The sequence below is a fragment of the Pelophylax lessonae genome (genome assembly GCF_965119305.1).
Source record: "Pelophylax lessonae genome assembly, chromosome: 8".
Classification (NCBI taxonomy): Eukaryota; Metazoa; Chordata; class Amphibia; order Anura; family Ranidae; genus Pelophylax; species Pelophylax lessonae.
In genome coordinates, this window is record NC_138775.1 from 7,697,828 (window position 1) to 7,769,916 (window position 72,089).

General features: G+C 45.5%; 1 protein-coding gene across 1 annotated transcript; it reads right to left on the minus strand.

Annotated features, from left to right (window-relative positions):
• Nucleotides 1–25,641: 25,641 nt before the first annotated feature.
• LOC309561619 (uncharacterized protein) lies at nucleotides 25,642–37,977 on the minus strand (the record flags this gene model as incomplete). Its single annotated transcript, XM_082265622.1, has 2 exons — nucleotides 25,642–25,932; nucleotides 37,561–37,977. 2 exons carry the CDS (start codon nucleotides 37,975–37,977, stop codon nucleotides 25,642–25,644), a joined length of 708 nt encoding a protein of 235 aa, XP_082121748.1.
• Nucleotides 37,978–72,089: the final 34,112 nt, after the last annotated feature.

Below are 72,089 nucleotides of genomic sequence, written 5' to 3' on the forward strand. Positions count from 1 at the left end.
GATTTGAACACTTTGCACAATTTTTTATATATGATTCAATTTTCTATACATGATTCAATTTATATATTATTTTCCCTAATAAATAATTCATTTTTTTTTTTTTTGTGAGCGCTGCACTTTCTATTATTTCTGTTTTAAGGTTTTATCTGTTGACCTGTGTGAGCTGCTACTATTTTCATAATTTTCATTCCGTTTTTCATCTATTGAGTGCAGGCTTTTTTTACCTTTTCTCTTAACCACTTTACCACCGGATGATTTTGCTGTCTTACGTCCAGGCCACTTTTTGCGATTCGGCACTGTGCGACTTTAACTGACAATTGCGCGGTCGTGCAACGCTGTACCCAAACGAAATTTACGTCATTTTTTTCCCACAAACATAGCTTTCTTTTGGTTGTATTTGATCACCTGTGCGATTTTTACTTTTTGCGCTATAAACAAAAAAGAGCGACAATTTTGAAAATATAACAATATTTTTCACATTTTTTTTATATGAAATTCCCCCCAAAAAAATGTAAAAATCAAAATTTTTTATCATTTTAGGCCAATTTGTTTTCTGCTACATATTTTTGGTAAAAAAAAAATCGCAAAAAGCGTATTTTGATTGGTTTGCGCAAAAGTTATTGCGTTTACTAACTAAGGGAAAGATTTGTAATTTTTGGTGTTTTTTTTTAACGAGTAATGGCGGCGATCTGCGATTTTTTTGCAGGACTGCGACATTGCGGCAGACAGATCGGACCCTTGACTGACATTTTTGACACTTTTGGGGGTACCAGTGACATTACTACAGTAATCAGTGCTATACATATGCACTGTTACTGTAAAAATGACATTGGCAGGGAAGGGGTCAATTCTATTGGAGAGGGAGGGGTTAATGTATGCCTGGTGCTTACTGACGTGTGTGGGGGGAGGTGACTATGTGACACAAGGACAGATCCAGGGTTCAGCTAAGCTGAACCCTGCAATCTGTCACTGTCTGTCACTTAGGAGATCCGCCCGCTCTGTTTAGAGAGGGCAATGTCTGGTGACGTAGGTCTACGTCGCCAGACGATAACGAGCCACTGTGCCGCAGTACAGTCAATGTGACTGGTCGGCAAGTGGTTAATATAGGTAATAAGTCATTTTGTAATTTGATGATATTAACCACTTTAGCTCCGGACGTTTAACTCCCCCTTAAAGAGGTTGTAAACTCTTTTTTTATTTTATTTTTTCTTACTTACCCTGCAAGAGAAACACATAATGAGCTAGTATGCGATGCATACTAGCTCATTATGAAATACTTACCTTAGAACGAGCCCCCGCCGTGCCGTCCGCTTAGCTGGATGACGGGCGACATGTCTAGTCGCCCGTCTTCCGGGATCGCGGCATCCGGCCATCTGATTGGCCGGAGGCGCGGTGACGTCACTCCCGCGCACGCGCGCGGGAGCCGACAGTCACGGCACGGAGTTCTGAATGAACGGCACGAGCGGCCGTTCCTTCAGTGCGCCTGCGCCAGTGACGTCACTGGATGCTTCTAAGGTAAATATCTCCTAAACGGTACATGTTTAGGAGATATTTACAGTACCTATAGGTAAGCCTTATTATAGGCTTACCTATAGGTACAAGTTGTAGAGGAGGGTTTACTTCCTCTTTAAGGACCAGGCCATTTTTTGCGATACGGCACAGCGTTACTTTAAACTGACAATTGCGCGGTAGTGCGGTGCTGTACCCCAATTAAAATCAATGTCCTTTTTTTCCCACAAATAGAGCTTTCTTTTAGTGGTATTTGATCACCTGTGTGATTTAAATTTTTTTTTACGCTTAGCAAAAAAAAAAGACCAACAATTTTGAAAAAAAAAAATGTTTTTTTTTTACTTTCTGCTATAAAACATATACAATAAAAATTAAAAAAAAAAAAAAATCAAATTTCTTCATTGATTTAGGCCAATATGTATTCTGCTGCAAAAATCCCAATAAGTGTATATTGGGAATTTTCATAGAATTTTTCTTTTTTAAGGAATTTTTTTTTTTTTTTACTAGTAATGGCAGCGATCAGCAACTTATAGCGGGACTGCGATATTGCAGTGGACAAATCAGACACCAGTGACACTTTTGACACTTTTTTGGGGTCCTTGTCTTCATCCCGCATTCAGTAGGCCAGCAGTGGGGACTTCCTACTTCTCTTCACCAGGAATCATTTAGGCATGTGTGTGGCAGAAGCGGTGCAGCTGTTTTAGGGGGCATCAGAGAGGCCCAGTCCTCCCCTTCTTACACACTGCTTGCTTTCATACCATCCACTCTCCTCTCCTGTATATACTTCCCACCGTCATATCCTCCACACTCCTCTCCTGTACATAATGTTCACTGTCATATCCTCCACACTCCTCTCCTGTACATAATGCCCACTGTCATACCCTCCACACTCCTCTCCTGTATATACTTCCCACCGTCATACACTCCACACTCCTCTCCTGTACATAATGTTCACTGTCATATCCTCCACACTCCTCTCCTGTACATACCGCCCACTGTCATACCCTCCACACTCCTCTCCTGTACATACCGCCCACTGTCATACCCTCCACACTCCTCTCCTGTACATACCGCCCACTGTCATACCCTCCACACTCCTCTCCTGTACATACCGCCCACTGTCATATCCTCCACACTCCACTCCTGTACATACCGCCCACTGTCATACCCTCCACACTCCTCTCCTGTACATACCGCCCACTGTCATATCCTCCACACTCCTCTCCTGTACATACCGCCCACTGTCATACCCTCCACACTCCTCTCCTGTACATACCGCCCACTGTCATATCCTCCACACTCCTCTCCTGTACATACCGCCCACTGTCATACCCTCCACACTCCTCTCCTGTACATACCGCCCACTGTCATATCCTCCACACTCCTCTCCTGTACATAATGTTCACTGTCATATCCTCCACACTCCTCTCCTGTACATAATGCCCACTGTCATATCCTCCACACTCCTCTCCTGTACATAATGCCCACTGTCATATCCTCCACACTCCACTCCTGTAAATACTGCCCACTGCCCTGGGGAATGTTGGTGGTCAGACCGGGGGAGGCCTAAAGCTGTGTAAGGGGCCCCAACATTTTTGATGGCTGCCCTGCTTCAACACTTCCTGCCCTGATCTTGGCTTGTCCCTGGAATTGCTCTGTCTCCTGTTCATCTTCCTGATTCTATGTTGCCGACCCCCTGCTTGTATCCTGACCATTCTCTGCCTGCCGTCTATGCCTGTATCCAGGGCTGGGACAAAGAGTGGGCAGGAAGGGCGGCTGCCCTGGGCACTGTGGTATCATGTGAAGTGGGGGCAACACAAAAAGGTTGGGGAGGGGGAATTTGGGGGGCAGCAGGGGATAAGAATTGTTCTTGGAGAGGAAATTTGGGGAGGTGTGGTGATTTGAGGGGATTAGTGTTGAGAGAGGGATTAGGAAAGAATATTTGTACTAGGTGGGGCAATTATGGGGGGTTTGTGCTAGAAAAGGTAATATGATAGGAGGGAGGGGATTTGTGCTAGAAGTGGAAATTTGTTTTGGGGGGAGGGGATTGTGCTGAGGGGATTTTTTTGGGGGGAGGGGGTGATTTGTGCTAGCAGGGATAATTGCGGGTATTTGTGCTAGAAGGGGACATTTGGGGGAGATTTGTGCTAGGATGGAGGAAGGGGAGAATTTTTGCTGGAAGGGGGATTTGGAGCGGGGGTAGATGATTTGTGCTCAGATGGGAAATTTGGGGGGGGCGTTTGTGCTAGAATGGGGTGAAGGGGAGAGATTGTGCTTGGAAGGGGGATTTGGAGTAGGGGGATAGGATTTGTTCTAGAAGGGGGATTTTTTTTGGGGGGGGGGTTGTGCTAGGAGGGGGATTTTTTTGGGGGGAGGGGGGATTTGTGCTAGCAGGCATGATTGCGAGTATTTGTGCTAGAATTGGAGATTTTGGGGGGGGGGGGGGGATTTGTGCTAGGATGGGTGAAGGGGAGAATTTGTGTTGGGAGGGGGGATTTAGAGTGGGGGAGAGGATTTGTGCTCAGGTGGGAAATTTGGGGGGGGGATGTGTGTTAGGATGGAGGAAGGGGAGATATTGTGCTGGGAGGGGAATTTGGAGTGGAGGATTTATGCTTGGAGGCAAAATGTGGAGGGGGGTGGATTTGTGCTAAAATGAGGGAAGGGGTGAATTTGTGATGGGAGGAGGGATTTGGAGGGAGAGGGAGAATTTGTGCTTAGAGGGGACATTTGAGGGGTAAAGCATTTGTACTAGGAAGGGGGAATTTTTTTTCAGGGGGATAGATTTGTGCTGGGAGCATATGGGGAATGAAAAGATTTGAGCTAGGGAGGTTTGGGGGCATATATTTGTACTGCAAAGGGGATTTCAGCAGGGGGTGTATTTGTATTTGAAGGAGGGGGAATTTATGCTTAGGAGGTAAGCATGCAAATTAGTGCTCAGTTTTTTTTGGGGGGGGGGGATTTTTGCTGACACATAATGCTCATGCATTTTGGGGGGGGGGGGCACAATTTGGCATGTGCCCCCTTGGCTTGACTGTAAATGACCTTGTCCCAGCATTGCCTGTATCTGACCATGTGTTGCTGACCTGTATCATCCAATGATTCTCCAGTTCTACTCTGCAGACTGCCTGGTCCCTGCTGGCTCTTCACCTGCTGAGCATTACCTAACCTGCTGCACCAGCGACCTGCCAGCTGCCCATCAAGCATCTGCTGCCTGCTGTCTCTGCTGCCATCTGCTGTTCCAGTTAGACATGTGCGGTTCTTTTCTTTTGGAATCGAAAATTCTAACAATTTTTTCATTATTGGGAAATTCAAATTAGTAAAGAAATTTTGGATGAACTTTGAATTCTAATCATTTTCGAATTGAATTTGAATCATTTTTAAATCAAATTTAAATTATTTTCTAATGAAATTCGAATTTGCAAAGGTAATAGGAAAAAAAAGGAATAGAATAGAATAGAAAATAAAAGAATAAAGTTAAGTGGGGTACACACTATAAGAAAATCGGGCGAACGATCATCCGATTTTCCTCGTTGTTTCACAGCAAATCGGAACCGATAAAACAAAATTTGTACGAAAATTCTCGTGTGACAAAGGCTTTTTTTTTTTTTTTTTTGTTTATTGTTTCTGCTCGTGCGCAGTCTTTCTTTTCTGATTTTTCTTGTAAGAAAACAGAACACATTAAACAAAACATGTTCGTTCTGTTCCCATACGAGAAACATTTTGGAGTTTGCTACTTTTGGGAATTTTCGGACGAAAAATAGGAATCGGCTGTCGAAAGTTGTGTACACACTATACGAAAATCATACGAAAGTTCCTCGGGTGAAAATGTTCACCCGATTTTCTTATAGTGTGTATGAGCCTTAAAACCGAACAGAATAGAAAATAAATGAATAGAAAATAAATGAATAGAAAATAAATGAATAGAAAATAAAGGGATAGAATAGAAAATAAATGAATAGAAAATAAAGGAATAGAAAATAAAGGAAACAAATAGAAAACAAATAAATAGAAAATAAAGGAATAAAATAGAAAATAAATGAAAATCAAATAAAGGAATAGAATAGAAAATAAATGAATAAAAAATAAAGGATTAGGATAGAAAATAAATGAACAGAAAATAAAGGAATAGAATAGAAAATAAATGAAAAGAAAATAAAGGAATAGAATAGAAAATAGATGAATATAAAATAAAGGAATAGAATAGAAAATAAATGAATAGAAAATAAAGGAATATAATAGAAAATAGATGAATAGAAAATAAAGGAATATAATAGAAAATAGATGAATAGAAAATAAAGAAATAGAATAGAAACATAGAAAATAAATGAATAGAAAATAAAGGAATAGAATATAAAATAGATGATTAGAAAATAGATTAGAAAATAAAGGAATATAATACAAAATAAATGAATAGAAAATAAAGGAATCGAATATAAAATAGATAAATAGAAAATAAAGGGATAGAAAAGAAAATAATAGAATAAAAAAGAAAAAAAATTATATAAATATTATTCAATTTAGAATAGAATTGAATAGAAGGAATATAACCATCTTCCAAAATTCGAATTTTAGAATAAATTTGATACAAATTTGAATGGAATTCAAATTTGAATCTGATCAAATTTTCCAAATTCGATTGAATTGAGTTCAAATTGACTGAATTCAGGAACATTTAAATCAATTTGAATTCAAATAAACAAAACGAATTCCGAAAACGAATTGAATGAATTTAACTAAACTAATTTATGTAAATAATGAATCGAAAAAATTTGGAGTTTGCCCCTTCGGGAGAATTTTCATACGGAAAGTCGGAATCGGCTGTCAAAAATTGTGTACACAGTATACGAAAATCGTACAAAAGTTCCTCAGGTGACAACCTGTTCACCTGATTTTCTTAGAGTGTATACGAGCCATAAAAAAGAACAGAATAGATAAGAAATGAATAGAAAATAAATGAATAGAAAATAAAGGGATAGAACAGAAAATAAAGTATAGAAAATAAAGGGATAGAATAGAAAATAATAGAATAAAATAGAAAAAAATATATAATATAATTATTATTCTATTCAGAATTTCGAATAGAATAAATTTGATTCAAATTCGAACGGAATTCAATTTCAAATCTGATCGAATTTTCCAAATTTAGAAAAATTGACTTCAAATCGACTGAATTCAGGAAAATTTTAATCAATTTGAATTTGAATAAACAAAATGAATTTTGAAAACTAAATTAATTTAACTATACGAATTTATGTAAATAATGAATCAAAAATGTTGGAGTTTGCCCCTTTGGGGCATTTTTGTATGGAAATTCGAAATCGGCTGTCGACTATCGTGTACACAGTATACAAAAATCATACAAAGTTCCTCGGGTGAAAACTTTCACCTGATTTTCTTATAGTGTGTATGAGCCTGAAAACACAACAGAATAGAAAATAAATTATCTCAGAGGGGCACTTTAAATTTTTTATTTTTTTTTTAACCTTTTATTTATTATTTTTACACTGTCCCTTTAAAAAAAATGTTTTTGATCACTTCTATTCCTATTACAAGGAAATGAGGTCTCCCTCATTTTTTCTCCCTCTGGTTCTCTCCATTCGCACTGCTCAAACGGAACTCAGAGTTAAAAACAGAAAAACAAATTAGGAGGGATAATAAATGAAAAAAAAAAAAATATTAACCACTTGCCAACCGCCCGCCACAGATATACTGTGGCAGCCTGGCTTAAGTGCGGGGATCGCCGTAGCTGTACGGCGATGCGCAGGAGCGATCCTGGGGGCGTGCACGTGCCTCCATTAGCCAGCGGGGAAGCTGACTCACGGGGCCGGCGGCGGTGATTGTCGCCGGGCACCCGCAATTACTCCACGTGGAGAGAGGTCTGCTGTTGTAAACACAGCAGACCGTTGTTCTCTCAGGAAAAATTCAGAGCGTCTGTGTTCCTCCTACTTAGGAACACAGGTCTCTGCGTTCATTTCGCAAGCCCATCCCCCTCAACATTAGAAAACACCCCCTAGGCTCACACTTATTCCTTTGATCGCCCCTGGGTTAACCCAGTGACATTACTACTACTGCCAGTGTCATTATTACAGTGACAGTGCATATTTTTAGCACTGATTACTGTAGTAATGTCACTGGTCCCCCAAAAGTATCAAAAATGTCAGTTAGGGGTCCGATCTGTCTGCCGCAATGTCGCAGACACGATAAAAATTGCTAATCACCGCCATTACTAGGAAAAAATAAATAAAATAAAAAAATACATAAATATATCCCATAGTTTGAAGACGCGATAACTTTTGTGCAAACCAATCAATATACACTTATTGGGATTTTTTTTACCAGAAATATGTAGCAGAAAACAAATTGGCCTAAAATTATGAAAAAATTTAGATTTTTACTTTATATATATATATATATATATATATATATATATATGTGTGTGTGTGTATATGTATATATGTATTTGTATATATATATATATACATATATATATATATACATATACATGTATACATATACATACAGTATATATATATACACATATATATATATATATATATATATATATATATATATATGTATAGAAGAAAGTGAAAAATATTGTTTTTTTTTTTTAATTAATGCTATTTTTTTGTTTATAGCGCAAAAAATAAAAATCGCAGAGGTGATCAAATACCACCAAATTAAAAGCTCTATTTGTGGGGGAAAAAAGAGCATCAATTTCATTTGGGTACAGCGTGGCACGACCACGCAATTTTTCGTTAAAATAACGCAGTGCCGAATCACAAAAAATGGCCTGGTCATTAAGAGGGTAAATTCTTCCGGTCCAGAAGGGGTTAAAAAAGTATCAATAAATAATTAAATAAATAATAAAAATAACAACAGTAAGGTGTGCTAGCACCATTACACCACTAGATGTCACTCATGTACACATTCTCAGCTGTAGTTGAATAAAAAATGATACAAGATAAAAAAAAAAAGTATACACAAAGTAGCAACAGTGTTACAACAATGTAGCTGATGAACACCAAGTCAATTAGTGATTTAAAAAACCTCAAGCATATGATCCAGTTGATAGTCACAGACATAAAATAAACATAAATCGCACTAAGTGCCGGTTCACACTAATGCGGCACGACTTCGGGGGCGACCTGTGAAGTCGCGTGCACCGCGACTTGGGCGCGACTTGCACGGACTTCATATAATGAATGTCTATGCAAGTCACTCCGAAGTAATACAGGACCCTTTTTCTAAGTCGGAGCGACTTGAGTCGCTCCTATTAGAATGGTTCCCGTAGCACTGCATGGACCGCGACTTGTCCGGCGACCAAGTCGCCGGACAAGTCGCGGTAGTGTGAATGGGGTCTAAGTGTTAATTACAAAATCATTAATATATATATATATATTAGTGTTCGACCGATATAGTTTTTTTTTTTTATTGCCGATACTGATACCGATATTTTGGTCATCGCATATCGGTATCGCCCGATATTGGCCGAAATTATTGTACATTAAAAACTTTTTTTTTTTTTTTTTCGACAGTTACTTACTCTCCTCTGCACTTAAAAGCATTCAAAACGCCAAGTTTGGCTGGTTTGAATGCTGTCATTTTTTCTAATTTGGCTCCAGTACCTGGAAGTGATGTCATGACATTACTATCAGGTTTTTACATGGAGACCCAATCAGAGCTGAATGTGGGTCTTCTCTTCGGCGGCCATGCAGGCTGGTTGCCTGGGTCTCCCGGTGGGATGGGAGACCCGGGTGAGCCGCGGAAGGCGGCGGGAGGGAGGGACGTCCCCTCCCGCTCCTTGTAATGACAGCCGATCGGCTTCTCAGCCGCATCGGTTGTCATTACAAGACAGCCGACAGTTGGCTATGGATGCCGGTACCGGAGTGATGCCTCTAGCTGCAGGTATCACTCCAGTACAAGCACTTTCCTGAAATATCAGCAATATCGGTAACCTCTGGGGCCGATTCCGATATATCGGGGGAAAGTGCATATCGGCCCCCGATATATCGACTTTGCCGAAATAATGTCCATAGAAGCAGATGAAAAGAAAGAGTCCCCCTCTGTTTTTCCGGGTAACAGACACAGCAAGCGAAGGAAAGATAATGGTAATGGAAGCAGATAGGAAATCAGAGAAGATCCTGATCCACACCCAATGTGAGTTATACAGACTGCTTATCAGATGTAAATGACCACAGATCTACAGGTGGTCATACAGGGTCTCCCTCAAAGCATAAATGGTTCTCTCCACTCACACTGCTCCTACAGAACTCAGAGGTATAAACAATTTGATGCAGTGTGCGACGTATGGTCTGAGCACTGACAGGCTGACCCCCCACCCCCCCCCCACCCCTTCAACCTCTACAGCAATGCTGGCAGCACTCATACGTCTATTTCCCAAAGACAACCTCTGGATATGACGCTGAGCATAGGTGTGCGCACAGGGTGTGCCAGGTGTGCCCAGGCACACCCTAATCACCCTGTGCAGCACAGATTCCCTCTACTGCCCTGGCTCCCCTCCCCCTTACCCCCACAGCTCTTCCGGCTTCCCTTCTCTCCTCTCCAGCCGGCTGTTGCTGTGGGGATGTTTCAGGATGAGTGGGGAAAGAGGCCGGTAACTATATAATTTTCCAGCCCCCTCCCTTTCTGAATGGACATCGTGAGTGATCGGTAGTGTGTGTTTGAGCTTTGGTGTGCACACCCTAATGCAGTAGGCTGCGCACACCTATGACGCTGAGCATGTGCACTCAACTTCTTTGGTCGACCATGGCGAGGCATCGCACGACCGCGCAATTGTCCGTTAAAGTCACGCAGTGCCGAATCACAAAATAGGGCCTGGTCTTTGAGCAGCCAAATCTTCCGGGGCTGAAGTGGTTAAAAAAAAATAAAAAAATCTACAATAAGTAAAATATGTAAATATATTAACAACTTTACCACCGGAGGATTTTGCTGTCTGACGTCCAGGCCACTTTTTGCGATTCGGCGCTGTGCGACTTTAACTGACAATTGCGCGGTCGTGCGATGCCGTGCCCAAACGAAATTTACGTCCTTTTTTTCCCATAAATAGAGCTTTCTTTTGGCGGTATTTGATCACCTGTGCGATTTTTACTTTTTACGCTATAAACAAAAAAATAGCGTTTATTTTGAAAAAATAACAATATTTTTAACATAAAAAAATGTAAAAATCAAAGTTGTTTTTAATTTTTGGCCAATTTGTTTTCTGCTACCTATGTTTAGTAAAAAAAATCGCAATAAGCGTATTTTGATTGGTTTGCGCAAAAGTTATTGCGTTTACTAACTAAGGGAAAGATTTCTGTCATTTTTGGTGTTTTTTTTTTTTTAACGAGTAATGGCGGCGATCTGCGATTTTTTTTTGCGGGACTGTGACATTGCGGCGGACAGATCGGACCCTTGAATGACATTTTTGACACTTTTGGGGGTACCAGTGACATTACTACAGTAATCAGTGCTATAAATATGCACTGTTACTGTAAAAATGACACTGGCAGGGAAGGGGTTAATTTTTTTGGAGAGGGAGGGGTTAATGTATGCCTGGTGCTCACTGACATGTGTGGGGGGAGGTGACTGAGTGACACAGGGACAGATCGCAGGTTCAGCTATGCTGAACCCTGCAATCTGTCACTGTCTGTCACTTAGGAGATCCGCCTCCCCTGGCCCGACTCCCGCTGTGAATGAATACAGCGGGAGCGAGCCTCCGGCGGCGCGCGCACGCCGCTGAGTGAGGGGAATGTCTGGCGACGTAGGTCTACGTCGCCAAACGTTATCGAGCCACTTTGCCGCAGTAGAGCTCTAGTGAGCAGCGGTAAAGTGGTTAAAGTCCCGCAGTGCCGAATCACAAAATAGGGCCTGGTCTTTGAGCAGCCAAATCTTCCGGGGCTGAAGTGGTTAAAAAAAAAAAATCTACAATAAGTTAAATATGTAAATATATTAATAACAAATTTGTAGGAATAATAAATGAAAAAAATGAATTAAATAGGATCAATAAATAATTAAATAATCAATAAAATTAGCAACAGTTAGGTGTGCTAGCACCACAGCACCACTAGATGTCCCCCATGTGCACATTCTCAGCTACTATCAATGAAAAATGATGGAAGATAAAGAATTAAAAAATTGCACACTATTAAGTGCCGGTTCACACTGTTCCGACTTGTCAGGCGACTTGGTCCAACGTCATTTCCGGTATAGTGGTGAACCGCACGCTGAGACGGCGCTCTCCCAATATCCCAATAAGCGCATTATTATCATCAGATGTAAGTGTATTACTTTTGTTTTTTATCCTTAATAAACGGTTTTACGCTATGGAGGCTCTTCTTTGATTATATTTGGGTACCGGAGAATCCAGGAATTACAGGAGAGAAAAGCCATTCCTCACTGTCTGAGTCCACTGGGAGAACCTGGGAGAAATTCTTGTTCCAGCATCCACCAAGTGGCAAAGCAAAGTCTCTGAATATACGTTGGATCTCCCCGTTGTTTGGTAAGTGGGGACACAAGAGGGGAGCACGGAGTGGTCTGCACTATGAAGTATTCAACAACAAGCACTTTTATAAGGATCATCTATTTTCAGCTGTTTAGGAGCACAAGCACTTTATGCATAAGGACTTTATCTGATCAAATCCAAAGGATTGTTTTCAGTTGCTTTATGTATTTGCACTTCAGTTCAGTGATATAGCACCAACACTTTACTTTATTATGTATTACTATATAGTAATGTATTGATAATGCATATTGAAGACTTGTCTTTTATATATATATTTATTTATTTATTTGGTCACTAGAGCAGCACTGATAAATTCACCATTTTTATTTCAGCCACTGCCCATTACAGGCTGGGAGCTTCTGTCGCTTTTTGTGGATAAAATGGCACAATGTAGAGTTTATGGCATCTACTTCTGCCTTCCTGTAGATACTCTGTCCAGTTTTACTGCTGCAGAAGATACCAGCCCACCTGGCTGCTTGCTTTGCCAATCCTCCTGACTGGCACACTTCCCTAGTCGAAGAAATCCAAGTTGAGACCGCACTCAAGGTTATATGATGAAATCAATAAGTTTCTTTATTCCTCATAGATAAAGCAGACAGACAGTGTACAAACAGACGTGTCGGGTTGTCGCGTTTCATGATGCTGTAGATCGCTTACTCATAACCTCAGTGTGGTTATGAGTAAGCGATCTACAGCATCGTGAAACGCGTCAACCCGACACGTCTGTTTGTACACTGTCTGTCTGCTTTATCTATGAGGAATAAAGAAACTTATTGATTCTATCATATAACCTTGAGTGTGGTCTCAACTTGGATTTCTTCTACTCTTGGATGACGGATCTGACCTGCACCAGGTTCTGAACATACACCTGAGCGGCTTTCTTTCTGTTTGTTTCATTACACTTCCCTAGTCCTTCCTGACTGGCACACTTCCCTAGTCCTTCCTGACTGGCACACTACCCCAGTCCTTCCTGACTGGCACACTCCCCCAGTCCTTCCTGACTGGCACACTTCCCCAGTCCTACCTGACTGGCACACTACCCCAGTCCTTCCTGACTGGCACACTTCCCTAGTCCTTCCTGACTAGCACACTTCCCCAGTTCTTCCTGACTGGCACACTTCCCCAGTCCTTGATGACTGGCACACTACCCCAGTCCTTCCTGACTAGCACAATTTCCCAGTTCCTTCCTGACTGGCACACTACCCCAGTCCTTCCTAACTGGCACACTACCCCAGTCCTTCCTGACTGGCACACTTCCCAAGTCCTTGCTGACTGGCACACTGTCCCAGTCCTTTCTGACTGGCACACTGTCCCAGTCCTTCCTGACTGGCACACTTTCCCAGTCCTTCCTGACTGGCACACTACCCCAGTCCTTCCTGACTGGCACACTTTCCCAGTCCTTCCTGACTGGCACACTTCCCCAGTCCTTCCTGACTGGCACACTTTCCCAGTCCTTCCTGACTAGCACACTACCCCAGTCCTTCGTAACTGGCACACTACCCTAGTCCTTTCTAACTGGCACACTTTCCCAGTCTTTCCTGACTGGCACACTTCCCCAGTCCTTCCTGACTGGCACACTTTCCCACTCCTTCCTGACAGGCACACTACCCCAGTTCTTCCTGACTGGCACACTACCCCAGTCCTTCCTGACTGGCACACTACCCCAGTCCTTCCTGACTGGCACACTACTCCAGTCCTTCCTGACTAGCACAATTTCCCAGTTCCTTCCTGACTGGCACACTACCCCAGTCCTTCCTGACTGGCACACTTTCCCAGTCCTTCCTGACTGGCACACTTCCCCAGTTCTTCCTGACTGGCACACTACCCCAGTCCTTCCTGACTGGCACACTTCCCAAGTCCTTCCTGACTGGCACATTTTCCCAGTCCTTCCTGACTGGCACACTACCCCAGTCCTTCCTGACTGGCACACTACCCCAGTCCTTCCTGACAGGCACACTTTCCCAGTCCTTCTTGACAGGCACACTACCCCAGTCCTTCCTGACTGGCACACTTCCCCAGTCTTTCCTGACTGGCACACTTCCCCAGTCTTTCCTGACTGGCACACTTCCCCAGTCCTTCCTGACTGGCACACTACCCCAGTCCTTCCTGACTGGCACACTTCCCCAGTCCTTCCTGACTAGCACACTTCCCCAGTTCTTCCTGACTGGCACACTTCCCCAGTCCTTGATGACTGGCACACTACCCCAGTCCTTCCTGACTAGCACAATTTCCCAGTTCCTTCCTGACTGGCACACTACCCCAGTCCTTCCTAACTGGCACACTACCCCAGTCCTTCCTGACTGGCACACTTCCCAAGTCCTTGCTGACTGGCACACTGTCCCAGTCCTTTCTGACTGGCACACTGTCCCAGTCCTTCCTGACTGGCACACTTTCCCAGTCCTTCCTGACTGGCACACTACACCAGTCCTTCCTGACTGGCACACTTTCCCAGTCCTTCCTGACTGGCACACTTCCCCAGTCCTTCCTGACTGGCACACTTTCCCAGTCCTTCCTGACTAGCACACTACCCCAGTCCTTCGTAACTGGCACACTACCCTAGTCCTTTCTAACTGGCACACTTTCCCAGTCTTTCCTGACTGGCACACTTCCCCAGTCCTTCCTGACTGGCACACTTTCCCACTCCTTCCTGACAGGCACACTACCCCAGTTCTTCCTGACTGGCACACTACCCCAGTCCTTCCTGACTGGCACACTACCCCAGTCCTTCCTGACTGGCACACTACTCCAGTCCTTCCTGACTAGCACAATTTCCCAGTTCCTTCCTGACTGGCACACTACCCCAGTCCTTCCTGACTGGCACACTTTCCCAGTCCTTCCTGACTGGCACACTTCCCCAGTTCTTCCTGACTGGCACACTACCCCAGTCCTTCCTGACTGGCACACTTCCCAAGTCCTTCCTGACTGGCACATTTTCCCAGTCCTTCCTGACTGGCACACTACCCCAGTCCTTCCTGACTGGCACACTACCCCAGTCCTTCCTGACAGGCACACTTTCCCAGTCCTTCTTGACAGGCACACTACCCCAGTCCTTCCTGACTGGCACACTTCCCCAGTCTTTCCTGACTGGCACACTTCCCCAGTCCTTCCTGACTGGCACACTACCCCAGTCCTTCCTGACTGGCACACTTCCCCAGTCCTTCCTGACTGGCACACTTTCCCACTCCTTCCTGACTGGCACACTACACCAGTCCTTCCTGGCTGGCACACTTCCCCAGTCCTTCCTGACTGGCACACTTTCCCACTCCTTCCTGACTGGCACACTTCCCCAGTCCTTCCTGACTGGCACACTACCCCAGTCCTTTCTGACTGGCACACTACCGCAGTCCTTCTTGACTGGCACACTACCCCAGTCCTTTCTAACTGGCACACTTTCCCAGTCCTTCCTGACTGGCACACTTCCCCAGTCCTTCCTGACAGGCACACTACCCCAGTCCTTCCTGACTGGCACACTTTCCCACTCCTTCCTGACTGGCACACTTTCCCAGTCCTTCCTGACTGGAATACTTTCCCAGTCCTTCCTGACTGGCACACTACCCCAGTCCTTCCTGACTGGCACACTTTCCCAGTCCTTCTTGACAGGCACACTACCCCAGTCCTTCCTGACTGACACACTTCCCCAGTCTTTCCTGACTGGCACACTTCCCCAGTCCTTCCTGACTGGCACACTACCCCAGTCCTTCCTGACTGGCACACTTCCCCAGTCCTTCCTGACTGGCACACTACCCCAGTCCTTCCTGACTGTCACACTTCCCCAGTCCTTCCTGACTGGCACACTTTCCCACTCCTTCCTGACTGGCACACTACCCCAGTCCTTCCTGGCACACTTCCCCAGTCCTTCCTGACTGGCATACTTTCCCACTTCTTCCTGACAGGCACACTAGCCCAGTCCTTCCAAACTGGCACACTTTCCCACTCCTTCCTGACTGGCACACTTCCCCAGTCCTTCCTGACTGGCACACTACCCCAGTCCTTTCTGACTGGCACACTACCCCAGTCCTTCCTGACTGGCACACTACCCCAGTCCTTCCTGACAGGCACACTTTCCCAGTCCTTCTTGACAGGCACACTACCCCAGTCCTTCCTGACTGGCACACTTCCCCAGTCTTTCCTGACTGGCACACTTCCCCAGTCCTTCCTGACTGGCACACTACCCCAGTCCTTCCTGACTGGCACACTTCCCCAGTCCTTCCTGACTGGCACACTTTCCCACTCCTTCCTGACTGGCACACTACACCAGTCCTTCCTGGCTGGCACACTTCCCCAGTCCTTCCTGACTGGCACACTTTCCCACTCCTTCCTGACTGGCACACTTCCCCAGTCCTTCCTGACTGGCACACTACCCCAGTCCTTTCTGACTGGCACACTACCGCAGTCCTTCTTGACTGGCACACTACCCCAGTCCTTTCTAACTGGCACACTTTCCCAGTCCTTCCTGACTGGCACACTTCCCCAGTCCTTCCTGACAGGCACACTACCCCAGTCCTTCCTGACTGGCACACTTTCCCACTCCTTCCTGACTGGCACACTTTCCCAGTCCTTCCTGACTGGAATACTTTCCCAGTCCTTCCTGACTGGCACACTACCCCAGTCCTTCCTGACTGGCACACTTTCCCAGTCCTTCTTGACAGGCACACTACCCCAGTCCTTCCTGACTGGCACACTTCCCCAGTCTTTCCTGACTGGCACACTTCCCCAGTCCTTCCTGACTGGCACACTACCCCAGTCCTTCCTGACTGGCACACTTCCCCAGTCCTTCCTGACTGGCACACTTTCCCACTCCTTCCTGACTGGCACACTACACCAGTCCTTCCTGGCTGGCACACTTCCCCAGTCCTTCCTGACTGGCACACTTTCCCACTCCTTCCTGACTGGCACACTTCCCCAGTCCTTCCTGACTGGCACACTACCCCAGTCCTTTCTGACTGGCACACTACCGCAGTCCTTCTTGACTGGCACACTACCCCAGTCCTTTCTAACTGGCACACTTTCCCAGTCCTTCCTGACTGGCACACTTCCCCAGTCCTTCCTGACAGGCACACTACCCCAGTCCTTCCTGACTGGCACACTTTCCCACTCCTTCCTGACTGGCACACTTTCCCAGTCCTTCCTGACTGGAATACTTTCCCAGTCCTTCCTGACTGGCACACTACCCCAGTCCTTCCTGACTGGCACACTTTCCCAGTCCTTCTTGACAGGCACACTACCCCAGTCCTTCCTGACTGGCACACTTCCCCAGTCTTTCCTGACTGGCACACTTCCCCAGTCCTTCCTGACTGGCACACTACCCCAGTCCTTCCTGACTGTCACACTTCCCCAGTCCTTCCTGACTGGCACACTTTCCCACTCCTTCCTGACTGGCACACTACCCCAGTCCTTCCTGGCACACTTCCCCAGTCCTTCCTGACTGGCATACTTTCCCACTTCTTCCTGACAGGCACACTAGCCCAGTCCTTCCAAACTGGCACACTTTCCCACTCCTTCCTGACTGGCACACTTCCCCAGTCCTTCCTGACTGGCACACTACCCCAGTCCTTTCTGACTGGCACACTACCGCAGTCCTTCCTGACTGGCACACTACCCCAGTCCTTTCTAACTGGCACACTTACCCAGTCCTTCCTGACTGGCACACTTTCCCAGTCCTTCCTGACTGGCACACTTTCCCAGTCCTTCCTGACTGGAATACTTTCCCAGTCCTTCCTGACAGGCACACTACCCCAGTCCTTCCTGACTGGCACACTTCCCCAGTCCTTCCTGACAGGCACACTACCCCAGTCCTTCCTGACTGGCACACTTTCCCAGCCCTTCCAGACTGGCACACTTTCCCAGTCCTTCCTGACTGGAATACTTTCCCAGTCCTTCCTGACTGGCACACTACCCCAGTCCTTCCTGACTGGCACACTTCCCCAGTCCTTCCTGACTGGCACACTTTCCCACTTCTTCCTGACAGGCACACTACCCCAGTCCTTCCAAACTGGCACACTTTCCCACTCCTTCCTGACTGGCACACTTCCCCAGTCCTTCCTGACTGGCACACTACCCCAGTCCTTCCTGACTGTCACACTTCCCCAGTCCTTCCTGACTGGCACACTTTCCCACTCCTTCCTGACTGGCACACTACCCCAGTCCTTCCTGGCACACTTCCCCAGTCCTTCCTGACTGGCATACTTTCCCACTTCTTCCTGACAGGCACACTAGCCCAGTCCTTCCAAACTGGCACACTTTCCCACTCCTTCCTGACTGGCACACTTCCCCAGTCCTTCCTGACTGGCACACTACCCCAGTCCTTTCTGACCAGCACACTTTCCCAGTCCTTCCTGACTGGCACACTTTCCCAGTCCTTCCTGACTGGCACACTTTCCCAGTCCTTCCTGACTGGAATACTTTCCCAGTCCTTCCTGACAGGCACACTACCCCAGTCCTTCCTGACTGGCACACTTCCCCAGTCCTTCCTGACAGGCACACTACCCCAGTCCTTCCTGACTGGCACACTTTCCCAGCCCTTCCAGACTGGCACACTTTCCCAGTCCTTCCTGACTGGAATACTTTCCCAGTCCTTCCTGACTGGCACACTACCCCAGTCCTTCCTGACTGGCACACTTCCCCAGTCCTTCCTGACTGGCACACTTTCCCACTTCTTCCTGACAGGCACACTACCCCAGTCCTTCCAAACTGGCACACTTTCCCTCTCCTTCCTGACTGGCACACTTCCCCAGTCCTTCCTGACTGGCACACTACCCCAGTCCTTTCTGACTGGCACACTACCGCAGTCCTTCCTGACTGGCACACTACCCCAGTCCTTCCTGACTGGCATACTTTCCCAGTCCTTCGTGACTGGCACACTTTCCCAGTCCTTCCTGACTGGAATACTTTCCCAGTCCTTCCTGACAGGCACACTACCCCAGTCCTTCCTGACTGGCACACTTCCCCAGTCCTTCCTGACTGGCACACTTTCCCAGTCCTTCCTGACTGGAATACTTTCCCAGTCCTTCCTGACTGGCACACTTTCCCAGTCCTTCCTGACTGGCACACTTTCCCAGTCCTTCCTGACTGGAATACTTTCCCAGTCCTTCCTGACTGGCACACTTTCCCAGTCCTTCCTGACTGGCACACTTTCCCAGTCCTTCCTGACTGGCACACTACCCCAGTTAGGGTTGTCACCTCATCCCTTTAAAACAGAACACATACTAATCACACAGGTTCTGAGGCTGATATAATGCACATAAGGCACTAAGTGAGTTTAATTACCACCCTAATCAGCCACAGAGCTTGTGTAATTAATATGTGTTCTGTTTTAAAGGGATGAGGTGGCAACCCTAACCCCAGTCCTTCCTGACTGGCACACTTTTCCAGTCCTTCCTGACTGGCACACTCCCCCAGTCCTTTCTAACTGGCACACTACCCCAGCCCTTCCTAACTGGCACACTTCCCCATTCCTTGTAGACTTGCACACTACCATGGAGATTCCCCAGGGCAAGGATAAAGACTTGAGAACAACACTGTCTTCAGAGAGCACTGCTGCAGCTGACAGTCTCTCCCCTTGTAATGTCCCTGTACTGATATTGGGCACTGTTTTTGCTTGCTCTTTCCCGCTGCCTCTTCCGGCATGAATCCCTCCAGTTGCCTCTGATGGTGGGATCCTTACAGGCCAGCTATCCCAAGCTCCAGCCTGAGAAAAATAACCCTCCTGGCTGGGGTGCTTCAAGGGCCACCGACACCCTCTATTCAGCACTCCATCTTCCACCCGACCTGGCTGCTGGCAAGCAGACGTCCCAACCTGCAAAAACTTAATTCAGGGAGGTGGCAAACTAATTTCAGGGAGGTGGCACTCCGCCCCCCCCCCCCCCGACCCCCACCACCGATTTAACACAACTAGAGGATGATCAAATTAAATTGAATCAGTATACAGAGGTTTACTTCTTCTGAGATTAAAGGAACACTCTAACCACCATGACCACTTCAGTGATTTGAAGTGGTCATGGTTGTAGGAGTCACAAACATTGCACATGCTGGGATACATATAATTATGCTTTACTGCAGGCTGGTCCTGCTGGTGGATACAGCTGGCTAGTACTGCTGGTGGTTACTGCTGGTGGGTACTGCTGGCATGTACTGATGGTGGGTACTGCTGGCTGGTACTGCTGGTGGGTATTGTTGGCAGGTACTGCCGGCTGTTACTGCTGGCGGATACTGTTGGCGGATACTGCTGGTGGGTACAGCTGGTTGGTACTGCTGTTGGTTACTGCTGGCTGGTACTGCTGGCAGATACTGCTGGCGGAGAGTGTAAGGAGCGGCGCTGGAGAAAGCATGCAGAGCCGATGCTTTCTTGTATCTCTCTCACAGATGGAGTGAATTTGATATCACTCCGCCTGTGACAGGACGGAGCTGGAACTATACAGGAAGCATCGGCTCCATTCTCACAGGTGACAGCCGGGATATCGCGTGGCACTTGCGGGTGTCAGGGAGCTGCAGCTCAAACGCAGGAGACTTGGGATGTCTGGGCATGGCCCATGTCTATTTATGGGATTTTCTCAGTCCCCCCAGTCTCAGGCTTTAAGCATGTGTCAGAGTAATTTTTCCCACACTGCCACTATCAGTATTCACCACACTAGAGGGGCTACACTGCTTTGGATGTTCTTGATTAGGAAGGAGCTTGGGTTACCATGTTTGGCTGAACTCTGAAGGAAGCTGTCAGTGCCGAGCCCAAAAAGTGGCTCAAAGTCGAGCTGGTTTGTATCGCAATCTGTCCCCATTGTTGTGCCACCAGGACAGGAAGTGAGATCAAATCTACCCATTGGGGTCCCAAAAAGGAATAAAAAACCTGACCGGGGTTCTCAACCTTCTTTACCCTATCCTGACTGAGTCCACTGCCCTATTGACACCATCCACTGTTCTACTGTCTGACACCATTCATTGCCCTACTAGCATCAATCTGATTAGTTATGCTTGGACCTTGAAGGGGGAACACCCCAAAAGCTTGTCCTGAAAAACTGAATGTTAGTGCAAATAAAAAAAAGTTTCACGGACCGTACTTAATTGTTTTTAAAATGTAAAATATTTGATACAGCAGATATTACCCATTTCGATTCAAGCCAGTAATAAAGACCGGTCAATGCTGCTCTCTCTGCTTGTGCAGGATGACTGGGCTGGTCTCCGTCCAGTCCTGTAGTTTACTGCAGGCAGCCTGTATTGGGGGGGGGGGGGGGCTGCAGAGCACCTCCCACAGCTCTGTCCTGTCTCATTGTGCAGAATGATTGGTCTTGGCATTTGATGCAAAGGACATGGATTTATATCACTTGAAGCTATTAAGGGATATATTAAACTTCTTCATGCCCACGCTACAGCCAAAAGACGGCTACAGCGCAGACCTAAAATGCCAGGAGGGCGTCCATTTATGCCCTCCCGTGCATGAGCTGCCTGCGCGCTGCCAGCGGGGGACGCCCGGCTCGCTCTGTGATTAGCAAGTCCATGAGACTCAGCTGATCACAAATCGGAGTAAGGGGCCGGTCCTGGCCCCTTACCACGTGATCAGCTGTCAGCCATTGACAGCTGATCACGTGATGTAAACAGCAGCCGGAGATCAGCTTTTTTTCTCCTCAAGCTGTCAGAGGGACATCAGTCCAGAAGAAGAAGATCAACCATGCCCATCAGTGCCACCTACCAGTGCCCACCAGCCCCACCTACCAGTGCAGGTCAGTGCCACCTACCAGTGACCACCAGTGCCACCTATCAGTGACCACCAGTGCCACCTATCAATGCCCGACAGTGCCATCTATCAGTGCCAATCAGTGCCCCATCATCAGTGCTGCCTATCAGTGTCACCTACCAATGCCTTTCATTGCCCATCAGTGCCACCTATCAGTGCCCATCAGTGCCACCTATTAGTACCCATGAGTGCCACCTATCAGTGTCAACTATTTGTGCTCTTCAGTGCCACTTACCAGTGCCCTTCAGTGCTGCCCATCAGTGCCCATCAGTGCCACCCATCAGCTCCACCTATCAGTGCCCATCAGTGCTCATCAGTGCTGCCTTATCAGTGACCATCAGTGCAGCCTATCAGTGCCCATCAGTGCAGCCTATCAGGGCCCATCAGTGCCACCTCATCAACGCACATCAATGAAGGAGAAAAATTTCCTGTTTGCAAAATTTTATAACAAACTATAAAAACTGTTTTGTTTTTTTCAAAATTTTCGGTTTTTTATTTGTTCAGCAAAAAATAAAAACCCCAGTAGTGATTAAATACCACCAAAAGAAAGCTCAGTTTTTTTGAAAAAAAATTATAAAAATGTTATATGGGTATAGTGTTGCATGACCGCGCAATTGTCATTCAAATTGTGACAGCGCTGAAAGCTGAAAATTGGCCTGGGTAGGAAGGGGGTTTAGGTGCCTGGTAGGCAAGTGGTTAAATATGGTGGAAATGTTTTTTTTTTCTCTGGAGTAAGAAAGAGGAAATATTTTTTCAGGTTTTTATCTCTATTAATAAGGGTGTGGTAGTCACCGAGACAGAAAGGCTATGAACAGATAGCAATAAATACATTGTCAGAGGTCCCAACCCTTCTTCACTCTACTAAAAATGTCATCATCATGCCTGTACAGGCCATTGAAGTTTTATTCAAGTTTTACTTTTCAATAAATGGATCACAAAATGTTCTTTCAAGAAAAAAAAAACTGAAAATGTTTTATATTTACTTATACATAATTTAATATAATAAATTACAATACATTATACTGTATGATGTGATATGATATTATATAAATATGATATATTCAATTTTCACAATTCCTCATTATTATTATTATTATATTTTTAAGTTCTAATTTTTCATTTCTAACCTGAAAACGTTTCGGGACCTTCCTGTTAAAGGGTTGACGTCCACCCAAAATTGGTACTGGTACTGCACCAGGAGAAGACTTCACATCATATGAGTCTAGGAGCACATCCCCCGTAGGCAGGCCTTTTTTTCAGCGGGAACGCGGGGGAACGCAGTTCCGGTACCTCCATTTTGAATATATGCAATGGCAAAGGGGTGCTGGGGTCAGTGGGGTGAGCTGAATGGCCTATTGATGCTGGCTGCTGAGGGATCTATTGTTGCTGGGGTAAATCTCTTGTTGCTGGAGGGCATTTCGTTGTGGACGGGGTTATTGTTGCTGGGGGATCTATTGTTGGGGGGGGTCTATTGTTGCTGATTCCAGGGGATCTATTTTACTGCTTTTCTTGTTACCATTAACAAATTCCATACAAAATACTTAGCACTACAAAATGATACTTGGTTCTGTATTCTCTAAATTAGCTGGTGCTGGGAGGTACAGTAGGTAGGGGGTGGAACCAAGGCATGGTGCTCAGAGGGGGGTAGAGGGTGGAACCAAGGGATGGTGCTGGGAGGTGGGTAGGGTGTGTAGCCAAGGGATGGTGCTGGGAGGTGGGTAGGGAGTGTAGCCAAGGGATGGTGCTTGGAGGTGGGTAGGGGGTGGAACAAAGGGATGGTGCTCGGAAGTGGGTAGGGGGTGGAACCAAGGGATGGTGCTTGTAGGTGGGTAGGGGGTGGAACCAAGGGATGGTGCTTGGAGGTGGGTAGGGGGTGGAACCAAGGGATGGTGCTCGGAAGTGGGTAGGGGGCGGAACCAAGGGATGGTGCTTGTGGGTGGGTAGGGGGTGGAACCAAGGGATGGTGCTTGGAGGTGGGTAGTGGGTGGAACCAAGGGATTATGCTTGGATGTGGGTAGGGGGTGGAACCAAGGGACGGTGCTCGGAGGTGGGTAGTGGGTGGAACCAAGGGATGGGGCTTGGAGTTGGGTAGGAGGTGGAACTAAGGGATGGTGCTCGGAAGTGGGTAGGGGGCGGAACCAAAGGATGGTGCTTGGAGGTGGGTAGGGGGAGGAACCAAGGGACAGTGCTCGGAGGTGGGTAACATAAAGGAGAACAATGTAGATGAATGACTTGTAGGAGAACATGGTGGATGATGGATGACTTGACAGAGAACCTAGTGGATGAATACCAAAAAGGGGAACAAGGTGGATAAATGACTTCAAGGAGAATGTGGTGGATGGATAAATTGAAGGAGAACATGGTTGGCGAATGACTTGAAGGAGAAGTGGATGGATAACATAAAAAGAATGTGGAAAATGGATGACTTGAAGTAGAACATGGTGGATGAATGACATCCCGGAAAAGGCAGGCAGCCATGATTTAAAGCAAAACATTATCCTGGCAAATTATAAGGCCAAAGAGCAGTGGTGAAAGCAAAGTCCCGGGTTGGTAATATCTTTTTGTTTTTAATATTGCTTTTAGGCCTTGTGCACAAAGGGTTCAGCTTGTATAAGAGCAGAGAGTGCATCAAGTTTTTACAAGGCATTTGGAAAGCTTTCTGAAAAGTTCAAGCAGATCTCTTGAAACCTTTAAAGTACCCCCAAAAATACCCAGATTACCCGAAATTATCAATAGGTGAAGCTTTAAAAGTCTTTGCAGCTCATTAACTTAGGGTTTACCATCAATTAGGGACTTAGAACAAATGTTCCCACTTAAGCATGCACAGTGATACCCAGTATGTATTGCACATACATGTTGGTTACATACTGTATGTTCTATGTGTACATGTGCATTTGTATGCGTGTGTGCAGGGCAATGGAGGTGCTTTTAATTTTTTCTTATTTTTTTATATTTTAAAATCTTTTTAACTGCATTACTAATATACAGTAAGGCTAAAAATGTTATGCAATTGGGCAAGGTGACAGGTACTCCTCATGGATACATCAGAAGTCTATTAAGCCCCTAATGCAGGGGTCTTCAAACTATGGCCCTCGAGTTGTTCAGGAACTACAATTCCCATGATGCATAGTCATGTCTGGGCATGTCAGAGTTTTACAATGCCTCATGGGATGTGTAGTTCCGCAACAGCTGGAGGGCCGTAGTTTGAGGATCCCTGCCCTAATGTCTCTACTGCTCTCTGCTCCAGCTGATTGGGCACAGACTGTATGCAGTCTGTTGTTTACCTCCCTGCAATTGAAATTTAGACAGCTCTGAACCCAGAAGTGCTCAGAGCTGAGCACTGCTGGGTTCACACTCTGTGCAGATGTTCTTAGATGTCCTCCTATTCAGGATCCTAACAACATTTATTGAGGTCTCAGGAAGAGTGGGAGAGGCTGAAAATCACAAAGGGGGAGTGGAATCTGTAGAAAGAGCTTGTTTTGACCCTTTTAAAAACAAGACATATGCAATTTGTCCAAGGTCCTTAACTGTTAAAGTGGGCCCTTCGGTAATTTTACCAGTCTGCATGAATAATTCCTGACATTTTACAAAGCATTGATACAGAATACATTTTTCAGAAAGCTCCATCTTTTATCTTTAAAAAGCCATCAGTGAGCTCCAGTCCAGGTAATTCACCTGGGCTGGATGAAGACCCTGGATGGTGGCTGAACAAAGATGATGCCTAACATGAAAACACATATCTGAGGACAGGTCCACTTTAGCATGAACAATATATCTGATAATAGGTCCACTTTCATGGGATCTTGTACAAGCTAAAACTAATGTTTAAGGCTATGCTTTCTACTTTTTTGTGTGTTTTTTGGTCACCCTATGGCTCTTCATTATCATTCTCATTGTTGCCATTCTAACTGTTGGCAGCAGGTGGTGGGTTAAGCTTAGAGATAATCACACATTTATTGTCCAGCATGTGTTGCGGCAGTCTCCGGTCCATGTACTCTCCGTTATGCTCCAGAGCGCACAGAAACTTTTGCTTCTCTTCGGCTTTCTCTTTCATTGCTTCCTCCGTTATTAGAATATTCTCCACATCTGACAGCATTTCGTACACACGCCGACTGTCTTCCAAACACACACAGGTACACTTTGCTGCGTAAAAAAGGAGGATGACCAAAAGGGTAATAGCCAACATTCCAGTGGTCTGCAGATGAGATAAAAAAAAAAGACCAGAAAGGGTTAAAGGTCTGCTCTGTATATGGACCAAAAATTCTGTACAGTACTGGGTTATATGGCTGTGTGTCATTACTTCACCTCCTGTCTTCTCTCGGGAAAAATAGTAAACATCAGGGCACTGACGGTTCCCACGGTTAGCTGTCTGCCTCCCATGATCCCACCACAACTCCTCCACCGTTGGCTTACAGAGCTGATATTTTCAATGATTCCAACTTAAAGTCATTGGCTGAAATAACAAAGGATTTGAGGACTTGTCTAAAGTCCTTTTTCCTGAAACAGTAGATTCCAGTACCAGAATAAGGAAAAGTATAAAGCTTGGAGCACTGCTGAAGCTGGAGAGGAAATTCCCCTTGATCCCAGGAGACAGGATGCTGGCGTTTCACTGCATACATCCGAAAGACAGGTAGAAAAGAGTTGGATGGACACTGAAATCCCAGCCAACCAATGGGAGATAAAAGTAAGGAATCGCCTCAGCCTATGCTTCTCCACAAACTGTGCCCCCGACACATTTCCCACCGCCCACTGGGGGCTTAGACTAAGCCCCCCAGTGGTTGGGACTAAACGCATCGGGGGCATGGTTTGAGGAGAAGGGTAGGCTGAGGCTGTTCCTTAACTTCTTACATAGGCTGGCTGGGAAAGCAATGCCCATCCCATTCCAGAATGAGGAAAGTCCTTCATTGGCAAGGGTCAACAGCCAAAAGAGAACTTAGCCATGAGCAATTGCTGCCTTTTCCCACTGACCTCCAATGTAAGGGACATTCTTCCCACTGACCACCAATGTAAGGGACATTCTTCCCACTGACCACCAATGTAAGGAGCATTCTTCCTACTGACCACCAATGTAAGGGACATTCTTCCCACTGACCACCAATGTAAGGAACATTCTTCCCACTGACCACCAATGTAACGGACATTCTTCCCACTGACCACCAATATATGGGACATTCTTCCCACTGACCATCAATGTAAGGAGCATTCTTCTAACTAACCACCAATGTATGGGAACATTTTTTTCACTAACCACCAATGTAAGAAGCATTTTTCCCACTGATCACCACCGTAAGGGACATTCTTCCCACTGACCACCAATGTAATAAACATTCTTCCCACTCACCACCAATGTAAGGAACATTCTTTCCACTGACCTCCAATATAAGGGACATTCTTCCTACTGACCACCAATGTAAAGAGTATTTTTCCCACTGAACTCCAATGTAAGGAGCATTCTTCCCAGTGACCACCAATGTAAGGAAGATTTTTCCCACTGACCTCCAATGTAAGGAGTATTCTTTCCACTGACCAACAATCTAAGGAGTATTTTTCCCACTGACCACCAATGTAAGGGACATTCTTCCCGCTGACCTCCAATGTAAGAGGCATTCTTCCACTGACCACCAATGTAAGGGACATTCTTACCACTGACCTCCAGTGTAAGGAGCATTCTTCCCACTGATCACCAATGTAAGGGACATTCTTCCCACTGATCACCAATGTAAGGAACATTCTTACCACTGACCTCCAATGTAATGAGTATTTTTCCCACTGATCTCCAATGTAAAGGGCATTCTTCCCAATGACCATCACACTAATGTATCACGAGTTGTAGATATAGTATTTTAAGCAGGGGTTCCCTAAGACCAGAACAATATTTCAAGGGTTCCTCTGTGTTGGAAAGGTTGGGAAAGTCTGCTCTAGATTATGTGACTGCCTGCCAATTAGCACAGTTGGGGGTGAGAAATATCACCTAGCCCAAGACAAAATTTCAATCTTCAAACAAATTGGAAAAAAGGTAAAAACGCATAATTTCCATCCCGTGCAGCTCACTATTAACCTTCAGTAAAAGTTTGGTGGCATAAAGATGGTTGCACTGGATGAATTTGTGTCATTTTTCAACCACATTAACTATGTAACTATAAAGACAAGCTATTCGACATCATGTGTTAATGTTGTGATACATTTTGGGATAAATATTAGGAGTTGGATCCATTCATGGTACTATTGGTTCTTGTAGGCATATAGTATTGGAGTTTGGACGCATTGCAGAACAAAAACCAAGACCAGCACTTTACTTTCAGGCCCATAACTCATAAGTGAGCGTAGTTATGAAGTTTTGATTATTGTCTTACTACGCTAATTAGGTAATATGCATATTAAAATTAAATTATGGAGTAATATGACAGAAGAACATACACAATATTATTATGACTAATTGTATTATTACATGATTATTAATGTGTATAGTCAGACAAGATCTGCGAATTGCGCAACCAGCTCGCAATCAAAACATTGCAATTAGCAAGATATAAAGTTTGTTCGATTTAATGGTTTATACACTTTTGCCAAAATATCTTGAGGTATATGGTAAATGTATGTGAACGTTATAAAATATATATAACTGTAGTACTATGAGGGGACATAACATTCAACACCACTTATGTTTTATGGTAATTTTTGTACAATTTTATGATTTTATACGTAATTAGAAAACACGTTTTAACATTATATTTTTTGTTAATGGTGTGACACCTTTAAAGTCCTGTTTGGTGTCACTGAGACAATAGCTGGAGAGGAAACACAAGCGCCATCTAAGTGTAGCACATCAAGTATTTATTGTCAAGAGGTACACAAGTACTCACAATTCAGTATATGATAAAGCATGTAGCGCTGTAAAGCAAATCCCCCTGTGGGAAGGGATTTCTCAAGATGGCCTTGGCGGCTGCAGCTGATGAGGGTGCGGCCGATGGATGTCAGCCCTTCCGATGTACAGCAAGGAGTCCGTGCGGCTTCTCGTGACGTCCACTTACAGGTGCAAGGGGGTTGCCAAGGCAGCACGTGTATGGAGCATGTGCTTCTTCTTCAGGCATGCTCCATAAACGCGTCGCCTTGGCAACCCCCCTGCACCCGGAAGTAGACGTCACAAGCAGCCGAAGAAGCACATGCTCCATAAACGCATCACCTTGGCAACCCCCCTGCACCCTGAAGTGGACATCACGAGAAGCCATGCGGACTCCTTGCTGTACATTGGAAGGGCTGACATCCATCGGCTGCATCCTCATCAGCTGCAGCCGCCGAGGCCATCTTGAGAAATCCCTTCCCACAGGGGGACTTGCTTTACAGCGCTACATGCTTTATCATATCCTGAATTGTGAGTACTTGTATACAGTGGTGTATTTTAGTTTTGTGCTGCCCTCGGCAAAACTAAAATTGGGCACCCCCCTCCTATGTAAATGTGCCCCACTCCTTCCTTTTTAGTGGATGTGACTCCCTCCAAAATTAAAGGACTACAAGTCCCAGCATGAACCCCTAAGATCTCACGAGAGGGAGGTGGGGTGAGTGGGGGTGGCTGAGGGAGAGAGAGGGCGGATGAGAGAGAGAGAGAGAGAGGTCAGAGAGAGAGAGAGGGGGTGAGAGAGAGAGAGAGGGGGTGAGAGAGAGGGGGGAGAGAGGGGATTCGAGACCGAGAGAGGAGGGGATGAGAGAGAGAGGGGGTGAGAGAGAGAGAGAGGTGAGAGAGAGAGGGGGGGTGAGAGAGAGAGAGAGAGAGAGGGGGTGAGAGAGAGAGAGAGGGGGTGAGAGAGAGAGAGAGGTGAGAGAGAGAGAGGGGGTGAGAGAGAGAGAGAGGGGGTGAGAGAGAGGGGGGAGAGAGGGGATTAGAGACCAAGAGAGGAGGGGATGAGAGAGAGAGGGGGTGAGAGAGAGAGGGGGGGTGAGAGAGGGGATTAGAGAAAGAGAGAGAGGGGGGATGAGAGAGAGAGGGGGTTAGAGAGAGGGGGGATGAGAATGAAAGGGGGGATGAGAGAGAGAGAGAGAGGGGGGGTGAGAGAGAGAGAGAGAGAGAGGGGGGGTGAGAGCGAGAGAGGGGATATGAGAGAGTGAGAGAGAGGGGGGATGAGAGAGAGGGGATATGAGAGAGTGAGTGGGAGAGTCAGCTCTAGCAACTAGTGGCCAATAGAGTCTAAGGTGAAGGGGGGCTTTTTTGACGCCCCCCCTGCAAAATGACGCCCTAGGCCTGGGCCTTGTCGGCCTAGGCCAAAATACAGCACTGCTTGTGTACCTCTTGCCAATAAATACTTGATGTTCTACACTCAGATGGCGCCTGTGTTTCCTCCCCAGCTATCCACAAGCCCCTTCTGGCTTGCACACTGAGCAGCCGTTCTAAAGAGCCAGCACATGAACATCATCAAGAATTAACTTTGAAAGATTAATTTTGAAAAATGAATTCTGAACGTTTATTGAACTTTGTTTTGAACTTTCCATTTGCCCTCATGATATCCCGCTACCTATGAGATGTTGCCCCCTTTCATCTTCATTGCGCCAGTATGATTATCCAATGTCATTGAGACAATAGCCTTTACTACTGGAATGTGGTGTCCAAATAAGAATAGATACTGTAAAGGAACACTATTTTGGAAATTTTAACCTTAGTAAATAAAACAGATTGGTTAGTTTAGTTTTGTTTTTTGTTTTTTTGGTTGCTGGCTAGCTTGAAGATGTGTTCTAAAGGATATTAATGTCCTATATGTTTGTATTTACTTTTGTGGTGTGTCTTGATTTTGGTTTTATTGATTGTACAATTGCTCTGGCCATTTAAAAAAAAAGCCATGGGATATCTGATGACTTTATGTTAACAAAGTATCAGATTTTAAAATATGCGTTTGTAATTTTTTTTCTTCTCGAGATCACCTCCTTAAAAGTCCCATCATTTTCAGTTTCCCCTCTTTGGCGTGCAGCAGTAGCCATTAGATGTTAGGCTATTGGGGACACATTGCCAGTCCATTCATATTCATTCATTATACCCCTGACATTGTAGTGTTAGCTTAAAGGTGTACTGTGAATTCTAGTTGTACCGTTTTGTATATTTCCCTGCCCATGTGCACCTCACCTGGTTTGCAAGTTTGAAACAGATTCAAGCGGATGCCATCTTTACTTTTTCTTCCTCATCTAGAATGGTGAGTTTTTCCTACAGAAGATATGTTTCTTCTACAATAGTGATATTTCCCCGCAGTAGATATATTCCCTCTCCTATAATGGTAAGATTTCCTCACAGTAGGCGTGCCTCTACTACAATGCTGAGATTTCCTCATAGCAGATAATTTTCTTCTCATACAATAATTTGATTTCACCATCAGTAGATGTGTCTCCTCTCCCAAAATAGTAATATATATGGATATACAGGGCTTTTTTCTCAGAAAATAGGTGCAGGAACTCCCCCTTTCCAAGTCAGCCCTTTTCTCCACCCCCCCACCCACCTCCGAGCACCATTCCTTGGTTACACCCCCTACCCACCTCCGAGCACCATTCCTTGGTTACACCCCCTACCCACCTCTGAGCACCATTCCTCAGTTACACCCCCTACCCACCTCTGAGCACCATTCCTTGGTTACACCCCCTACCCACCTCTGAGCACCATTCCTCGGTTACACCCCCTACCCACCTCTGAGCACCATTCCTCGGTTACACCCCCTACCCACCTCTGAGCACCATTCCTCGGTTACACCCCCTACCCACCTCTGAGCACCATTCCTTGGTTACACCCCCTACCCACCTCTGAGCACCATTCCTCGGTTACACCCCCTACCCACCTCTGAGCACCATTCCTTGGTTACACCCCCTACCCACCTCTGAGCACCATTCCTTGGTTACACCCCCTACCCGCCTCTGAGCACCATTCCTCGGTTACACCCCCTACCCACCTCTGAGCACCATTCCTTGGTTACACCCCCTACCCGCCTCTGAGCACCATTCCTCGGTTACACCCCCTACCCACCTCTGAGCACCATTCCTTGGTTACACCCCCTACCCACCTCCCAGAATACAGAACCAAGTACTGTATAATTTTCAATCAATGATAACAAGAAAAGCAGGGAGATCGATCTCCTGCAGCCAGTAACATTACCCCCCCCCCCCCCCGCCAGCAATAATAGATTCCCTTAGCAACAATGGACCACCTGCAACAAAATTCCCTCCCCCCCAGCAACAATAGACTCCTAGCAGCAACAACAGATCTCCCCACAGCCAGCATCAATAGACTCTCCGTCAGCCAGCAACAATATTCCCCCCCCCCCAGTAGATCTCTCCCAGCAACAACTGACCCCCCCATCAATATAAGACCCACCCGCAGCAACAGTAGGTCCCCCACCAGCCACAATAGACCTCCCTAGCAACAAAAGACCCCCATGCAAAAATATATTCCCTCCAGCTAGAATAGATTCCCCATCAGCCAGCATCAATAGACCCTGCAGCACGCCCCAGCACCCAGTGCCATTACATACATTCAGTGATGGAGGTGCCGGAACTGTGTTCCCCCGCGTTCCTGCTGAAAAAAAGCCCTGTGGATATATAAGTACAGGTATATGCGTCTTCTCTGCTATAATGGTAAGATTTTCCTACACTAATAGTGTTTCTTCTTCTACAGTAGTGAGATTTCCCCAAAGTAGATGGGTTTCCTGCACTGCAATAGTAATATTTCCACCAGGATATGTGTCTCCTCTCCTATGACTGTAAGATTCCGCAGTAGATGCCTTACTTATTCTACAATGGTGGGATTTCCTCACAGTAGAGATGTCTCTTCTCATACAATAGTGAGATTTCCCTCAAAAGTAGATGTGTCTCCTTTCACGAAATAGTAATTTTTCCACCAGAATATGTGTCTCCTCTCTTATAATGGTAAGATTTTCCTACACTATAAATGTGTTTCTTCTTCTACAGTAGTGAGCTTTCCCCAAAATAGATGTGTCTTCTATTCTACAATGGTGAGATTTTCCTACAGTAGATGTATCTTTTCTTCTTCAATGATGGGATTGCCCCAACCTAGATGTGTTTCGTCTACCACACTGAACAAACAGGGCTGTCTTTAAGGCAGGGCAAAAGGGGCAGCTGCCCCGGGCCCAGTCATTGTTGTGGGGCCCAAAGTAGCTGCCCCTTGAGCCCACACTGCCCGCAAATAGTTGATAAGTGGATTTGGGAGGGTCAAATCGATATTAAGGATGGCCCTGTGGACAAATGTCCTAAAAGTAGCTATGTCTCTTCTCATACAATGGTGGAAATTTCTCACAGTAGTGGGTTCCCCACAACATTGAGGTTTCCCCACAACAGATTGTGTATACTCTCCTACATTGTTGATATTGCCACACAGTAGTAGAAGCATCTTCTCTCCTATGACTGTAAGATTCCACAGTAGATGCGTTATTCATTCTACAATGGTAAGATTTCCCCACAGTAGAGATGTCTCTTCTTCTACAACAGTGAGAATTCCCCCAAAAGTAGATGTCTCCTCTCCCTAAATAGTAATATTTTTACAAGGATATGTGTCTTTTCTTCTATAATGGTAATATTTTCCTATGCTCTAAATGTGTTCCTTCTTCTACAGTAGTGAAATTTCCCCAAAGTGGATGTGTCTCCTATTCTACAATAGTGAGTGTCATGGACTTGCAATAGTTTGGCAAAGCTTACCTGTCCCATCATGTCTGTATTAGAGGTCAGACTGCACTTCTGGTTTCTTTTTATCACCTCTCCTTCCTGTTCCTGCCCCGCCCAGGTCATCACAGGAAGTCTATATTAACCAGTGCACTGCATGTCTGTTTTGCTGTTCAACAGTGTTTGTTTCCCGTTTCCTGTTTGCCGCGTGCTTGAACTACTCTTCTGTGTACCGACTTTGGCTTGTCTCTGACTATTCCTGTTTGCCTGTTACCCTGACCTTTGGCCTGTCCCTTGACTACCCTTGTCTGCCTGTTACCCCGACCTCGGCTTACCCATCACCATTCTGTGTGTCCTGAGTGGCTGCTTCCCTTCTCTCCCTATGGAGCGTGACCTGGGGGACCCCAGGGGCCGCAACCTGGGCCCAGCTGCAGCCAAGTCCATCCTCACCACTAGAGGCTCTGGTGAACACCTGCTGGGTCTTAGACTCCGCTCCCTGGGGAATCTTGGGCTCACGTTCCGGTCCATCCGCAGCAGTCTGCTATTGGGTTCACTACCTTGCGCTGCGCCCCTGCCTTCAACAGGGTGCAGTTGTCACCTGGCCACAGGTGACCTGACAGGGAGATCTTCCTACAATACAGTGGATGTATCTTATGCCATGTCCCAAAAAAAAGTAATATTTATACTACCTCTCCTACTATGGTAAGATTTTATAAAAATAGCTATGTCTCTTCTTATACAATGGTCATTGGTCAGAATTTCTCACAGTACCGGGTCTCCTATTCTACAATAATGAGGCCCCCCTCCCCACAACAGATGTATCTCTTCTGCTCCAGTGTTGATATTTCCCCACAATTGGTGTTTCTCTTCTTCTATATAAGTGAGATTTCCCCAAAGTAGATGTGTCCCCTTTTCTACAGTAGTGAGATTTCCTTAAAATTGTTCTGTCTCCTCTCCTCCAATGTTGACATTTCCCCACAATTGGTGTTTCTCTTCCTCTACAGTAGTGAGATTTACCCAAAGTGGATGTGTCTACTATCCTACATGATGAGATTTCCCCACCGTTGATGTGTCTCTTCTCATCCAGTAGTGACATTTTCCTACCTTAGATGTGCCTCTCCTCCCACGGTGGTGAGATTTTCCCAAAGTGGAAATGTCAGCCAATAGGGAGGTTTTGCCTACGGTAGATGTGCCTCCTCTCCCGAAATAGTAATTATTCCACCAGGATATGTCTTATCTCCTATAATGGTAAGATTTTCTTCTTCTACAGTAGTGAGATTTCCCCAAAGTAGATGGGTCTAATATGCTACTATGGTGAGATCTCCCTACAGTAGATGTGTCTAATATTCTACAATAGTGAGATCTTCCTACAATACAGTGGATGTATCTTCTGCCATGTCCCAAAAAAAAGTAATATTTATACTACCTCTCCTACTATGGTAAGATTTCTTCTTCTACAACAGTGGGATTTTCCCAAAGTAGAGGTGTCTCCTAAGCTACTATGGTGAGATCTCGAGTAGTAGATGTGTCTCTTTTTATACAATGGTGACATTTTCCAACAGTTTATGTGTCTTTTTTCCTTCAATTGAGAGTTTTCCCAAACGTGGATGGGTTTCCTCTCCTACAATAGTCAGATTTTCTAAAAATAGCTATGTGTCTTCTTATACAATGGTCATTGGTCAGAATTTCTCCAACAACAGTATTTATCTCTTCTGCTCCAGTATTGATATTTCCCCACAATTGGTGTTTCTCTTCTTCTACATAAGTGAGATTTCCCCAAAGTGGATGTGTCTACTTTCCTACATGATGAGATTTCCCCATCGTTAATGTGTCTCTTCTCATGCAGTAGTGACATTTTCCTACCTTAGATGTGCCTCTCCTCCCACGGTGGTGAGATTTTCCCAATGTAGAAATGTCATCCTATAGTGAGATTTTGCCTACGGTAGATGTGCCTCCTCTCCCGAAATAGTAATTATTCCACCAGGATATGTCTTATCTCCTATAATGATAAGATTTTCTTCTTCTACAGTAGTGAGATTTCCCCAAAGTAGATGGGTCTAATATGCGACTTTGGTGAGATCTCCCTACAGTAGATGTGTCTCTTTTGTACAATAGTACATTTTTGCAGCAGTAGATGTGTTCTCCGTCCTTCAGTGGGGAGTTTTCCTCAAAATAGATGTGTTTTTTCTCTTACAATTGTCAGATTTTCTAAAAGTAGCTATGTCTCTTCTTATACAGTGGTGTGAATTTCTAACAGTAGTGGGTCTCCTATTCTACAATAATGAGATCCCCCACAACAGATGTGTCTGCTTCCCTACGTTGTTGATATTTCCCCACAGTTAGTGTTTCTCTTCTTCTACAGTAGTGAGATTTCTCCAAAATAGTTGCGTCTCCTCTCCCAAATGTTGATATTTTCACATAATTGGTGTTTCTCTTCTTCTACATTAATGATATTTCCCAACAGTAGATGTGTCTCCTCTCCTAAAATGTTGATATTTCCCCATAATTGGCGTTTCTCTTCTTCTACATTAGTGAGATTTCCCAACAGTAGATGTGTCTCCTCTCCCAAATGTTGATATTTTCCCATAATTGGTGTTTCTCTCCTTCTACATTAGTGAGATTTCCCAACAGTAGATGTGTCTCCTCTCCTAAAATGTTGATATTTCCCCATAATTGGTGTTTCTCTTCTTCTACATTAATGAGATTTCCCCACAGTAGATGTGTCTCCTCTCCTAAAATGTTGATATTTTCCCATAATTGGTGTTTCTCTCCTTCTACATTAGTGAGATTTCCCAACAGTAGATGTGTCTCCTCTCCCAAATGTTGATATTTTCCCATAATTGGTGTTTCTCTTCTTCTACATTAATGAGATTTCCCCACAGTAGATGTGTCTCCTCTCCTAAAATGTTGATATTTCCCCGTAATTGGTGTTTCTCTTCTTCTACATTAGTCAGCTTTCCCTAAAGTGGTTGTGTCACCTTTCCTACAATGATGAGATTTCCCCACCATAGGTAATGTCTTCACCCTGCCTAAAATAATGAGAGCTCCCTGTAGCATTTGGTGTCTCTGGCCCTCTCACAAAGTCAGAATGAATGTGTAACTCCCTCACCACTAAACTTTACAAATACGTATTTATTCTGGATAATTGAGTTTTCATTGGGTTGAGTGACACCATATTTTAGCTTAGCATTGACAATATCAATTCAGAAAAATTGGCAATCTCATTGGGAAGATTTTAAGATTTTATCACTGGAGTGGTACAACCATCGCTGGAGAAGGGGTGGTTAACCTGGCACTGTATTATTATGTGAGTTGAGTGGGCATCACAAGGAGATGAGAGGAGATTTGTGTTGAGCGGGAACATTTAGAGGGTGGCAGGGGATAAGAATTGTTCTAGGAGGGGATATTAGGGGGGGGGGGGTTGCAAGGAATGGTGATTTTGTGGTTGGGGATTTGTGTTGGAAGGGGAAAGGGGGAAAGAGGATTTGTGCTAAGAGAAGGGATTTGAGGGTTTTTTGCTAGAAGAGGTGATATGGTAGAGGAGTGAAGGAATTTGTGCAAGCAGGGAATTTTTTTAATTTTGTTTGTGGGGGAGATATCCTTGGAGAGGGAATTTAGGGTGGAGGAATTGTGCTAGGAAGGAGAATTTGGAGTAGGGGTAGAGGATTTGTGCTCGGAGTTATAATTTGGGGGGGGGGGGGAATTTGTGCTGGGGGGGGGGGGGGCTTGGGGGAGAATTTGTGCAGGTAGAGGGAATTAGAGTAGGGGAGAGGATTTGTGCTTTAATGGGAAATTTGAGGGGAAGAGGATGCGAGCTAGGAGGGGAAGATTTTTTGGGGGAGGGGATATGTGCTGGGGGATTTAGGGAAAGAGAGGATTCGAGCTTGGAGTGAGGATGGGGTGGGGGATTTCAGCAGGGGGAGGAGGGTGAAGTTATGCTTAGGGGGTAAACCTGCAGATTAGTGCTCAATTTTTTTTTGGGGGGGGGGTTTTGCTAACACATAATGGTCATGCATCTTGGGGGGAGCAACTTTGTACGTTTGCCCTCGGCTCTATATATGACTTTGTCCCGGCACTGGGTACAACACATAAAGTGACCCTCACTATTTGGGTTTTAAACTTTCTTCATCAGATTTTAGATATGAAATACATTTTTTGGTGCATTGAATGAAGCCCTTACCTGAAATATGAATAAGTAATAGTCATGGTCCAGCTGATAGTGAGAGGCCGCAAAGATGAAGCAGGACATGTACCGACCATCTGCAAGCGCGATCAGGAGCCAAATCATTGGAGCTTTTCCAAGCTCCAGGAAAACGTAGAAAGAAGCCCAATTGCCCGACCAACATGGGCAGCATTCCTTCTTCTTGTTATAGCCAGGAAAATAGTATAATCCCAGGTAGATGAAGATGATGGCAGGACACAGGTAGAACGAGAGGCTGTAGAAGCATGCAAGGACTGGGCTGTAACCTGGTTTTGGGCATTGAAAGTTGGAGTCTAAAATTGCTTGTATTCCAATAAGAGAGAAGGTCAGTAAGAACGTAGACACAAATTTGGAACCAAAGGAGATGTATGACCCGAACGCGTCAGCTATGGCCATTTTGATCCGGTGGAGAGTTTGACAAGTACTGGCTTGGAAGGGACTGCTGTTGTATATTTATCAAGGGAGCACCAGGTATCTCTGTAAGTCTGAAGACTAGAAATGAAATCTTGCCAGAAGAGAAGTACGCAGAAGTCCTTGACTGAGGTGCAGAAGGTTCGGTCCCTCTATATAAAGGAGATCAAGTTGGATCCGAAAGGCCATCCTTTTTCAGTGTTTGAGCATTGTGCCAATTAAGCTCATTTGCCTACTGGAAGAACTGGATAGACCTGCCACAAGAATGTGCAATGTGCAACGGCATCACAAATTTTCTTGGAATCAGAAAAATCTGACACTGCGAGTACGGACGTAAATCATTTTTGATACGGGGTCATAACCTCAAGGCTGGAGGAGGAAGTGACATGTAGACCATATCTGCATCAATAGGGGCATCGGGAATTCAGTGAAGCAAACAGAGGGAATTACCAGTGCTTGCAATCCTTTCTTTGAGTAACTGTTAAAAATCGTATTTGGGTTGCTTTGGGTCATATAACCAAGTGGAAGTGATTTAACCACTTAAGCCCCGAAAGATTTTACCCCCTTCCTGACCAGGGCCTATTTTGCGATTCGGCACTGCGTGACTTTAACGGACAATTGCGCGGTCGTGCGACGCTGTACCTAAACGAATTTGACGTCCTTTTTTTTCCCACAAACAGAGCTTTCTTTTGGTGGTATTTGATCACCTGTGCGATTTTTTGATCATGCGCTATCAACAAAAAAAGAGCGTCAATTTTGCAAAAATAACAATATTTTTCACATTTTTTTATATGAAATTCCCCCCAAAAAATGTAAAAATCAAAATTTTTTAACATTTTAGGCCAATTTTTTTTACCATATGTTTGGTAAAAAAAATGCAAAAAGCGTGTTTTGATTGGTTTGCGCAAAAGTTATCGCGTTTACTAACAAAGAGAAAGATTTTTGTCATTTTTGTTGTTTTTTTTTTTTTAACGCGTAATGGCGGCGATCTGCGATTTTTTTTTTGCGGGACTGCGATATTGCGGCGGACAGATCGGACCCTTGACTGACATTTTCGACACTTTTGGGGTTACCAGTGACTTTACTACAGTAATCAGTGCTATACATATGCACTGTTACTGTAAAAATGAAACTGGCAGTGAAGGAGTTAACTTTATTGGAGAGGGAGAGGTTAAGTGTGTCCCTAGGGGCGTGATTCTAACTGTGATTGGCTGTGGCTACTAGTGTAAGAACAGAGATCAACGGTCCTACATAGTAGAACCGTATGATCTCCATTCTTACACAGGGGAGAATGACAGGCGGCTTTGTTTACATTAGCCGCCTGCCTTTCATCCGGTGTAACGGAAGATCGCGAGTCGGGTCCGCCGGGCACACGCGCAGGGGGTCTGTGACCGCGCGGGAGTGGGAACGCACCCTAGACCCTCACAGGCTAGCAACGTAGCCCTACGTTGCTTTGCCTGTGAGGGGCTGACCGCCGCAGTAATTAGTCGTGCGGCGGTCAGCAAGCGGTTAAGGGTCTTTTTTGTTGTTGGGAACACAATGCCCATACATTCAAATGCAGAATATCTTCCCTATGTTAAGCTGAAGCCCCCTCACACAGTCAAGTTTCTGCTCCTCCCCCTCAACAACAGATTTTTTCTTAATCAGGGGGTTAGTTTACTCAGAAATGTTTCAGTGTTTGTTATATTCTGGACTGTTAAACCCCCTTCTTCTCTTTGGTGACTCCATTGGTGAGATCTCTTAACTGAGTTCCCAGGTCTGCTCACCTGTTGTGCCCATTATGAGGGGTACCACCATCTCTGCACTGCGGTCACATGTTTGCACACCTATTGCACCCATTATGAGTGGCTCCCACCATTGCTGTGCTGGGTTTCTAGGTCTGTATACCTGCTTTGCCCATTATGAGGGGCTCCCACTATCCTGGAGCTGAGTTTTTGGGTCTACAAACCTGCTGTGTTCCATATGAGGGGTTTGCACCATTTGTGCACTGCAATTCCAGGTCTGTACACCTGCTGTGGACATAAGGAAGGGTTCCCATCATTCCTGAGCGACATTCCTGGGGCTGTACACCTTCTGCACCCATTATGAGTGGTTCCCACCATCCCTGTACTGAGTTCCCAGGTCTGTATACCTGCTTTGCCCATTATGAGGGGCTCCCACTATCCCGGAGCTGAGTTATTGGGTCTGCAAACCTGCTGTGTTCCATATGAGGGGTTTGCACCATCTTTGCACTGCAATCCCAGGTCTATATACCTGCTGTGCCCATTAGGAGGTGTTCCCATAATCCCTGAGCTATATTTCTGGATCTGTACACCTTCTGCACCCATTATGAGTGGCTCACAACATTGCTGTGCTGGGTTTTTAGGTCTGTTTACCTGCTTTGCCCATTTTGAGGGGCTCCCACTATCCTGGAGCCGAGTTATTGGGTCTGCACACCTGCTGTGTCCATTTTGAGGGGCTTGCAGCATCTCTGCAATGCATTCCCAGGTCTGTATACCTTCTGCACCCATTATGAGTGGCTCCCACCATTGCTGTGCTGGGTTTCTAGGTCTGTTGCGTCCCTTATGAGGGGCTTGCGCTATCTCTGTACTGTATTCCTAGGTCTGTACACCTGCTCTGCCCATTGTGAGGGGTTCCCACTATCCCAGAGATATATTCCTGTGTCTGTAAACCTGCTGTGCCCATTACGTAGGGCCCTCATTATCCCTGTGCTTCATTCCTGGTTCTGCACACCTGCTGTGCCCATTTTGAGAGGTTCCCACCATCTTGTTGCTGTGTTCCTGGCTGCACACAACTGCTGTGCCCATTAAGAGTGGCTTCCACCATTCCCGTGCTGGGTTTCTTGATCCATATACCTGCTGTGCCCATTATGAGGGGCCCCAACTATTCTGAAGTTGAGGTTCTGGGTCTGTACGATGCTGTGCCCATTATGTGGGCACAGCATTCTCACTATACCCAAGTAGGGTTCCTGGGTCTGCACACCTGCTGAGTCCTTTATGAGGGGCTCACACCATCTTTGCACTGCATTCCCAGCTCTGCACACCTGCTGTGCCCATTATGAGAGGTTTACACCATTCCTGTGCTCAGTTCCAGGGTCTGCATGCCTGCTGCACCCATTATGCAGGGCTCTTGCTATCCCTTAGTTGAGTTCCTGGGTCTTTACAAATGCTGTGCCCACTATGAGGGGTTCCAATTATCCCTGTGCTGAGTTTCCAGGTCTGTACACCTGCTGTGCCAATTATAAGGGGCTCCCACCATACCAACTGGATTTTTATTTACATTTTTTTTGTGAAGATTACCTTATTAGGTGTTCGGCATCATGGAATGGGTGGGCACTCCTAAAATTCCAAGGGTAGAAAAACAGCTGGAAGCTAGATATGGGGATTGGCACTGCATTAACCCCCCCCCCCCCCCCCCCGAAAAATGTTATAAGCGTTGTCCCTGCTGCCGGCCGCATCCATCTTCACCTGTCTTTCTTACGGGTCTGTGGACTCCGGCTGTATTACTGGCCAGAGCCGCGTGACGTCACTCCAGCGCATGCGCGCAGGAGCCGCCAGTCACGGCACAGGGCTCTGAAGGAAGGGCACGGACGGCCGTTTCTTCAGAGCGCATGCGCCGATGACATCATTGGCTGCATGCACTGTAAATATCTCCTAAACGGTGCAAGTTTAGGAGATATTTATAGTACCTATAGGTAAAATAAATTAAAGTGGGTTTACAACAACTTTAACTGAGATCTTCTAAATCAGGGATCCTCAAACAACGACCCTCCATCTGTTGCAGAACTACACATCCCATGAGCCATTGTAAAACTCTGACATTCACAGACATGACTAGGCATGATGGGAATTGTAGTTCCTGAACAACTGGAGGGCCATAGTTTGAAGACCCCTGTTCTAAATAATGACAGATGAATGACTCCCCCATTGCTTTTTCAAATAAACCCAAATGATTGGCCACAGAGATATATATGTGATGGTCAGTCATTGGACAGACTCTGGCCAATCATGTCTTCTGACCACCCCCGCCCTGTACAGACACACCCAGGAGGAGTCGGTAAATGTCCACTATGGATTTTCCAGTGAAATTCTTATTGACACCCCTTGACGGCGACTTTTCATGTCAAAACGTGCGTCGGGTGGCGTGCTAGGCGACGCGTGCCGCAGCTAGGGGGAGACAGAGCGGCCATAGACCGAGTGCCTGACAACAGAAATGCCCAAGAACCAGCGGGGAGACTTTTGTTATGAATGCAAGGAAAACTTCTGGACTCTGTAAGTGGCTTATTTTAGTGGAATTAAACTTTCTTGAAGCAGTCTGCGCTATGTGATGTTCTTTCTTTTGTTTCATTAACACACATTATCTCTGAGCCTGTGGATTGGACATTGGAGTGGAAACCTCTGATCCTTCATATATGTGCATTTGATCTCTGTTGCGGGGATCAACAACATCTGGTAAGGAGTGGTGGTGTTTTGAGTGCCTTTCTGGTGGTGGTTCTACTCTGGATTTGCCTCTTCAAAAGTGGAGATACATCACTATGGACTGCTTCCCTACTTATGAAATATTTTTCAGGGTTTAGCGCCACATTTAGTGTTTTATGTGTTTTAAATCTGCAATTTTCCAGGTTTTGTGTGGCTGCTTTACCGTTGTGATTTGTGAACAATCATATTGCTCTTACACATGTTTACATGCTTCCTGTAGCGCAGCAATATTGTGCTTTTATACAGGGAATGCATGTGTACTTGTATTAAAAACCCTCCAAAGAACAAGAGTACAGCAGACGTATTATTAACCACTTGCCGACCGTCGCAAGTACATATACTCAGCAATCGTCGGTGCAGAAGGAGAAAGGCAGGCGGCTAATGTAAACACAGCCGCCTGTCATTCTCTCCTGTGTAGAAACAATGATCATACGGTTCTACTATGTAGGACCGTTGATCATTGTTCCTACACCTCAAGCCACAGCCAATCACAGTTAGAATCACGCCCCTAGGGACACACACAGCCCCTCCCTCTCAAATAAAGTTAACCCCTTCACTGCCAGTCTAATTTTACAGTAACAGTGCATATGTATAGCACTGATTACTGTAGTAATGTCACTGGTAACCCCAAAAGTGTCAAAAATGTCAGTCAAGGGTCCGATCTGTCCGCCCCAATGTCGCAGTACCGCAAAAAAAAACAGATCGCCACCATTACACGTAAAAAAATAGAAACAACAAAAATGACAAAAATCTTTCCCTTTGTTAGTAAACGCGATAACTTTTGCGCAAACCAATCAAAATACGCTTTTTGTGATTTTTTTTTTACCAAACATATGTAGCATAAAACAAATTGGCCGAAAATGTTAAAAAATTTTGATTTTTACATTTTTTTTTGGGGGGGAATTTCATATAAAAAAATGTGAAAAATATTGTTAATTTTGCAAAATTGTCGCTCTTTTTTTGTTTATAGCGCAAAAAGTAAAAATCGCACAGGTGATCAAATACCACCAAAAGAAAGCTCTGTTTGTGGGGAAAAAAAGGACGTCAAATTCGTTTAGGTACAGCATCGCACGACCGCGCAATTGTCCGTTAAATTCACGCAGTGCCGAATTGCAAAATACCCCCTGGTCTTTCAGCAGCCAATTCCTCCGAGGCTTAAGTGGTTCATAATGTGTTTTTTTTTTTTTTTTTATAGCTAAAAAAGACAATATTTTCAATTCACAAAATGTAATTATTTCCTGATTACACAGCTTTCCTGATTGGTGACACAAGACCAAAAGCACGAGAGTGTGTGCGGGTTACTATTCATTTTCACATTCATAGATAATGTATAGTTAGGAGTGACAATTAATTCATTCCAGCACATGAAGGTTCAGGATCTGTGCCGTTCTCTGCAGAATGATGAATAATGTCTTCACATGGACAGAGAGATATCACACCCATAACAGAACAAAATACTCAGATCTTGGTATTTTCTGTACATAGTAATCAGCGAATATTTACTATTCTGCATATCCAATCGATGAAGTATTTCCTCGTGTGCGGTCCATCCCTCTACTGTATCATTTTATACATCATCACTTACAATACTTTAAAACTATTTGCACATAATAGAAGTCAGGTGTACCGGTCTGTAGCTTTCCAGCTGTAGTATTTTTCCCTTCTTAAAGCTGAACTCCAAATGCATATATGTGAGCTGTTATACCTGCCAAAGCAGGGCCAGGACAAGGGGTGGGCAGAAGGGGGGCAGTTGCCCTGGGCATTGTGGTATCATGCCTCAAATTAAGGGAACTTTCCCCACCATAGGTAATGTCTTCACCCTGGGTAGGGTGATACCATATTTTAGCTTACCATTGACCATGTCAAGTCAGAAAAATGGGCCGTCTCATTGGGAAAATGTTATTACTGGAGAAATACAACCAGGGCCTGGGCAAGGGGTGGGCAGAAGGGGTCAGCTGCCCTGGGCATTGTGGTATCATGCCTCAATCTAAGGGAGCTTTCCCCACCATAGGTAATGTCTTCACCCTGCCTAAAATAAAGAAAGCAGTTGGTGTCTCTGCCCCTCCTACAAAGTCAAAATTAAAGTGTAACTCCCCTCACCAATAAACTTTACAAATACTTATTTATTCTGGATAACTGAGTTTCCATTGGGTAAGGTGAAAATGTTATCACTGGAGTGGTACGACCAGGGCCTTGGGCACTGTAGTATCATGTGAGGTGGAAGGGGATTGGGGTGGAGGGGATTTGTGTTGGGAGGGGGAATTTGGAGGGGGAAGCAGTTGTTAAGAATTGTTCTACAAGGGGAAACTTGGGGCTGTGTGCTAGGAGTGGTGATTTAGGGGGATTTGTGTTGGGAGGGGGGATGGAGAAGAGGATTTGTGCTAGGAGGGGGGCTTTGGGGGGTTTGTAATAGAAGAGGTGATATGATAGAGGGAGGAGGGGAATTTTACTAGGAGGGGAATTTTTTTTATTTGGGGGGGGGGGGGGGGGATTTATGCTTGTAGGGATGGATGGGGGGATTTGTGCTAGGAGGGGAATCTTTTTTATTGGTGGAGGGATTTATGCTTGTAGGGATGGTTGGGGGGATTTGTGGTGCTAGAAGGGGAATTTTATTTTGGGGGGACGGGGGATTGGAGCTAGGAAGGAGATTTGGAGTGGGGGGGGGGCAATCAGAGAGGGAATTTGAGGGATTAGAAGGGTAGAGGGCTGAACTGGGGGGGGGGGGCTTTGTCCTGGGGGTATTTCAGCAGAAGAAGCAGATTTGTACTAGGAGGAGGGTGAATTTATGCTTAGAGGATAAGCATGCAGATTAGTGCTCAATTTATTTTTTCGGGGAGGGGGGTTTGCTGACACATAATGCTCATACATCTTGGGGGGGGGGGGGGCGCAGTTTGGCATGTTCGTCATGGGTTCAAGAAAACCTTGTCCCAGCACTGTGCCAAAGCATCTGTATTTCAGTCCATCCACTCCTGGGAAATACCCAGCTTTGTCCCAGAGCACGCCAGTTAACAGGCAGTTTCACTTTCAGGTCTCTTCACCACCTTGTAACTAGGCAGTCTGTTCTCTCTGCTATCAGCATGCACTTTGCACTGCAGCATAGCTAATTGGCTTAATGTGCTGCTTCTCCCACCCTCTCTCTAAGCTCTGTAGCACATGGGACTGCAAGAGGCTGCGGTCAGGCCAGATTTAGGTACATTTATAAAAAATATAGTAACACAAAGCAGCACCAGCATAGAAGATTGCAACTTCTTTTTATTTACAAATGAGATCCCAATGCTTAGATGGCCTAGGCTATAGGAATATTGCCAAGACCCTGAAACTGAGCTGCAGCACGGTGGGCAAGACCATACAGCGGTTTAACAGGACAGGTTCCACTCAGCCCTGTGTGGGCTTTAGTCCTAGCAAATAAAATGTTATCGCTAAGGCCAGCACAGGACTGAAACACGTAAGCATTGAGATCTAATCTGTAACTTTTTACCTGTGACAAATAAAGAGAAGTTGCAATCTTCTATGTGGGTGGCACTTCGTGTTACTATTTTGGAGGCGTGGCTGGCAGGAGCTGATAGTAAGCACCCTGAATCCGCACTCATTGTTACCTTGAATTGAGCAGCGGTGAGGTTTTCGCGTATATACATTTAGAAAATACATCATGTATTGATGATTTCAGAGCTGCTAAAATAAAAATACTAAATAAAGTACCCCTTGCAAAGAAGATAATTATTACTTACCTTTCCCAATCACCGTATCACCTATAGATCTTACAGAGAAGAATCTTCAGAATCCGACACTTCCAAGAGTGTGCGATCCCTAATTCCCCATTGCACCCAGTCCCAGCTGTACCTTCTGCCTGCATTGCTTTACTACAGGGTACGCACAGTATCTCACAAAAGTAAGTACACCCCTCAGATTTATGTAAATATTTTATTCTATCTTTTCATGTGACAACACTGAAGAAATGACACTTTGCTACAATGTAAAGTAGTGAGTGTACAGCTTGTATAACAGTGTAAATTTGCTGTCCCCTCAAAATAACTCAACACACAGCCATTAATGTCTAAACCGCGGGCAACAAAAGTGAGTACGCCCCTAAGTGACAATGTCCAAATTGGGCCCAAAGTGTCAATATTTTTGTGTGGCCACCATTATTTTCCAGCGTCTTAACCCTCTTGGACATGGAGTTCACCAGACAGGGCCGGCCCTACCATGGGTCCCAGGCAGCACTTAGAGAGGGGCGGCCCCCAGCCGCCTCTTCTCTCCTTCGCCTATCACAAAAAAAAAAAAAAAGGTCCGCGACTGGCCCGACATGCACACTGCGCATGCGCCGCTGCCGCCGCCGCCACTCGGCAAAGCCCGTAAACGTTCGGCTATTTCCGGGAATAGCTGAACATGTATTAGCTTTCCCGATCGGCGGCGGCACATGCGCAGTGTGCATGTCAGGCCGGCCGCGGACGTGTTGACGTGTGGCCCTGGGCGGCGCCATTTTTAAATCCTAAGGCTCCCTTTAGGAACAGGTAAGTGAGACTGCACACTACCTGCCATTATGCGGGGCTGCAGGCATACTACAGAAGATGCAGTGCTGCGGGCATGGTACATGCCCACAGCACTGCATCTCCTGTAGTATGCCCACAGCCCCGCATTCTCTTGTACCATGTCCATCTCCTGTACCATGCCCACAGCCCTGCATTCTCATGCACCATGCCCGCAGACCCTGCATTCTCCTGTACCATGCCCGCAGACCCTGCATTCTCCTGTACCATGCCCACAGACACTGCATTCTCCTGTACCATGCTCGCAGCCCCGCATTCTCCTGTACAATGTCCACAGCCCCGCATTCTCCTGCACCATGCCCGCAGCCCCGCATTCTCCTGCACCATGCCCGCAGCCCCGCATTCTCATGTACCATGTCCGCAGCCCCGCATTCTCCTGCACGATGCCCGCAGCCCCGCATTCTCCTGTACCATGCCCGCAGCCCTGCATTCTCCTGTACCATGCCTACAGCCCTGCATTCTTCTGTACCATGCCCGCAGCACTGCATTATCCTGTACCATGCCCGCAGCCTTACATTCTCCTGTACCATGCCTACAGCCCTGCATTCTTCTGTACCATGCCGTAGCACTGCTTTCTCCTGTACTATGCCCGCAACCCTACATTCTCCTGTACCATGCCTACAGCCCTGCATTCTTCTGTACCATGCCCGCAGCACTGCATTCTTCTGTACCATGCCCACAGCACTGCTTTCTCCTGTACCATGCCCGCAGCCCTGCAGGGCACTGTGGCACTATAGACAGTAGAAAGCATGGTGCGCTCATCTGCCCAGTGTCTACTGCTCTGTCCTGCTCCTGCTGTCACTCCGTACACACTCACACCCCTCTGACTGCTTTCATAATCCTATAGAATGTGGGCGCCTTTTGGAGGGCGTGATTTTTTTTTTTTGGGGGGGGGCAGAATTTCATTCTCGGACCCAGGCAGTACAATGTCTTGGGCCAGCCCTGTCACCAGAGCTTCACAGGTTGTCACTGGAGTCCTCTTCCACTCCTCCATGATGACATCACAGAGCTGATGGATGTTAGAGACCTTGCGTTCCTCCACCTTCCGTTTGAGCATTGGCGGGGGGGGGGGGGGCGCAAACAAAAAAATGTAATAGGCATTGCTTTGCGGCAAAAAATGCTGTAAAAAATTGAGTGACTTTGAGGTCACAAAAGTGTGAAAGGGGCCTTCAGTAATTGAGGTATAATGTGCCCCCTTCAATGCAGAGAGACCAGCGTGCCCCCTTCAATGCAGAGATCATCGTGTCCCCTTTCAATTCAGAGATGCCAGCGTGCCCCCTTTCAATGCAGAGATGCCAGCGTGCCCCCTTTCAATGCAGAGATACCAGCGTTCCCCCTTTTAATGTAGAGATACCAGCGTGCCCCCTTTCGATGCAGAGATACCAGCGTGCCCCCTTTCAATGCAGAGATACCAGCGTGCCCCCTTTTAATGCAGAGATACCAGCGTAAGCGTAACCCCCCGTGACACCAGTGCACTTACCTCAGTCCCCCAGCGTCTCCTCGAGTCCTCAGTCCACCCGCCTCCTCCTCGGCCAATGGCTTGGGGGTTTGCCTTTCGGCCAATCAGGAAGCGGGAGGACCCGCTTCCTGATTGGCCAGGAGGAGGATCCATGTGATAATAGCGAATTTTCATTAGCTATTGTCACACAATGGGTGGGCTTGGGGCGCACTGCTCTGCGCCCCGGATCCACCCTTTGCTGAAGCCTATTAGAGCCTCTGGCTCTAATCAGGTGATTAAAAAAAAAAAACCCCATTGAACTCCATCTACATGCGGGATGCCGGATGCATGGATAGGGGGGGGGGGCGGCGCCCCTGCACCCCCAATGCCTTGGCCGCCACTGCATTTGAGGATGCCCCACAGATGCTCAATAGGGATTAGGTCTGGAGAAATGCTTTACCAGTCCATCACCTTTACCCTCAGCTTCTTTAGCAAGGCAGTGGTCATCTTGGAGGTGTGTTTGGGGTCGTTCTGTTGGAATATTGCCCTGCGGCCCAGTCTCTGAAGGGAGGGGATCATGCTCTGCTTCAGTATGTCACAGTACATGTTGGCATTGGCATTCATGGCTCCCTCAATGAACTGTAGCTCCCCAGTGCTGGCAGCACTCATGCAGCCCCAGACCATGACACTCCCACCACCATGCTTGACTGTAGGCAAGACACACTTGTCTTTGTACTCCTCACCTGTAAGTTTATCTTGGTCTCATCAGACCACAGGAGATGGTTCCAGTAATCCATGTCCTTAGTCTGCTTGTCTTCAGCAAACTGTTTGTGGGCTTTCTTGTGCATCATCTTTAGAAGAGGCTTCCTTCTGGAAAACAGCCATGCAGACCAGCACTGTACACTCACTACTTTACATTGTAGCAAAGTGTCATTTCTTCAGTGTTGTCACATGAAAAGATAGAATAAAATATTTATAAAAATGTGAGGGGTGTACTCACTTTCGTGAGATACTGTAGTTACATAGAGGCTGGTGGAGAGTACCACAGTGCACAGGGAACGCTGCATTGATCCAACACTCCCGGAAGTGTCAAATTCTAAGAAATCTTAACGTTTCTCTGCAATACAGCAATGATTGGCGCCATTGGCAGGGGGAAGAGTACATTTCAATTATCTTTCAATTTCAATTATCTTCTTAGAAGGAAACACTTTATTTAGCTTTTATACAGCAGAATTGATAGTCAACAAATGAACAGCAAGGTGTGGTCGCATTATAAAATCACTTTAACCACTTCCCGACTGGCTGCCGCAGTTATACTGCTGCAGGGCGGCCCTCCTGCGCGAACAGACGTAGGTATACGTCGGTCGCGCGCCTGCAGCTAGGGGGCTATCGCGCGCCGGCGGGGACTCCGATGCAGCGGGCAGGTGGCTCCAATTGCCGCCTGCCACCCGTGATCGCTCCCCGCTGAGAGAGAAGGAAGGTCGGATGTTGTAAACACAGCTGACCGTTCTTCTCCCTGGAATGATCACAGAGTGCCTATGATCCTTCTATATAGGATCACAGGTCTCTATGGTCATTCCATAAGCCCCTTATACAGTTAGAAACACGCCCCTAGGACACATTTAACCCCTTGATCACTTACTGTGTTAACCCCTTCCCTGCCAGTGTCATTATTACAGTGACAGTGCATATTTTTAGCACTGATTACAGTAGTAATGTCACTGGTCCCCCCCCCCAAAGTGTCAAAAATGTCAGTTAGGGGTCCGATCTGTCTGCCGCAATGTCACAGTCCTGCAAAAAATTGCAGATCACCGCCATTACTAGTAAAAAAAAAAAACAATAAAAATGACATAAATCTTTCCCGTAGCTAGTAGATGCAATAACTTTTGCGCAAACCAAACAAAATACGCTTATTGTAATTTTTCTTTTACCAAAAATATGTAGCAGAAAACAAATTGGCCTAAAATGTTAAAAATTTTGATGTTTAATTTTTTTTTTTTGGGAATGTCATATAGCAGAATGTGAAAAATATTGTTTTTTTTTTTTTTTTTTTTTCAAAATTGTGGCTCTTTTTTTGTTTATAGCGCAAAAAATAAAAATCGCAGAGGTGATCAAATACCACCAAAAGAAAGCTCTGTTTGTGGGAAAAAAAAGAACATCAATTTTATTTGGGTAGAGTGTCGAACGACTGCACAATTGTCCGTTAAAGTAACGCAGTGCTGAATCGCAAAATATGGCCCGGTCATTAAGGGGGAAAATCTTCTGGTCCAGAAGTGGTTCAATAATGAAAAAACATCAGCTGTATAGCATTCTTGTAGAAGAGATTATAACAAAATAAAATAAACAAGGCAGAAATTGAAGGCAGGAAATTAGATAAAATACAGTGCCTTGCGAAAGTATTCGGCCCCCTTGAACTTTGCGAACTTTTGCCACATTTCAGGCTTCAAACATAAAGATATAAAACTGTAATTTTTTGTGAAGAATCAACAACAAGTGGGGCACAATCATGAAGTGGAACAAAATTTATTGGATATTTCAAACTTTTTTAACAAATAAAAAACTGAAAAATTGGGCGTGCAAAATTATTCAGCCCCTTTACTTTCAGTGCAGCAAACTCTCTCCAGAAGTTCAGTGAGGATCTCTGAATGATCCAATGTTGACCTAAATGACTAATGATGATAAATAGAATCCACCTGTGTGTAATCAAGTCTCCGTATAAATGCACCTGCACTGTGATAGTCTCAGAGGTCCGTTTAAAGCGCAGAGAGCATCATGAAGAACAAGGAACACACCAGGCAGGTCCGAGATACTGTTGTGGAGAAGTTTAAAGCCGGATTTGGATACAAAAAGATTTCCCAAGCTTTAAACATCCCAAGGAGCACTGTGCAAGCGATAATATTGAAATGGAAGGAATATCAGACCACTGCAAATCTACGAAGACCTGGCCGTCCCTCTAAACTTTCAGCTCATACAAGGAGAAGACTGATCAGAGATGCAGCCAAGAGGCCCATGATCACTCTGGATGAACTGCAGAGATCTACAGCTGAGGTGGGAGACTCTGTCCATAGGACAACAATCAGTTGTATACTGCACAAATCTGGCCTTTATGGAAGAGTGGCAAGAAGAAAGCCATTTCTTAAAGATATCCATAAAAAGTGTAATTTAAAGTTTGCCACAATCCACCTGGGAGACACCAAACATGTGGAAGAAGGTGCTCTGGTCAGATGAAACCAAAATCAAACTTTTTGGCAACAATGCAAAACGTTATGTTTGGTGTAAAAGCAACACAGCTCATCACCCTGAACACACCATCCCCACTGTGAAACATGGTGGTGGCAGCATCATGGTTTGGGCCTGCTTTTCTTCAGCAGGGACAGGGAAGATGGTTAAAATTGATGGGAAGATGGATGGAGCCAAATACAGGATCATTCTGGAAGAAAACCTGATGGAGTCTGCAAAAGACCTGAGACTGGGACGGAGATTTGTCTTCCAACAAGACAATGATCCAAAACATAAAGCAAAATCTACAATGGAATGGTTCACAAATAAACATATCCAGGTGTTAGAATTGCCAAGTCAAAGTCCAGACCTGAATCCAATCGAGAATCTGTGGAAAGAACTGAAAACTGCTGTTCACAAACGCTCTCCATCCAACCTCACTGAGCTCGAGCTGTTTTACAGAGAGGAATGGGCAAAAAATTTCAGTCTCTCGATGTGCAAAACTGTTAGAGACATACCCCAAGCGACTTACAGCTGTAATCGCAGCAAAAGGTGGCGCTACAAAGTATTAACTTAAGGGGGCTGAATAATTTTGCACGCCCAATTTTTCAGTTTTTTATTTGTTAAAAAAGTTTGAAATATCCAATAAATTTCGTTCCACTTCATGATTGTGTCCCACTTGTTGTTCATTCTTCACAAAAGATTACAGTTTTATATCTTTATGTTAGAAGCCTGAAATGTGGCAAAAGGTCGAAAAGTTCAAGGGGGCCGAATACTTTCGCAAGGCACTGTAAGTAACTGCGCTTAATGGAAAACTCCACTCTTTTTAAAAAAAATAATAAAATGTATATAATTGCTGGTAAGTCATTTGTAATTAGATGATATTAAAAAAAATATTGTTCAATTTTAATTTGCGTACTGTAAAATAAACGATTGGTATGTGGAATGCTCCCAGAAATATCTTTACCCGTATGATTGATCGCTGGTTTTCTCAGAGTATGCGCCAACAAGTCACATTTTAGGCATCCCCTGCATTAGGAACGGTATTTTTGATGAAATATTCCCTAAAGGTACAGAAGGACTGTTATTATTGTGAATTATTGTAATAAGCGCTTCCACTATGACAGGTAACTAATCATTGGGGAGACATTGCACACAGCGCTCACCTTCCCGTGAACCCGATCTGATAATTGTGGATTGATGTAACAAATTCTCCCACTTTGACAGGTAAATAACCATTGTGGATACATTGTATACTGTACATTGTTCACCTTCCCAACAATGTATCCTTTCTTTTTTTTTGGTGAGTGCGGTTGTTTCTTGTTTGTTTTGGTTTGTAAATGACTTGAGTACAGCAATTTATTATACAGTATTAGTGCCAGTTCACACTGTAGGGATGTCAGACATCGCATGTGATTCGCACCACACTGCTCTGCAAATCACATGCGATGTCTGTGCATTGCGAATTTAGCAATGCAAACTGTATGGCTGAATTTTCATCGCATTCGGACCAGACTCGTGCAGGACCCTTTTTTTTTTCCACACTAGAATCAGATCACATGGCTGTTCACACCCATGCGATCCGATTCCTGTCCGATTTCACAGTTCGTACTGCATTCTGTGAACCGATTTGGGGGTGTCATTAACTTTATATTGACACTCGCAGCAGTTCGCGGAGCACTGTGTGAACTGCCTGCGATTCTGATGCGGTGCGGCATCCGCAGCTAATTCGCTGTGAATTTGCACCGCATTCAATGTGATCCGGGCCTAATAGTACATTGAAATGGAAGGAAAAACGTTTGTGTGTGTGTGTGTCAGGGGCGTAACTACAGGGGTTGCAATTGCAACCGGGCCCCATGCTCCAGAGGGCCTGTGCGGCTCCCCTGTACACCTGGATAGGAGGGGCGGCGGGGGCAGCATGTAGAGAAATCACTGTCCTCCTTTTTCCTCCTGTAGCTGCAGGAGGAAAATGGAGGAGATTGGTTCCTCTGCCACTCCTCCTATCCAGTTCACTTTTGTTCTGCTGTCTCTGGGCCCCTGTGTGCTCCCCTGCCCCCCCCCCCCAACTGTGCTGCCCCCCCCCCCCCCACACTGTGCTTCCTTCCCTCTCCTGCCGGCTGCTGCAGGGGATGTGTCACAATAGAGAACCAGGAAGGGGTCAGTAAATATGTCATGTACCAGCTCCTTTCTTTTCTGAATGGACAGAGTCATAGTCAGTGACATTGTAAAAAAAAATAAAATAAAATGATAAAAAATAATAATAATAAAAATAATACAATTAAAATACCAAAAACTAAAAACTACTGACACCAGTGGGGGAACTTCCAGGATCGCAAAGGTCACACTTACAACCGGGCCCTGGCATTCCACCACCGTGGGGAGGCCCCAAGATGGCAGGAAGGGGGCCCACTGCAGAACTTGTGAAAGGATCCCACTGCAGGACCGTAATAAAGGGCCCCGCAGCAAGAGTAAAGGGCCCCAGGATCAGTGGGAAGAGCCCCAGGCTTAAAGGGAAGGGCCCCGGCCGGGGGTTCAGGGGGGTCCTTCATGGTTTCTTGCACCGGGGCCCTGAAGGTTCTAGTTATGCCTCTGAGGGGAGATTATGGTGTGGGGGTTGTTTTTCAGGGGTTAGGTTTGGCCCCTTAGTTCCAATGAAGAGAACTCTTAAGACGTCAGCATACCAAGATATTTTGGACAATTTCATGCTCCCAACTTTGTGGGAGGAGTTTGGGGATGGCCCCTTCCTGTTCCAACATGACTGCACACCAGTGTACTGCACCCCAAACTCGCTCATCCATGTTTTTATGGACCTTGCTTTGTGCACTGGTGCTAAGTCATGTTGGAACAGGAAGGGGCCATCCCCAAAATGAAGCACTACTTCAGGACCCAGAGATCAAAACCGATATCCTTAAGGAACTAAAGAAATTGTGAACTGTGGGACCCTGTGCTTATGGATTTTGAATAAAGTGATTGGTGCTAAAAATAAATATTTTGATCAAGCTGCTAGCTGCAAAAAAGTGCAAGTGCTCTTTAGAATGTGAAAAATGTGAATGCAGCGCTGCTTAATAATATAAATAAATAAATACATACAAGTGATAAAATCATACAAGTGATAAAATCTACTACCGATCATATACTCATATTATTAAGAAATTGAATAAAATTAAATGTAATTAAATCAATGTGTGAAATAAAGTCCATAGGTTAATCCTTCCGTAGTGGTGTGTCCTTCCCCAATATATATAAAGTGCTTTAGTGCTCGATCTGTGCTTTGCATGGGGTTTCCCCCTTCAGGTGTCTACTTACCACTAAGTAGATATAAGCAGGCATGAACAATTAGACTTTATATTCAACGTCTCCACTTTAGCAGGAAAGGACTGTTGCTGGAAGATCAAGATAAATTCCCCATTTCCTCAGAAAAAGAAACTGTTCATAGTGAAGTTCGTTTAAACATCACATTTATTGGGTGTACAAGGGGGATTTATACTCACAAACATCACAAAATGACATGCAAAGAATATAGCAGGACGGCTCAGTGGTGTGCTGCTCCCGCAGCATACAATCCTCCGGCCGGAGATCACGTGGTACTCGCTCTACCTATCGCTAGACGCGTTTCGCTGTGACACACAGCTTCATCTGTAGCACACCACTGAGCCGTCCTGCTATATTCTTTGCATGTCATTTTGTGATGTTTGTGAGTATAAATCCCCCTTGTACACCCAATAAATGTGATGTTTAAACGAACTTCACTATGAACAGTTTCTTTTTCTGAGGAAATGGGGAATTTATCTTGATCTTCCAGCAACAGTCCTTTCCTGCTAAAGTGGAGACGCTGAATATAAAGTCTAATTGTTCATGCCTGCTTATATCTACTTAGTGGTAAGTAGACACCTGAAGGGGGAAACCCCATGCAAAGCACAGATCGAGCACTAAAGCACTTTATATATATTGGGGAAGGACACACCACTACGGAAGGATTAACCTATGGACTTTATTTCACACATTGATTTAATTATATTTAATTTTATTCAATTTCTTAATAATATGAGTATATGATCGGTAGTAGATTTTATCACTTGTATGTATTTATTTATTTATATTATTAAGCAGCGCTGCATTCACATTTTTCACATTCTTAAGGAACTAAACCTCTTCTTTGAAAGTAACAGGGACTCTAAACATTTGCTTCTTTGGTCGGGACATAAATGTGTCATCAGGGGAATCCCCATCAAACATGGCCACAGGGTCAAGAAGGCAAGGGGGGAAGGACTGGCGACACTCCTGAGACAGATACATGATTTAGAATCACGACCTAAATCCCTACCTGACAAACTTACAGAAGCCCAACTGACAAGGATGCTGGAACTGATTAGGGATCACCCGTCTTTCCAGGTTAAGAGTAAACTACTATGGATGCGGAGATCCTTCTACGAATTCGGAGATAAATGCGGCAGATCTCTTGCACGTGCGATTCGGGTTCGACGGGACTTATCATATATTCCCACTTTGTCCACCCCTACGGGTAATAAAATACATTCCACACATGAGATAGCGGATACATTTCGGGACTTTTATACTAAACTTTACAATCTGCAGTCACATGAAACTCAAGGACTCAGGTCAGAAAGGGACAAAAAAATAGAGGAATACCTAGAGGCTGCCCACTTACCAACTCTTACAGCAGATGAGATTGAGGCATTATCTGCCCCAGTTTCCATTGCAGAATTGCAGACAGCCATAGCAGGATCCCCTACGGGCAAAGCGCCGGGCCTGATGGTTTCACTGTCTCTTATTACAGGGCCTTTCAGGACCTATTAGCCCCCCACTTTGTGGACGCCTTTAATGCTATCTTGGAGGGGCATGACATGCCCACTGACCTTTTACACACAAACATAACAGTCATACCAATGCCTGGTAAAGACCCCCTCCTTTGTTCCAGTTATAGGCCTATCTCCCTTCTTAGCTTCCCTAAAGCTGTTTACCAAAATCCTCGCTGAGAGACTTAGCCCCATTCTGCAACGTACTGTTCCCCTGGACCAGGTGGGCTTTGTTCGCAACTGCGAAGCCAGAGATAACACATTTAGAACTATCAATATTATATCACAGGCTAAAAAGCTCAAAATATCTGTGATCTTGTTGTCCACAGACGCCGAGAAGGCCTTTGACCGGGTGAATTGGTCCTTTCTGCAAGCTACATTAAAACATCTTGGTTTACCGGGTTCAGTTCTTTCCTGGATTGCGGCCATATATTCAACTCCCTCGGCAAAGGTCGTCAGAGTGAATGGAGTCACTTCGGAATCCTTCTCAATAGGAAACGGCACAAGACAGGGGTGCCCTCTGTCCCCACTTCTGTTCGTTCTCTCGTTAGAACCCCTTCTACAACATGTCAGGAATAATTCAGATATTACAGGATTAGCTACCAGTTCCATCCATCACAGGGTCGCAGCGTATTCTATTACTCAAACCCACATGTTTCCCCGACGGTCCTTTTGTCTGAGCTCAGGAAATATGGGTCCCTAGCGAACTTCAAGGTTAATTTACAGAAATCGGAAGCCCTGAATATTAATCTTTCCCCACAAGTGAAGGATAGAATTAGTGCAAATTTCCCGTTTTGATGGGCGACACAAGCTATTCAATACCTGGGGACTAAAATACCAGCTAATATTTACCATATTTACCAACTTAATTTCCAACCCTTACTATCCTCCCTAATGACTGATCTGGAATGATGGAAAAACTTGGCCATGTCTTGGTTTGGAAGATGCAATGTATTGAAAATAAACATAATGCCACATATCTTATACTTGTTACAAGCCTTACCGATCAAATTGCCGCGGGATTTCTTTCGCAAACTGCATAAGGCAAGGGAAACCAGCCAAACTTCAATGGATTTTGTTACAGACCATGAAAATAGCGGGTGGAGTGGATCTTCCTGACCCGGCTCTGTATTGTACAGTGGTTCATTTGACGAGGGTGATTGACTGGTGCAGACATGCCACCAATAAACTCTGCGTAACATTAGAACAGGATATGATATCAGTCCCGTTTATTGGCCTTCCATGGGCAGGTACCCCCCATTGCAGCTGGGTGCCCACTCACTCTCTGATTGAAGCTACCCTGTGTGAACCTAACAGATATTTCAAACTAGTGAAGTTATCCAGCTTCCCGCCCCAATGGCTCCCATCGTTGGGCATCCTGACTTCGGACCGGGACTTACTGACAGGTCATTCTGTCTTCAAGCGAACAGCGAGGTGGTCAGGGCATCTGAGTTTCTGAGCCCTTCGAAATGGACAAGTCGGTTAGTACATTATAGTTAATTTAATTGTACAGCTTTGGAACTGTGGAAGCTGTTCCAGCTTTCAATTTTTATTTGGGTCTCTCCCAGCCCACTCCAGATTCCGTAGGTTGCAGATGCTTTTTGAAGACATCTTTGTGGGTCAGGGACCAGTTCGGAGGCCACTTTCTGCTGCCTATGCCAGCCTAATTTACACTGTCAACCAACTTGAACCATCTGTTCTTCAAAAAAGGGAAAGGGACCTAAACTCCACATTCACGGAAGCTCAAAAGAAACGGATTCTTTTCTTCGCGCATAAGTCCTCACTCTGTAGTACAGTATCAAGAAATATCATACAAAATCTCGACATGTTGGTACCGTACGCCGGCTTTCCTTGCATCCATATTTCCCAGTTGCAGCCCACTCTGCTGGCATTGTGAAACTGGAATCGGTACTCTCCTCCATATCTTCAGGGATTGTCCCAAGATTCGCCCATTTTGGCAAAAGATCCTGCAGATCGTGCTTCAAATTACGGGATTTGCACTATTTGATGACCCAGCAGCTGTTCTCCTCCTCTTCTCTCACTGCGATCATCGGAGATAGGATGGAGGCGTATGGACTGTGCTGGGCCCAGTGAAATTTGTTTCATTTTTCAAATGATTATCTATCCTCTGTCTAATGACAGAGTTGTATTTCCAAGACACATTTCTCAGACCCCCATTTTGCTTCCCATCATTCTGACACCCCCCCCCCCCCCCCCGACCCCCACCACATTTTTTTTTTCTTTCCCCCCTCCGTTCCTCCTCTCTTCTCTTATCTCTACCTACTACGTTAGCTCTTCTGTCCCCCCTTCCTCATTCAGCTTCTTATTAGGACACATCTGTGTCCTTCCCATCTTTATTTTCTATACAAGATAAAATTATCTTAATAGGTGTGCCTATTCTGACAGGAAGGAGAGCTAGCTTGTTCGATTTACATATAGCATGAAAGGGGGCATGGTGGGTCCTTTCCGGGCCAAAAGATAGATCCCGGCGGGGCTCTCTCCCCCCCTTATTACCACCATCATTAGTCTTTTGTATTAGATCTCTCCTTACGATGTACCTATGGGATGACAGTATTGTCTTATCTAAACAGTTGGAGTTCCAACCGAGTTACTTGATGGGCATTAAAAATGAGACTTATATAACTACTATGTTTGAGACCTTCACATCTAACGCATTCTGTATTGTTACTCCATGATTCAGTGAGGCTGTTGTACTATACTGTTTGTGATCCCTGTATTAATTGTCTTTTCTTGCATACCTCTAAATAAAGAATTAAAAAAAAAAATTAGATACAAAATTGAAATCGCATGTACTTGTCATACAGGTGCAGAAAAATTGGACCCTGGGTGTTGGTGGTGCCTGAACACCGCAACCCCTTGCAGTTACTCTTGCTGGGCGCAAGAATAGGCCCTGATGTTAAAAATTAGATACAAAATTTAAATTGCATCTACTTTTCATACAGGTGCAGAAAAAGTGGGCCTTGGGTGTTGGTGGTGCCTGAACACCGCAACCCCTTGCAGTTACTGTTGCTGGGCACAGGAACGGGCCCTGCTGTTAAAAATAAGATACAAAATTGAAATCGCATGTACTTGTCAAAATTGGGCCTCAAAAAACATTGTCGGAAGCTAGCATAATCAAGATTCAAGAATAGGATAGGCAGAATATGCAGGCTTCAAGGGATGCCAGACCCCAAGCAAATTCAATCAGTTACATCGGCATCAGGGGCTTGATAGCTGCTGTTGATCTAGGACTGATTCATTGTAAAAAATGTCAGCTGGTCAACAGAGTCTGTGGACAGACGCACTCTTTTATCCGGCACAAAATCTCCAGCAACACTGAATGTCTGTTCAGAAAGCACACTGGAAGCAGGACAGGCCAGTAGCTCGATTACATATTGAGCAAGTTATGGCCAGTGGTCCATCCTCTAGACCCAGTAACCCAGTGAATGCTCAGTTGGAAAGGTCTCCATGTCTGCTCTTGCCCCTAGATAGTCCTGCACCATATGATGGAGACGCTGCCAATAGTTGCTTAAACCTAACAGCCCTGGATGCTGAGGACTAAAGAATTGTTTAAAGGCATAGGTCAGCCGGCCGCCTTCTCCACCGCTTCTCCTTTGGCTGAACGATGCCTCAGAAACACGTCAAGAGAATGGTAACCTCCCAGTGTCTGGAAAGGTGTTACACAAATATTTCTTCAAGGCCTCCTCAAGATGTTTCATCCTCTGCTCCCTCTGTGAAGGCAGGATGAGCTCTGCAACTTTATCCTTGTAACGTGGATCAAGAAGGGTTGCCAACTGCTCACTGGTCACTGATGGGTTGATGGGGCTCACTGGTCACTCTGCATTGATGGGGGTACTGCTCACTGGTCACTCTGCATTAATGGGGAACTGCTCACTGGTCACTCTGCATTGATGGGGCTCACTGGTCACTCTGCATTGATGGGGTTACTGCTCACTGGTCACTCTGCATTGATGGGGGAACTGCTCACTGGTCACTCTGCATTGATGGGGCTCACTGGTCACTCTGCATTGATGGGGAACTGCTCACTGGTCACTCTGCATTGATGGGGGAACTGCTCACTGATCACTCTGCTTTGATGGGGGAACTGCTCACCGGTCACTCTGCATTGATGTGGGCACACTGGTCACTCTGCATTGATGGGGGCACACCGGTCACTCTGCATTGAAGGGGGCACACTATACCTTGATTACTGAAGGCCCTTTCACACTTTGGTGACCTCAAAGTCACGCAATATTTTGCTGCTGCGTTTTTTGCCGCAAAGCAACGCTTATTACATTTTTTCTGTTTGCAACCCCCCCAAAAAAAAATTATGAGCACCAGCCACCACTGATTGTAAGCTTAATAGGGCCCTCCTATTCCTTCTGTATTGAATGGTATTATTGCTGTGCTGTTTCCCTTTATATTGTAAAGTGCTCTGCAAAATATTGGTGCTATCTAATAATAATAATAAATATGATAATAAACATTTTACCATCTCTTTGAACTATAATTTACAGGCCTATAAAATACAACATATTATTAGAAGGCACGGGAGTATTTTGAAAGAGAATAGAATATTAGAACCTGTTCTCCCGGATAGACTTCATTTGTTTTTTAGAAATGCGTTCTATCTAGCCTTTAAAATTGCCTACATGGTTCAAAAAAAAGAATATTAAAACATAGGCGCACTGAGTTTAAAGTGGTTGTAAAGGCAGAAGGTGCATTCTATGCATTAAGATAAAGTGTGCAGCAGCCCCCCTCCCATACTTACCTGACTTCCAGGACTCCCCTCCTCATGGCTAAGACACGGCAGCGGCACCATTGGCTCCTGCTGCCGTCAATCAAAGTCAGTTAGCCAATGAGGAGAGAGAGAGAGGGCTTTGCCGAACTTCAGCTCTGTGTCTGAATAGATATACGAAGCTATGACTCGACTCGGGTGCCCCCATAGCAAGCTGCTTGTTGTGGGGGCACTCAAAGGGAGGGAGGGGCCAGGAGAGCTGAAGAGGGACCTGAGATGAGGAGGATTGGGGCAGATCTGCGCAAAATCAACTACACAGAGGAGGGAAGTATTTTTTTTTTTTTTTTATTGAAAAAAAAAACAAGACTTCCCAATCACTTTAATGGGTGGTTTTATTAAATGTTTTGAAGGTATAGTCTGTAAATGTAGCAAAATTAAACATTCATTAGGATGGAAGAAAAAAGTTTCTACTTGTGAGAAAGTTAAAGTATTTGTAAAGTCTTGTTTTTTTCCCCATAAAAATAACAAACATGTCATACTTACCTCCTCTGTGTCCCTCATCTGCTCTCCTGCCCCCTCCGTCCTGTTGAGTGCCCCCACAGCAAGCACCAGAGGACCAGATGTCCCCTCCCACCGCCTGTAAGAATGGTTAAGCAGCTGAAAAGCCGCTATGATTGTTCTTATGGTGAAGGGAATCACTGGCTGAAAAAAAAAATGATATCTGAATGATGCCTTCAGCTGCACCCATCATCCAGATATCCCCACTCAAAGCCCAGGACGTTACCTAAGGGGAAGTGGTTAAGGTTTGAAAAAACTCACAGATACACATTTAGCTACTCTGGATGGTCTGAGGAGGCTTGTAATGCTGCAGAGTGCTCTGGATGGTGGTCTGCCTGAGGAGCCCTGTAATGCTGCACAGTGCTCTGGATGGTGGTCTGCCTGAGGAGGCCTGTAATGCTGCACAGTGCTCTGGATGGTGGCCTGTCTGAGGAGGCTTGTAATGCTGCACAGTGCTCTGGATGGTGGTCTGTCTGAGGAAGCCTGTAATGCTGCACAGTGCTCTGGATGGTGGTCTGCCTGAGGAGGCCTGTAATGCTGCACAGTGCTCTGGATGGTGGTCTGTCTGAGGAGGCCTGTAATGCTGCACAGTGCTCTGGATGGTGGTCTGCCTGAGGAGGCCTGTAATGCTGCACAGTGCTCTGGATGGTGGTCTGTCTGAAGAAGCCTGTAATGCTGCACAGTGCTCTGGATGGTGGTCTGCCTGAGGAGGCCTGTAATTCTGCACAGTGCTCTGGATGGTGGTCTGTCTGAGGAGGTCTGTAATTCTGCACAGTGCTCTGGATGGTGGTCTGTCTGAGGAGGTCTGTAATGGTATACTTTAGGAAATGTCTGTGACACTCGCTGCCACACCCAGTATGTAATAGAGTTATGAAGTACGGGAGTCTCAAAGGCAAAATTTCTAGTGGAAGCATTCAGAGATCCAGTTTAACAATTTTTGTTATTCAAACAATTTTTATTGGGTTCTATAATGTTTCAAAAAATGACATCTCACAGTCAGTTTTTACATATATGACTGTTCAGAAATTTTATGGGGTGTGAATTCAGCATATGTCACGTGTACTAAGCATAGGGACAGTCATGTTAGCATATGAGCTGATTATGAAAGAGTTGCTGAAAGAAGTTAGAAAATGTTGTGCTGTAATTTGGACCTTGTTGTGCTTAAAGCGGAGTGTAACGGAACCGTGACCCCACAATGTGCTTGTGTGCTTCCATCAGAATACCGCTTCCTTCAGTCTTGAACATAGAAATCAGATATTCTAGCTGCCTCCATACAAAACTAGCCAAGAATAGCTTGTATAAGATCTGGACCATTCATTGAACAAACTCACACCCAATATATACCCCACCAGGCCAGGTGCCTGATTACATTATCATACGCAGATGAAATTGGGTACAGAAATATAAATAACATATCTAAGGAACAACCAACACAAACAGAATGCTACTTTCCCACTAGCAACTAGTAGATTACAGTGATTTAATTAACTTGAGCTAATTCATCAGCAGACTTGCCGTCATCGATATCCTGAAGTACAATACACATTATTATAAGTGTAAACACATCCACGCAGTAGACAATAGGTGAGTTAATCAGCACAATCAACAATGTGTGTAACAGGTGGTTGAGCTGATGACAATAGCATCTGCCATGAGTCTGACTGTGCGGAGCAGTCCCCTATTGCCAAAAGGCAGCTAGGCCTTTAACATGGATCCCAGGCCTAGAGTCCCAGAGTCTGTGTGTCTTGGTGAGATATGGACTTGAATCCAAAGTAACATTACTCCAAGGGTCTCCCCCAGGATACACCCCACAAAGAGCACTGTAACCTCATAAGCCAGGACCCATAGTCAGTAGGCAAGAAGCTAGCCTGCAGTCCCCTCCAAAAGCCCCTGTCCTGTTTGTCACATGGAGTTCCACCCAAAAGGGGAAGCTCCACTTGTTTGCTTCCTCCCCCATCTGCTGGCACATTTGGCACCTTTTTTGGGGGGGAGGGGGCAGTTACCTGTTTTTGACAGGTACCCACTCCCACTTCAAGGTGACTTCACCACGGCAAAGTCACTCAGACGTTCGGCATTCACAAAGTGCAGCACGCTTCACCGCTGGTGTCCCTTACAAGAAATGGCGGCGGCAGCACCCGAGAGCCAATTGAAAAATCGGATGGGGTGCCGGCACCACAGAATCCCTGGACAGGTAAGTGTCCTAATATTCAAAAAGTCAGCAGGTACGGTATTTGTAGCTTCTGACTTAAAATATTTTGGTGGGGGCGGCTGGAGCTCTGCTTTAGAGATGAGTAGGGAAGGAGCATAATGAGAGGATAGAAGGGCAAGAGTGAACAGGAAGGAGAGGATGGGGGAGCCGCCACGTCCGCCGACTGGTTGGAGTCCCGAACAAAGCCAGATTCGGCTTTGATCAGGTCACCGATTCAGTAACCCGGAAGCAACGTCACAACATTACTGCCGGTTTGGCTGCCAAAGGCGCCAATTTAAAAAAAAACATCAGTATTCAAAAATGCAGATTTTGGCATTTTTTATATTTTTAAGTGCAAGGGAGGGAATTGGGGTCTTTTAGACCTCCGATCCTTCCATAAAGAGTACCTGTCATTGCCTATTACTCTCACATCCCCCCCCCCCCCGATCCCTCCATAAAGAGTACCTGTCACTGCCTATTACTGTCACATTCCCCCCCCCCCCATCCCTCCATAAAGAGTACCTGTCACTGCCTATTACTGTCACATCCCCCCCCCCCCCGATCCCTCCATAAAGAGTACCTGTCACTGCCTATTACTGTCACATTCCCCCCCCCCGATCCCTCCATAAAGAGTACCTGTCACTGCCTATTACTGTCACATTCCCCCCCCCCCCCCCCGATCCCTCCATAAAGAGTACCTGTCACTGCCTATTACTGTCACATCCCCCCCGATCCCTCCATAAAGAGTACCTGTCACTGCCTATTACTGTCACATTCCCCCCCCCCCCCCGATCCCTCCATAAAGTGTACCTGTCACTGCCTATTACTGTCACAAGGGATGTTTACATTGCTTGTGACAGCAGTAAAAGTGATCAGATTTATTTATTTTTTTTAACCACTTGCCGACCGCCGCAAGTACATACTGTATACTGCGGCGGTCAGCCCCTCCTGGGCAAAGTGACGTACCGGTACGTCACTCGCCCACGAGCCAATAGGGGACAAGCGCGCGCCGCCGGGGGGCGTGCTCCTGCCCCCGCTCGTTCCCCGACATCCCTGTGCGAGTGACCGGCGGCTCCGATGTCCACCGGCCACCCACGATCTCCCGCTAGAGAGGGAGAAAGGCAGGCGGCTGATGTAAACAAAGCCATCTGTCATTCTCCCTGGTGTAACTGCAGAGATCATACGATCCTGCTATGTAGGATCGTATGTCTCTGTGGTTACATCACAAGCCACGCCCCTTGACAGTTAGAATCACGCCCCTAGGGACACACCTAACCCCTTGATCACTAATAAAGTTAACCCCTTCTCTGCCAGTGTCATTAGCATAGTGACAGTGCATATTTTTAGCTCTGATTACTGTAATAATGTCACTGGTACCCCCAAAAGTGTCAAAAATGTCAGTTAGGGGTCCGATCTGTCCGCCGCAATGTCGCAGTCCCACAAAAAAATCGCAGATCGCCGCTATTACTAGTTAAAAAAAAAAACAATAAAAATGACAGAAATCTTTCCCGTAGTTAGTAAACGCAATAACTTTTACGCAAACCAATCAAAATACGCGCTTATTGTGATTTTTTTTTACCAAAAATATGTAGCAGAAAACAAATTGAGCTAAAATGTTAAAAAAAATTATTTTTACATTTTTTGGGGGGGGGAATTTCATATTAAAAAATGTGAAAAATATTGTTATTTTTTCAAAATTGTCGCTCTTTTTTTGTTTATAGCGCAAAAAGTAAAAATCACACAGGTGATCAAATACCACCAAAAGAAAGCTCTGTTTGTTGGGAAAAAAAGGACGTCAATTTCATTTGGGTACAATTGTCCGTTACAGTCATGCAGTGTCGAATCGCAAAATAGGCCCTGGTCTTTGAGCAGCCAAATCCTCCGGGGCTTAAGTGGTTAAAGAAATAGTGAAAAAAATAAATAAATAAATAAATAAAATAAATAAGGAAAAAAAATAAAAATTTTTAAAGCTCCCCGTCCCCGTGAGCTCGGGCGCCAAAGAAATGTCTCGCCTGCAAATGTAAACGGTGTTCAAATCACACGTGCGAGGTATCGCCACGATCGCCAGAGCGAGAGCAATAATTCTAGAAAAAGACTTCCTCTGTAACTCTAAACTGGTAACCATTAAAAAATGTTCAATTGTCGCCTATGGAGATTTTTAAGTTTCATAGTTTGTCCCCATTTTCCGAGTTTGCGCAATTTTAAACCGTAACATGTTAGATATCGATTTACTCTGCATGACATCGCCTTTCACATTATACAAAAAAATTGGGCTAACTTCACTGTTGTTTTTTGTTTGTTTTTTAACTACCTCAATACAGGGCACTTAAACCCCCTTCCTTCCCAGGCCAATTTTCCCCTTTTAGCGCTGTTGCATTTTGAATGACAATTGCGCGGTCATGCAACACTGTACCTACACCAAATTTATGTCATTTTTTTCCCACAAATAGAGCTTTATTTTGGTGGTATTTGATCACCGCCAGGTTTTTTCTTTTTTGGTGCACAAATAAAAAAAGACCGAAAAGTTTGAAAAAAAAAAAAAGTTTTTTCGTTTAGGTTATAAAATTTTGTAAATAGATATGTTTTTTCCTGCACTGATGAGCACTGATGACGCCGCACTGACAGGCACTGATGAGGAGACACTGATGGGGTGGCACTGATGGGGTGGCACTGATATGTAGCACTGATGGGCACTGATATGTGGCACTGATAGATAGCACTGATATGCAGCATTGGTGGGCACTGATAGGCAGCGCTGATGGGCACTGATATGCAGCACTGATGGGCACTGATCGGCAGCACTGATGGGCACTGATCGGCACTGATAGGCGGCACTGATGGGCGGCACTGATCGGCACTGATGGGGGGCACTGATGGGCACTGATAGGCAGCACTGTTGGGCAATAATGGGCACTGGTGGGCGGCACTGATAGATGGCAATAACGGGCACTGGTGGGCAGCACTGATGGATGGCATTGGTGGGCAGCACTGATAGGGGGGCACCACTGGCAGGCTCTCTGAGCCCTGTTTGCCATCCCTGGTGGCCATGGTGGGCATCCCTGGTGGTCATGGGTGAGCATCCCTGGTGGCTTAGTGGCATCCCCTGGGCTGCACTGGTAATCAATCATCTGATTACCAGCACAGACCCCCCCTGTGATCAGTGAGTACTTAGAAATACTCACTGATCACCCCGGCTGCAGAATCGATCCTCTCCTTCTCCTCACACTGACAGGATCTGTCAGGAGAAGAAGAGATTGAAGCCGTTACAACGGCTGTATTGACATTACATGACGGCTGTGATTGGTCACAGCCGTCATGTGACCAGGAGGGCCAATCACAGGGCCCTCCTGCCGAGTGATGTTGCTCTGTGTCCTAGGAACACAGGCACATCGAGATCGCGCCGCTGCGCGTGCCCGCGGCGGCGCGATCTCTCACCTTCTGAAGGACGTTCCGGAACGTCCATTCAGAAGGACGAGACTCCCACCCGGCCGTATATGTGCTATGGCCCGGGTGGGAGGTGGTTAAATTCAGTGAAGTGTATTTTTTCCCCAAAAATTGTGTTTAAAAGACCGCTGCGCAAATACCGCGTGACATAAAATATTGCAATGACCGCCATTTTATTCTCCAGAAAGACAAAAAGTGCATTTACCCCCTTCCTGACCGCCCGCTGCCTTTTTACTGTGGCAGTGTGGCCCTCCTGATGTAGTACCTACTTCGGCCGCGCGCCTGCAGCTAGGGGGAGAGCATGCGCCACCGGCAGCTAAGCCGATGCACGATTGCAACCTGACACCCGCGATCGTTCCCCGCTGAGAGAGAAGAACGGTCAGCTGTTGTAAACCCATCTGACCGTTCTTCTCTCTGGAATGATCACGGAGCTCCTGTGATCCTTCTATATAGGATCACAGGTCTCTATGATAATTCCACAAGCCACGCCCCCCCCCCCCCCACAGTTAGAATCACTCCCCTAGGCTGTAGGCTCACATTTAACCCCTGGATCACCCACAATGTTAACCCCCTTCCCTGCCAGTGTCATTAGAACAGTGACAGTGCATATTTGTAGCACTGATTACTGTAGTAATGTCACTGGTCCCCCCAAAAGTGTCAAAAATGTCAGTTAGGGGTCCGATCTGTCCGCCGCAATGTCGCAGTCCCGCTATAAATCGCAGATCGCCGCCATTACTAGTAAAAAAACAATAAAAATGACATAAATCTTTCCCGTAGTTGACGCGATAACTTTTGCATAAACGCTTATTGCGATTTTTTTTACCAAAAATATGTAGCAGACAAATTGGCCTAAAATGTTAAAAGTTATAAAAAAAATTTCGATTTTTAAATTTGGGGGGGGGGGGGATGTTATATAGCAGAATGTGAAAAATATTGCTTTTTTTTTTCAAAATTGTCGCTCTATTTTTGTTTATAGCGCAAAAAATAAAAATCGCAGAGGTGATCAAATACCACCAAAAGAAAGCTCTGTTTGTGGGGGAAAAAAAAGACATCAATTTTATTTAGGTACAGCGTTGCACGACCGCGCAATTTACCGTTAAAATAATGCCGCAAAAAATGGCCTGGTCATTAAGGGGGAAAATCCTTTCGGTCCTAAAGGTTACCATATGGTTGTAAGTGAATAGCTGAATGACTGTTATGTAGTATTAGGAGAACCTTCTGCTAGAAAGGCCTACGTTCAATCATTTGAAGGGGTGTTTAAATGATTTGGCCCTTTTGTGTATGTACAGGGCACCTGGTAAAGTGTCAGCTTGTCCCTGATGCATTCTGTATTTTAGCCAGTAGATGGCATGAGAATGCATCTAGAAATCTAGAAACAGCACAGCCAGCAAGCAGAAAGCTACCAACAAGAAAAAGGAGGTTCATAAAATAATAAATAAAAAATTAAATAATAAAAAATAAATAAAAAATAAAAAAAAACAGACTGCAGGAGCCAACGTTGCATGGAAACTTCCATTATTACCTGTCTCCTATAAAATATGTACTCATACACCAGGCTTAGGAGGGAAATATACATTGACGCACCTACAGAGGATTAAGAATGGAAGTTTTCCTAATTTCAGTAACAATATTTATTGGATTAAATGTGAATCCAACCACTAATCTCATATAAGCTTTAACATGTTATCGAAATATTAACCACTTCAGCCCCAGAAGTGCTACCTATCAGTACCCATCAGTGCTGCCTCACAATGCCCATCAGTGCCCCCTATTAATGCCCATCAGTGCCCCCTACTAGTGCCCATTAGTGCCACCTATCAGTGCCCATTAGTGCCACCTATCATTGCCCATCAGTGCTGCCTATTGGTCCCCATCAGTGCATCCCTATCAGTGCCCATCAGTGCCCATTAGTGCCACCTATCAGTGCCCATCATTGCTGCCTATCAGTGCCCATCAGTGCCACCTATCAGTGCCCCCTACATGTGCCCATCTTTGCCCATTAGTGCCACCTATCAGTGGCCATCAGTGCTGCCTATCAGTGCCCATCAGTGCAAACTATCAGTGGACCTATCAGTGCAGTCTCATCAGTGCCTCCTCATCAGTGCCACCTATCAGTGCCCATCAGTGCCCCCTATCAGTGCCCATTAATGCCACATATCAGTGGCCCAGGGCTGGGACAAGGGGTGGGCAGGAGGGGCGGCTGCCCTGGGCACTGTGATATCATATGAGGTTTGGGGGCATCCAGGGCTGGGACAAGGGGTGGGCAGGAGGGGAAGCTGCCCTGTGCACTGTGATTTCATGTGAGGTTTGGGGGCATCCAGGGCCAGGACAAGGGGTGGGCGGGAGGAGCAGCTGCCCTGGGCACTGTGGTATCAAGTGAGGTTTCGGGCCATCCAGGGCTGGGACAAGGGGTAGGTAGCAGGGGGGGGGCTGCCCTGGGTGCAATAGTTTATTGAAGGAAAGGGGGCACCCTGAACTTAACCCTAAGGGAAGGGGGGTGCAGTTTGGCATCTTTGCCCTGGGCGCTGGATGGCCTTGTCCCGGCGCTGCAGTGCCCATTAGTGCCACCTATCAGTGCCCTCTATCAGTGCCACCTATCAGTGCCCCCTATCAGTGCCCATCAGTGCTGCCTATCAATGCCCATCAGTGAAACCTATTAGTGTCACCTATCAGTGCCTCCTCATCAGTGCCCATCAGTAAAGGAGAAAAAAAAACCTCTATTTGCAAAATTTCATAACAGAAACTAAGATTTTTTTTTCTAAATTTTCAGTCCTTTTTCAGTCCTAAAAAAATAAAAAAAAAAAACAGCAGTGTGTAACCGCCACCAAAAGAAAGCTCTATCTGTCTCAAAAAAATGATAGAAGTTTCATGAGTGTTGCATGGCTGCGCAATTGTCATTTAAAGTGTGACAGCGCTGAAGGATGAAAATTGGCCCCGGCAGGAAGGGGGTGACAGTGCCCGGTATTGAAGTGGTTAAGCTGTACTGAGAAATTATTGTGCTATAAAGTGTAAAATACTGCATTTGGCCACTAGATGGTGCTAAGTATCATAAATCTTGTTGTACTTAGGACCATCAAGTGGCAAAGTACGGTATTTTCAGTTTTAACTTTCCATTGCAAAGATGCAATCCAATGAGAGCTGAACCTTCGCCATATATAGAGATTTGTTACAGCAACAGGGATCCCCAATGGAAGATTTTTTCCTCTTATCCTTTGCTTTAATAGTAATTTACCATTGTTGGATCCCCGTTCTGTCTCCATGGGGAGTGATCGCGGGTGCCCGGTGGCAATCGCCACTCGCTGATTGGCTCCCCTTGTAGCCAACCAGCGCGTGCATGTGCCTCCAGTGGTGCTTGCGCCCCCTCTAGCGGTCCTGCCAAACAACATACAGTTACGTCATTTGTATGTACTGCTGGCGGTTGGCAAGTGGTTAAAAGCAAAAGTTTAAAAAACACATTTTTTTTTTTGGGATCTTTTGCTTTAAACAAAAATAAAAATATTTACTTTCCAGAAATGACATCATGACGTCGCTCCGGTCTTCCAAGGCCATAGAGGTGACCAAAGAGTATCTACTCTTTGATCGCCTATGGGAGCAGGCGGTGGCATCATTGGATCGCTTCTTGGTCGAACCGGCGGAAACGGTAAGCCTGGGGAAACACCGGCGGGAGGGGGAAGACTCCTCCCACCTATTCGGAAAGCGTTCCAGCGGCTCATAAGTCACTCGGACCACTTTAACTGCTTGCCAACCGCCTGCTGCATATATACTGCGGCAGGCTGGCTCGGCTGCGCAAATCGCTGTACCTGTACGGCGATCCGCAGGAGCGATCCTGGGCCCCCATTCGCCAGCGGGGAAGCCGATCCATGGGACTGGCGGCCACAATTGCCCTTGGGCACCCGCGATCGCTCCCCATGGAAAGAGAACGGCGTTCTGATGTTGTAAGCACAGCAGACCGTTGTTCTCTCTGGAATCAATGCAGAGCTCCTGTGATCCTCCTATTTAGGATCACAGGTCTCTCTGTTGATTTCACAAGCCCATCCCCCCACAGTTAGAAAACACCCCCCTAGGCTCACATTTAACCCTTTGATCGCCCCTGGGTTAACCCCTTCCCTGCCAGTGTCATTAGTACAGTGACAGTGCATATTTTTAGCACTGATTACTGTAGTAGTGTCACTGGTCCCCCCAAAAGTGTCAAAAATGTCAGTTAGGGGTCCGATCTGTCCGCTGCAATGTCGCAGTGCCACTAAAAATCGCAGATCGCCACCATTACTAGAAAAAAAAAAATTAAATAAATAAAAATGACATAAATCTTTCCCCTAGTTAGTAGACACGATAACTTTTGCACAAACCAATCAAAATACGCTTATTGCGATTTTTCTTTTACGTAAATTATGTAGCAGAATTCAAATTGGCCTAAAAGAATGAAAAATTTTGAATTTACATTTTTTTTTCTTTATTGCGATTTTTCTTTTACCAAAAATATGTAGCAGAATACAAATCAAATTGGCCTAACAGAATGAAAAAATAGAATTAATTTTTTTTTTTTTTTGTTGCGATTTTTCTTTTACCAAAAATATGTAGCAGAATACAAATTGGCCTAAAAGAATGAAAAAATTAGAATTTACATTTTTTTTTTGTTGCGATTTTTCTTTTACCAAAAATATGCAGCAGAA